This window comes from Argiope bruennichi, chromosome 11 (assembly GCF_947563725.1).
Source record: "Argiope bruennichi chromosome 11, qqArgBrue1.1, whole genome shotgun sequence".
Classification (NCBI taxonomy): domain Eukaryota; kingdom Metazoa; phylum Arthropoda; class Arachnida; order Araneae; family Araneidae; genus Argiope; species Argiope bruennichi.
Genome location: NC_079161.1, coordinates 40865456 through 40937544, shown reverse-complemented (window position 1 = coordinate 40937544; position 72089 = coordinate 40865456). Strand labels below are relative to the sequence as shown.

At 32.1% G+C, this 72089-nt stretch overlaps 1 protein-coding gene across 1 annotated transcript; it reads left to right on the top strand.

Annotated features, from left to right (window-relative positions):
• The first annotated feature begins 15153 nt into the window (after positions 1 to 15153).
• On the top strand, positions 15154 to 52941 carry LOC129956429 (venom peptide isomerase heavy chain-like). Its single transcript, XM_056068310.1, has 8 exons — positions 15154 to 15274; positions 18924 to 18987; positions 29744 to 29820; positions 36388 to 36485; positions 40448 to 40767; positions 44735 to 44859; positions 49071 to 49280; positions 52618 to 52941. The coding sequence occupies exons 1-8, from the start codon at positions 15206 to 15208 to the stop codon at positions 52675 to 52677; spliced, it is 1023 nt and encodes a 340-aa protein (XP_055924285.1). The 5' UTR covers positions 15154 to 15205; the 3' UTR covers positions 52678 to 52941.
• The last annotated feature ends 19148 nt before the right edge of the window (positions 52942 to 72089 follow it).

The window sequence follows — 72089 nt, the reverse complement described above, 5'->3', positions numbered from 1 at the left end:
AGGTGTGCTACTCTTGTTCCCCGCCCGCCAACCCTCCCTTCATCGCTGTATCTGACGGCTCTCTTGGTTCCAAGACAGCATCTTTTAATTGACGACAGTCTGTGAAAGAGCATTTTGCAATCAATGACAGTCTTTGAAACCGCATCTAGACGCCGATGACAGTTTTTGATGCAGCATTCGGCAACCGAAGACAGTTTTCAACATTATTGGGCAGCTGAAGACAGTTTTGTTGTTACACTGCGTTCTGCCGTTGTCTGTACTCAGCTGGTAAGTCCAGGGCCATGCAAAATTGGTAGACCGCATGGGACTCTAAAACTGGTGTTCCTATTGGGGCCAGGCGTGCCGGCAAATCCAGTGATCAGCACATTTTGTAAATCGCAAGCGATTTTACAGTTGGAATCTCAATCTTCTGAACTTGAATAGGAACCAGTTCAGCAGGTAACTCCAGAGCCTGGCAGATCTTATAAACTGTATACGAGCTCACAATAGCAACTCGTTGAACAGACGGATGAGATGGTGCATCCGTATCAAGATCCAAAACTAGATCTGAATCCACGTCCCCAACAGATGGTGCATCGGTGAAAAGGAAATACTCTAGTATCTCCCAAATCGTCATAAAGACGAGGAACACAACGATGGCCGAAGCCTCATTGAAATTCCCGAAAATCGCACTAAGCATCATTACTCAGCAAAAAAAAAAGTCGCACAACGTTCTATTGCAAAACAGTAAATGAATTTTAATAGAAAACAACAAAGCAGGGATTCATTGTTTGTTCCGTTAGACTGTTTGCATTTGTCACTTTGTTGAGCATTTAAACAGTTATGCTGCGGTTTCAAACAATGACAGCTGGTGACTATTGATATATCTTGAGTTTATTAACAACTGAAATAGGGCGAATAGTTATTACCATCTTAACAATTGAAAGAAACCAATAATACTTTGAAGGTTGGTTAGGGGGGAAAAATAGGAATTAATATCTAAATGAATGATGTAGAAATAAATATAAAAATTTATTTAAAAGTGACTAATAATTATAAATTCTAAGGACAGTTAAAATTATCCCATTTCATTTGAAATTGCACGGAAAATATAAAAATAATATTCTTCATTTCGCTTTGAAAGTGGGAAAATAATTGCACTTCTTACAATTTTATCTGGCATAGAAGACATGGAACAAAGAGGGTTAAGGTTGCGAAAAGAAATGGAGAACAAGAAGATGGGCAAATGAGTGTTGAATTGCTTAATTACATATTTGATAAATTTTAATACAGTAATTTATATTCATTTATAATCAGTCTTTTAAAGGGAAAAGAGTTTAATACAACTGAATAAAAAAGCATATTATCGTGAAAATATAAATTTTTTTCCATTTTGATTTACATAGGGAAATAAGTATCTGGTATATTTAGTATGTTTAAGTATGAATACAGCAATGTGTTGAATGAACGTCCTTCTTCGAAATAAAAATGATCGCTATAGTTCGTCAGCGAATATTGATATTTTAAAACGTTACAGCATTATCAATTTTTTAAAAAAAAAAGACTTCCAGAAATGTTCTCTCAGAAATTCATAATGTAGAAATCAATTGAATTGTTTACAAAATTATTATGTACATAATAGTGACCAGTATCTCATCTTCCGAAACCGGCCATAAGTTTATAAATACTAACTACTTCTGGTTTTCAATTTCCATTCTTATCGTTTTGAAGTAAAAATTTTCCACATTATAAATAAAAGTATGACTGCTCTAAGTTGCGATATAAATCAAGATGTGAAACTATACAGTAGGTTTACAATGTATTTCTGTTAGTTTCAAGAATATATATATATTTTTTTAATTTACGATTTAACGAGCATTTGGGCAATTCTCACGTTTTTGAAATATTTTTGTACTTGAGCGACGAACATATGCTTGAATTACGAGCAATTTAATCTTATATATATAAAAATAAAATTTTGTTTGTTCGTATTTTACTCGCTGCCGTACCGATCATCAGATTGCAATAAAACTTTGTTAACTTATTACTTGCACTTGCGCGAAGGTAATAGGAATAGTACAATTATTAGCATGTATTTTGAACACAATAAAATATACACACAAATCTCTTCATACGTTTCTATAATTCAACATTATTTTAAAACTGATCATTGAAATCGACAAAAGATAAACGGCACATGTCATTCGAGTTAATCGCACACATATCAAATAACATAAAATTATTATCATCGATGCCAATCAATATGAGTGAAATGAAATCGAAAATATTTAGTGTAAGGATAACTTTTTTTTCTTTTCGTTAATGAATAGTCATCTACACAAAATAATGCCATTCAACGTGCACAATATTTTGGCTGCGGTGAACCACACATATTATTCGGAGTATATCTCACATATATAAAATAGAATTATTATTATCGATGCCGATCAAGGTAAATTATATATAAAGAAATTTTTCCAGTGCAAACAGTAAATGTTTGATTTATTCAGTGAATCGATAAGCGATATTTCGGTTATAATTGCTCGTTTGTTAATTGCTTCGTCAAAAAATATGCCTCCCAAACTTTCGCCAGTTAGTAGATTACACCGTAGTTAGTACACTGAAGCACACAGAAATAAGCAAATTTGAGATTCTCAGACAAACGAGGAAAGATGAGAGGGCAATGAAGCAGATCATTTACGAATTGTAAATTCACGTGCTTCAAAATCTTATTATCAACAATGAAGGCAATGTTAATGTGTTGCCCAATCGCGCACATCAGAATCAGGAGACCAACATGCGGAAAAAATAGAGGCAACAATTCTTAACGGAAAGTCGAATAGGGAAGATATGCTCATTCCACGCATTCCCATTATTCCCACCGACATACATTTTGATTTCAAAGGACTGCAGTTCCCCATTCGACTTGCATTCTCGATGATCATCAAAAAGGCGCAATCACTTCAAGTGTGCGGAGTGAACCTAAAAAAAATCCATGATTTTCACATGACCATTGTATGTCGGATATTCACAAATCGAACAGTCAAGAAATTTATTTAGTTTTACTGAAGATGGAAAAACAAAAACTATTGTCTACCCTCAATCACTTGAATAACAAATAATAACAAATTAAAATAATAGAATGAATATTGTTTGTACTTCTCCCTTATATATCATTCAATTTCAATGAATATATTCATTATCGACAATAAAATAAATATCATTGTTTCTATCATTCCTAATTAAACAAGATAGCTATTTCAAATTTCCAAAATTATTTCTTCTGCGGCAGCAACTCGTCGGGTATACCAGCTAGTATATATATATATATATTCGAAAAAGTGAATGATCCTTTACATTTTCGAGTAGTGTATATACTATTTGAGTATTGGCCCGTTTGGCATTTTAAGAAGACTGTCTTCTGCCAACTTTGAATCAAATTATGTATACATCCCAGATCTTTTCTAATCTACATGATATTCAACATATTACAAGAAGTTTAACTTTCTCCAGATTATGTAAAGAGCATATTTTCAACGAACTTGATTCTCAGATCAACAATATTGAAACCTCGTCATTAGAAAACCCTGAGCCTTGAATAAAATTTTGAAATATGCTAATTCACGAAGAATTCATTAATTTCATGGTGTAACTTCTTTTGAGTGTCTTCTGTATATTTTATAACATCGTTATAAAATACCTGGTGACCCAAAAAAAATCCATTTTAGTTAAAGAATTGCACATAATGTGATTTATGTGAATCCATTGAAATATAAGAGCCTCTTTTAATGGTATATTTCAGAAGATGGCTTGAAGGTCGTTGGACCATGGTTTGGAACCACACTCGCGTCGGATGAAATTTAACTAATATAATAGTGAACATTATCGTAAAAAATCAGCTTTTCAAACATGTTAAATTGCTTGAAGTAAATAAGAAGTTATCTTATGTTTCAGAGGTGCCGACTCTGAGAGAAGGTGCTCTTATCAGGTCTTTTGACAAAGAGAGATGCAAAATGATGGACTTCACCATGACCATGTGCCTTCTAGAGAGCAATCAAACTGTCTGCCATGTAAGTTCAAGTTTTATAGACCTAATATTGCAACAAAATATTGTCAAAACCAGCGGAAGCGATCTTCCCAAGACTTTCTCACAAACTCTCTGATGAACATGTCATGCCAAAGAAAGACTTATATAAAATTAGCGTACAATAATTACGAAATATTAACCCCTGGCTTGAATTTAGCATTTTTACTGAACCGATTATGTCATCATTGGCGACATAATAGGTTTATTATGGCGACATTGGCTGAACCTATTATGTCATCCCTGGCATGATCCAAAAATCGAATTTGTATTTTAAAAACAGTTTTCACAACCAACTGAAACAAGAATATGATACAAAACTGCCCCTGTAGTCACAAAATCCCATACCAAATTTGATATATTTAAGTCGCTGCGTTTTTGAATGAATGCGTTTACATGTTTCTGAAAGTACAGACCGACGGGCAGTCAACCCGTTGTTGGATTTGGCTCAGAATTTGGTAAGTGTCTACATTACAGATGTTGAATTTATATATGGATTTTTTTTTATCTAACTCTCTTCATTTGGTAATTATCGAGTTATGTTCGAACAGCCGGATAAACGAACTTCCTCTGAACATGTTTTACTCAAAATTGATAGAAATCTGAAAATGTGGTGTAAAGACCGTATATCAAATTTCGACTATCTAGCCCAAAGCGTTTTTGAGTTATCTGTGTCACTGACAGAGAAACGGACTTTTTCCAAAAATGTTTTTTTCGACTTCAGGTAGGTAGATTTAAAATGTGAAGATTCGCCAGAATCCCGGGTTCGAATTTTCTGATGATCACTATACTTTCTTTATACTATGCATACGAGAAAGTAAAAATGTTGAAAAGAAATATTTATATCCATTCTTTAATCAAGTCAATTACCAACAGCTAACAAAGCGAGATTTTTGTCCTATGGGTGTTGACAACGAGGTGGATTCTAGACTTTAACAACAAAGGACAAATGATAGAGATGCATAATCTACGATTTTTTGAATAACAAATAATTTTGTCATTGTTATTTTTAAATATTTTTTCCAAATATCTGTTATTTCAATCATATTATTAATTAAAAATTATTATTTAGTATTGATTATAAAATTTATTAATTGTAATTAATACTTTATTACTGATTTAAGTAACGGGTGATTGAATTAATTTATCTACTTCAGCTTATTTCTTAAATTGATTTTTTTTTCAAAACTATTTATTTAATTTTTTTATTTGAGTAAACCATTTTCTGAAGAATTTGAATTAAATATATATGTCATTTCTTTAAATATTTACTTCAGTTCTATATTCTATCAATAGATGGCGCCATCAGTAAACGGGATATATGCAAAGTCATGTTACAAGCAATTAAAAATGATTTGTATGGAATAGTGCATCATCAAATGCGAATATCAGAAAGTCAAGGTCACTCTCATGAAGTGGAACGGCGACTTCACACTTTCCAGTGAAGTCACCGCTCCGATAAATTTCAGTGATATGCAATTCAATGATACGATAATTCCAAGAATAACCGGTCCGTTCACTTTTCAACCCATTCACAGATTTCTCCTTTTCTATTTTGTTCAAGAACTTCCATTGGACAGATCGTATCGATTGTTACTTTCTATCGTGATCCAAAACTTGTAATCGAAATATCACCAGTCAGATCGCATAAAGGATTTGAATCACACCCTTCTTTGAAAAGTATTGATCACTGGTATTTGTGACTTTATGATATTGGTTACGTAATAACCACTTGTAAAATAATCGTCATCCCTAATCGTGTGGAGAAATCGATGTTTCTCCACATGTGCTTCTCCAAGGTATGTCAAATCTCCTCTTCGCCGATACATCTGCATAAACAGCCATTTTTTTAATAGTCCTACGCTGGAGTTGGATCTATGTAGTTGAAAGGAAAAATACTGCATATTCCATAATTTAGGGAAAATTGCAAAAAAGAGATTGAAAGATGTGACGGGGGAATTCTTGAATACAGTATTCCTTCCTCAACAGGATTTATAAAATAGTTCACAATTTCGATGTCCTGTTACTTTCTACTGAATAAGTTGATGATAAGTAACACAAATGATAGAAGGTAAAAATTAATTTTATAAAAAAATTTCCTTTAAAATTTATTTTTGATATCCTTTAAAGCAACCACAGCTTCAGATATAGTAAAACTTTCACAGAAAGCATGTATGGAACTGAATATATATTATAATTTACGTGCTCTTATTCAAAGAATATCAGAAAAAATACTGATTATAAGAATACTAAATATCGGTAGTATGTGCTTTATAACATGCGAATATGAAAACAATATAAGATATATTTTCGAGTCTCTGGTCCTAAATTGGCACTAAAGTTTCTTTGGAGTTCTTCATTTATCTGAAAGCTTCGGCTCGTAGCCTGTTCTTTGATAGAAAAGAAACGAGAATCATCAAGCTGTATTGGCCGTTGTGACCTGGTGGTAAGATCTCGGTGTCTGCGGGTTCCAGGTTCGAGACCTGATTCCACCGAAGAACCGTTGTGTAAGCGGATATGGTGCACATTAAATCCGTCCTGGTAAATGTCCTCTTACTGGTGTGGTGCAGTAAGGGGACACCAGTAAGAGGACATTTAGAGGGGGTGCCAGCTCAGGTGTCGACCTCGTCATCTGACAGCTGCTGAAAATTACGAGTTCCGTCTCAAAATACTATTAGTGTTGCTTTAAAAACGGGACGGTTATATAACTAAACTAAACATTCGGCTCTAAACTGCGATCTCGATGAGGAAGAGACAAGGATGTAAATCTATCAAAACATACGATATTGGCCAAAGAATTGATTTAGTGATTTGAAAAAAAATAGACGATGTTAGAATCCAAGACAATAAGCTGGCCAACCAAAATGCCAAACTTTGGAGGAGGAATATTTATATGTTTCTGCTCTACACTTCTTTTCCTTGAGAGATCCTTCTAAAAAATTCCATGCTTAGCAAGCAGTTTCAGATTAATATTAAGGTCTTTCTCACATAAATGAAAGCAACGTTCTTCGAAGAGGGGATCGAAATCCTGATGAATGAATCTATTTGACGAAGGCCTGAATCTTCATAACGATTATGCAGAAAAATAAACATATTTCTGCATAGCTTTTGTTGATAGATTAATTTCGTTTTCTTCTCTTGGCTTTTTAACTTTCTCTATACATAGTATATAAAAAGTATAGTAATCGTCAAACAATTCGAATTCGAGATTTTAACGAATCTACACGTTTCAGACCTCCCCGAATTCCAAAAACATTATTTTGAAAAAACTTCTGTCTGTCTGTCTATCTGTGCCAACGATAATTCAAAAATGTTTTGAGCTAGACGTTTGAAATTTGGTATACGGTCTTTACAATACATTTAAAGATTTCCATCAAATTTTGAATAAAATCTCTTCAGACGAAACCCGTCTGCCTGCATGCTTGAAAATAAGTTAACACGGCAACTACAAAACGAAGAGAGCTAGATAGATAAGATTCGGTACACAGATTTAGCATCTATAGCGTAGAGACCTGTCTAATTTTGAACCAAGTCAAACAACGGGTTGATCGTCTGGAAGTCTGTACTTTCAAAAACGTGCAAACACGATAACTCAAAAACAAAATAACTTTTAATAACAATATAGGGAATTCGGTATGGTATTTGTGATGTCAAGTGAAGTTTTGTGGCAAATCTTTGTTTCAAACGTTTGAGAAAAACGTACCTAAAGCACAAATTCGATTTTCGGATACTATTAGTGGCATGCCAGGGATTGATCGCCAAGGATGACACGATTAATCCACTAAAAATTCTAAATTTACGCCAAAAAAATATTTCGTAACTATCGTACGCCAATGCCTGCAAGACATTCTCTGGTATAACAAGTTTGTCAGAAAATATGCGAGAAAATTTTACGGAGACCACTTCCATTGCTAAAAGTTTATGGGAACTCGAAATAAAACAGCAGATCACATATTTACAATATTAACTGATAAGATAGAGAAGATAATTAGAAATTGAAAAATAATTGGGATTTATGAGTTAAATATCAATATGTCCAATCTGTTCCATTCTCTCATTAAAAATACAAGATTTTAATTAGATATTTATGTTTTAATGACCAGTGGCCTCACTCCATATTCTTATTCGGCTTTACAAAGCTCGGCGTTGAGAATAATTACAGTAGTGTCAACCAATTACATTTTAGCTTTCTGTAATGATTAGAATTTTTCTCGGAAAACTGTTGCAAATGAGAATGAATAAATTAAAAGTTATTTGCATTCATATGAATAAGACATGCTGAGAATGAGTAACAGGAGAAGGCACATTTTTTATGATTCTAAGATATTAAGTTATAAAGAAGGTTTCTCGCCACTGCTAACATTGTCTGCGCAAACAGTTCGCTTTGGCGTGTTTGCTCCTAATTTATCAAACTATTTTTGACATTTAAAAGAAAGAGACTTGCTTTATAACACTGTAATGTGAAATCTGTAAAAAAAAAATTAATAATTAAGTACAAGGCATCTGAAATTGAACTATCATGAACCATCATTTACTTCCAGTTCTGTTTCAAAAAGTAAGCTAGCCGGCGTCCAGGCATAGGGGTAGCGCATCTTCTCCGTAATCTGGGCGTCCCGGTTTGGGCATGGTTGTTCTTCCTGTTCTATCTGTGAGATGTGTGAATGTGCCCTTTTTTAAAAAGGGGTTGTGCAAGCGAATGAGTGATACGTGAGTAGTCAAATCGTACTCTTGGCCCAAGTTGGCTCTACGATAAAAACAAGAAGCGCTCCCCCTTAGGCTTAAATCGGCTGTCCTTGAACAGCGGACTTGTCAGTGGAAAATGCCATAAGAAACAACAACAAAGTAAGCTACCGAATGTTACTGAATCTTGCGTACAGCTTTAGATATTACTATTGTATCATATGACACTGTGGAGTTTGGTACCGAAAGTTCAAAAACAAGAACTATGGCATTCAGGAAGCAGAGCGCTCTGGTTTGCCTCTCATGTTGATGAGACCGCCTGCGGGAACTTGTGGAAGAAGATCAGCATTCAACCACTCGAAAGCAAGCTAAGGAGTTAGACGTTAGCGCCATGTCCATTAGTCGCCATATGCATTGCATAAACTTGACGTACAAGTTCAGTCGCTAGGTGTCGCATGAGCTAACTCAAGTAGATAAAGGCAGATATGATCAGGTCCTCCACTAATCAGCTCAAATATCAAAGCAAGGACAACATTCTGGAACGCATCGTCACATGTGATGATAAATGGATTTACTTCAACAACACAAGACGAAAAGGGGAGGATTGGTCTGTGCCCGGTTAGCCCGTTGGTAGTGTTGGAAAGCGCTATTTCATTAACGAAAATATAATGCTTTGTATCTGGTGGTATTGCGGTGGTATTATCCACCAAAAATATCTGGGAAAAGGTAAAACCATAGACAATAAAGTGTACATAGAGATGATCAAGTTTCTGGGCTGAAGGCTTTGAGAACTACCAAAACGTTGACAGAAAATAAAAAATTTGGGTGGTAATTATTACTTACACTAAAAGTATTGCTTTTATATTTGTTTGTTTGTTGTTTTTTTGGTGGAAAGCGTTCGTTACAACCAGATAATTTATTATACAAAAATTCTTCACCGGAACAATTAAATTTCATTTCGGTATGTGAAACTTCCCAATTTAGAGGAGTAAATTTTCTTAAGATTTTGATGCATTACAGTTGTATGTAAGAAAGAATTTATTTGCATCCAGGAACAGAATTTAAATTCGGAATCAATTTTTGAAGTTGAAAAACTGGTATCTATTTCTTCTAAACAATCTCGCTGTTTTCTCTTTCTTTACTATGAAGTGAATCCATGTTTTTTTCAGGGAGATTCAGGATCCTCGGCATTTCAAAAGTTCGGCCACTTTTGGTACTCTGTGGGTGTTTCTTCTGGCCGTAGAGGCGTCCGATGCGATCCTTTGGAACCTTCGTATTTCACTCGAACTGCCATGCACTTCAGATGGATTCAGGAGCATGTTAAGAATTTACCTATGCCTCACAACAATCGATTCAATTAATAGAAAATTTCTTATTGGTTTTCTTTTCTGCCATCTCTTAAATTTTGAATTCAAACGAATAAAAATAAGAACTATTCGGTTGATTTCTTTTTTTATTATTATTTATCTTATTTCTTGACCTTAAATCCTGCACTGAATGCCAGCTTATGACCATCCATTACCGCAATGGTAGAGTTACAGAAGCGATCCCCGACTTGTCCACTATATTGAACAAGATACAAATAAGATATTCATTGTGCCACGAATGAAATTTTGATGATAATTTTTAATGGGCTGTTTAAAGCATTAAACTAAGTTACGAGGAAATTAGGCATATAGTGTTCACTGATTGTATAATCACATGGAAACGGTTTATAGGATTGAGGACGTCAGAATAATTTGTTGTGCTTCGTTTAATATATTTTTTCAGCCGTGAAGAACACTTCAAATAAAGAATTTAAAATAGAAACATGTTTGAAAATGATCCAAATTGGATTTGATGCATTTCTACTCTGAGAACTCTGAACGTAAACCTGACATAAAAAAATAACATAAAATATCCTAATAATGCATTTAGTAAAATCTCTGTTAATAATAAGGAATGTATGCGTGTATGTGTCAAACCATTTGAACCAGAGCTACGAGATTTGGTACAAATATATTTGCTAAAAAAGTAAGAGTCTATATATTCTTGCATATACAAACTGAATAGCTCAAAAGCACAATACGTTAATTAATTTGTAACATAAAACTGTAGAAGGAAAAAATCACATATGGAAAGAGATCCAAAATTTAAATACATGAAAAAACACAGAGAAAGAGATTCCAGAGAGAAGGAAAATGAGACCAAAACTTTCCCAGGTCGTTTTTTCAAATAAGTTCGCAACAATTATACTCTATACTATTGATATCTATTGTTCTATCTTTCAATGTCATAGAGTGCTTGTATGGAAAGATTTAGTAAAAAGAAGGTCTACAAAATAGGAAGAAATGATACATCAGTGTATTACTTCTTGAAATTTTCGTTTGCATTTTTGACAGGCAGATACATCCTTCCTTGGAATTTGGTAAAGGTGAACTTTTTAAATTTACTTTCTCAGGACGCTGCGTGTACCGAGAAAAATCTAATATTGTGGTGGTATGTAGATTATTATGATCCATGCAGGAAGCAACAGGACGAATGTTTTTAGGAACATTTCTTTTAATAATCACATTCACACACTAAACAAGCACAAACACAAAGACAAGACATTCACGCGCTCGGATTCACAGTTCAGCATCACATCTCATTCTAATTACAATCGCAATGCACTATGGGATGACATATGGGATGGCCTAATCAGGTATCGCCATCTAGTATACAAAAGAGAAGATAAGAGTAATGCAACTGCTACAATATTACAAAGGTACTGAAACAAAAACAATGACTTTTCTATGCTGAAATACACATGGGAAGTATTGTAATAGTTGAAAAATTTTACTTTTTGAAATATTTCAACACTTGGAGAAATGAGGCATTCTTCAAAGAGTTTGCAAAACGCACATTTGTAATTATGTCATACTATCCCTGCCAATCATGTACACTTTCAGTTAATAATTGATCAGTTTGTTCGTCTGAAAATATTGGCTTCTCTAATTGTTAAAACTCTCAATATGGAATATATTTATTTAAAATGTCCCTAGGGATTTCATAAGAATGAGAAATATGAATTCAATGGAATAAGTTTTCTGCAAATTACTGTTCATGCATATTAGAAAAAGTATATGTAACGATAGATGTGATTAATCCGATGATTATACATTATCACCATGAAATTTATTGATGATTATGGGTTAGATAATCACCGGTAATTATACATAATCACCTGTTTATTATATACACTGCGAAATAAAAGCGGAAATTGAAATCCTTTTTCTACGTCCAATGACAGCAATTTTTATTTTAATTTTAACACTGAATAAATCACGTAACTAAATGGCTGAATTTTTTAAAAACTGAAATCGTTTGGATTTCATCATAAACAATAAAAATTTTGTTACCTTGTGGATGAAAGGAAATTTAAATTTGCGTTATAGTTTAAGAAATTATATGGCAAAGGAACTGGTATCATTGAAAAGGTAATTTTTTATTTTTAAAATATATAAAAACCAATTTAGTTCGATAATAGTTTTTTAGGATGCAAAAAAATATAACTATTAAATAGTTTTTACTATTATTAGTTACAATACTATTGATAATAAATATTAATAGTTATTATAATTATTATAACTATTAATGGTCTTCAAAAAGAATTCTATAATTTTTGAGGGGTAGCTATAAAATAATAAATACTTAATTATTTTATATTTCTTGTTTTGAAGTGTAAGTATCCCTTATTTCATCTTAATGTGACCAAAGATATGCAAACACACATTTATCTGTTGCCTATTTTAAGGAAGGTATTACAAAAACTTTTGAATTGACAAGTCTATTAGGCACTCTGACTACTAAAACATAAACAGCTTGCGACTTTTTTAATGAATAAAAATAAATGTTATTCGTTCGTTTGCAGTTGGAGAAAAATATAACATGGAATCACAGAATAGGTATTTGGAAATTTATTGTGAATTAAAAATCGTTTTCTTTGAGCTAAATTTTAGACTATCCATCTTTATTTTTGTAATGCAGAAAATGAGCTTTGTTATTTCATTTTACTCATATTAAATATTATCATTTTTAATTTATTCGATATTTTGATACTCAAGAAATTGTGCTTTTCCCATTTCGTATTGTTAATTTCATTTGTGTATGTAATTGCCTACCTTAAAATGTATCTGCGTCCTGTATGTAATATTTTTTTTTCATAAGATTTTTCTGCATTTACATCTAATCGGATAAGAGGACATGATTCCTGGAAACAGAGATGTTATGATATAAAATGAAGGATCAGTTACATTTTTCAAAACTCTTTTTTTGACTGCTCGAAATAAATATTTATGTACATAAGTAAAAGTACGCAATAAAGATCAATGTCTTATTTATAAATCGTATAAACATTTGTAGCAAAGCATGCAACAACAAAACCATTAACTGAGGTTTTCAATTCATTAATTATCAAATGCTCTTAAAGAAATTTTAGTAAACAAATAAAAAATAGTATAAGCAATTATAAAATTATTAATACTTATATATGAGCCGTTTATTTTGAAAAGTAGGGCAAGTCCATTTTTGAAAAAAATGGACTTGCCCTACTTCACTACTAATGGCAGTTATAGATAAAACTAATGGCAGTTACTATATACTACTAATGGCTATATACTACTATACTACTAATGGCAGTTATAGATAAAATTTGTTATGATCTTTTTATGAGTAAAAAATTTATAGAAAAAAATATTTAGATTCTAGTATTTTGGAGATGGAAGTTTTAGCTCTTAACATTATTGAAAATCTGTTTATTTTGAAAGTGGTGCAAGTCCATCTTAGGTTGAAATTATATTTGACCGAATGTATTACAGCAAAATTTAGCTCCGGTTGCTCTATAGTGAAGGAAATGTGGTCGTTTCTCATCATGTCTGAAATCTAGGGTGTTTCTATTTATCTATTTTTTGATATGGAAAATCGGTGGTTGTACAGTATTTTATAAATAATAAAAAGTATATCTTAATTTTGTGTTTCGATAATAATGTTTACTTAAATCACCGATTATTCAGTCCAGTGACAACGAAATAAATATCATTGATCTCAGGACATTCATTTCTACCGTACGATTGTGATTTTGGAGTGGAACTATCCAGTAATTATTCAATCCAGAAACCAGTTTCTTGCATATTCCCCAGGATTACTATAAAGTAATACAAATTTATCGAAAACATGATGAATTTTTAGTACATGAAATTAAACATGGAAATTTATTCTCAACCCAACTTCTGGAAAAAGCGGTTTTAAAAAGAAAGAAAAATACCGATGGAGAAACGGTGAATTTATTAACTACATGCTGGATCAGATTTACAAGGGATGCACCATACAAAATGTTCAACAAAACTTCGATAGAACGAGATGCTGAATTTAAAATTATCGATTTGTCAACACAACGAGGAAGGTAAATAATTCCAAGTAATTTCAGAAATATAAAATTATCTTTTATGTAAGAAAAAAAGGATATTTATTACATCTGAAAAATACAAGGATATGATGGATTTATTACCATATATACCTCCCGTTCATCATGAATTTTTTAAAATGTTAAATCTTGAATAAAATTCAAATTGATTATACCTATGCATAAACTGAAATATATAATTTCATTAAAATTCTTAATAAAACTGAATTGTTTGTTATATTTTTTGCTAGAATATTCTTGGTTTCGTTTCCTTTATTATCAAATGAATAAATGTTTATGAAAATTTGAATATTATTTTGTTTTTATTCTTAAAAAAAAGGCTGATGCAACTGAAATATTATTTCCCAATTAAATGAATGATTGCAATAATTCTTTAATTTTGAAAGTGAGGCAAGTTCATTTAGTTATAATGGAACTCTTATTTTTTTAGCCAGCACTGTAAACACTATTGGATTATAAACGTACATTATCTGGTACCACAAAATACAAAAATTGTATCTATTAATTCTTACCAATATTTTTAAATTCATTGAAATGCGAACCTTTAAATATCTCGCAATAACAAAAGATGGACTTGCTCCATTTTCAAAATAAACGGCTCATATATTTTCGTCATATATAAAAATAGCATTAATTATTAGACTGAAATACTCAAAAAGAATTTTTTATTATCTTTTTAAAAATTAATTGCTATTTAATAAAGGAACTATAGATATTAGGCAATAACCAACATTGCAAAATTACTCTCTTGATTGGCAATCCATTCAGAAATACATTTATTAATTGCAAAAAAACTTTTTTAAATGCTTCATAAGTGCAAATACAACGCCTATATTTGCTAATATTTATCCAAACATTAATTACAAGGACAAATTCCTGAGAACTCTGTTATGTAACTTCTTTATATAAAAAGCAAAAGTTTTTCTGTATGAGACGTATTTTCCTCTTTTATTCAAAGTGACTGGGATTTATTTTAAAGCTGAGAAAATTCTTTGACGTCGTAAAGTATTGTTTCTAAGATGCATGCAGACATGGTTCATTTTTATATTTCTCTGTTCTATTTGCTGTGCGGAACCTCTTCTTCTGTAGTAAGTAAAATTTGTGCTAACATTTGAATGTTAAAATTATACATTAAACTGACGAAAAGGTTAAAACTTTATCTTGCATATTTCTAGACCTTTTATATAGTTTTCTCTCGATAGAAAATTTTTTACACAAACGTTTTTTAATCTTAATATTTTTTTTTTCTGTTTTGCAATCAATATTCAAAGAGATATTTAACAAATTTTAATTTTTTTTATAATATCATGATTTTATTTGTTTAGAATAGATATTTCAGTAGAAAATATTCGATAAATCTTTTTATTTAGGTCTATGTCGATTTTAATTGCATCTTTAGAGAATTTAATTTTGTAAAATCAATTTAATTGGTCAATATGTTAAAAATACTTCCCAAAAATATTTACACTTATAGAAAAAACAGGTGAAAATCTATATTAATTTAACCCTTTAAAGGGCCATATTCTTTCTAGTCATATTATGTTAAAATATTTTAAGCTAGAAATTAGAATAAGAAAGGGATTCATTTAGCTTATTAGATAAACTTAATTTGATTAATTATTTAATTTGGTTAATTAATAATTAAGTAACAAATCAAGGCACATCATTTTGTCTGAGATAAAGAACTGAAGCTTCTAAGTTTCTGGCTTACTAAAAAATTTGTCAGAACTTATGCCAACCTACATAATTTCATACAAAGATTGATAAATTTGGTGGGAAGCATACTTCCCATGGTCCTAAAAGGGATTAAAATAATTTTTACTGTTCAGCTGCGTAGTACACATTTGGAATTTTGTATATTTTTATTCAAAAATTTGAACTAAATCACTTTCATTTTTAGAAAAAAGCAACAAAAAAAATGGAATTACATTAGAAAATTCCTAAATTAAAAATTTCAAATATAATTTTTTGAATTACAATTAATTTTTATACTGTTCTCTTTTTATTTGAAATATTATTCCGGATGCAAATCGTATTTTCTGACCAAGATAAAAAAAATAATATCTCTTTTCTTTTATTTAACTTTTCGCTTCATGTTTGTTTCAGGCTTCCAATTTATTTATTTTTTAAATTGTCACCTTGAACTATAGTTTGGAAATTCTCCACAGTTGTTGGTTCTTAATGATAATACAATAACAAAGTATTTTTAGAATTTCATTATCAGTTCGTCAATAAATTTTAACTAAATTTTCTTTATATATAAATAGAACCATTTGATAATAAATTTGAAAGAAAGTCATACAAGATTCATTTACTTATAACGCTATAGTATTTAAAATAATAACTAAGTAGTTCGATAAAAAAAATGTAATATTATACAATACTCCAACACTTCATGAAAAATTAAAATACATTAAAAATGTGATTAAAGTTACATTTCTGTGAGGACTTGTTTCATCATTTCATGCCTTTACAATTATTATTTGACGTACAAATTTTTGATTAAAAAAATTTGAGTGCTATTTTTATTCCTTTATTGAATTTTCAAACTTGTAGGAACAGTAGAAAAAGATAATAATTTTCATGATCTAGTGTTGCCAGTTATTCAAAAAGAAATTGAGATACAATTTTAAGTGTTCAAAACAATTAAAATATAATAAATTTTTTAAAAATCAAACTTCAATTTGATTCGTCGTGAAAGTAAGTTTCCCATAAACCGTAAAAAATACAAAACAATCTTTTGAAATAGATGAAGCAGTTTTTCAGTTGCCTCTCAACATAAGAATCGATGTAAAGTGTCATACCATGAAGCATATCTCTTTATTTCAGTATCAAAAATATCAGTCACTTGAGAGAGTAATCAATGGTTGACAGGCCCTCTGCACGTCATCAACACAAAGGAAATGCCGACCGAAAAGGGACCATTTCAAATTACAAAAAAGATGGTAGATATTTACATTGTGCTGCTTTACGACTGCATCCACTCTCAAACGACGCTACAGCACAGCAAATACTGTAGTTCCTGCAAGGAGAAGTGTTTTTCCATCTCCCGATCTAGCTCCTTGTGACTATCATCTATTATAACACCTGAAAATGCTTCCTGGTCAGACAGTATTTCCGCAAAAACAACGATGCCAAACGAATGCCACTCCCTGTTACTACTCTCAGGCGGCAGATTACTTCGATTCCAGCACAAAAAAATTGTTCTCATGTTACGACACGTTCTCAAATTCCGGTTGATTTCATGTTGAGATGTAGCTGAAAGAATTTAATACCGGTTTCAATAAATATTTCTTTTTAATTATGTTTTGCGTCTCTTCGAGGATTCCACAAATATTTGCTTTCTGGACGGAATGAATATAGTCCTTTATATCAAAATATAACCCAGACCCGAAAAGCTCGGAAACGAATATACAGGGAGCTCAGTTACTGGGCTAATAATCTTAAAGGCTTGTTAGTGAGCCTCAAGAAAAACAAAACCTGTAAAAGTACAGGGTGTGGAAACTATGTTGAGAGAGTGATAATGGTAAGTCAACCAGCTGACTCTCCGACCCGCCACGAAGGCACACGGATTTAAACCATAAGGCTGAATGACTGGACCGCAGCAACAGCAACACTGGCGGGAACTGTGGTTGAGACCTAAGGGCCATCACCGGCCACGGTACAACCCTCCCCGAAGGAAGTATGTCCCGTCATCGATGGGAGGAGCCAGATCCCCCACCTATTTGTGTACCCTCCAGGGTGGCGAGATCCAACCACCATGCTGAAAGCATCTCATCCTCATTTCGAGGTGCCCCCCCTGGGGTCGAGTGATAATGGTTAAAAAACGCATGCAGTCTAGAAACGATTGTGAATACAGATTAAGCACACATATGGGCGATGAATAATCTTCTCCTCAATGCAAAATGTAATCTCAACAGAGGTCTAGTGTCAACAGCAATCTTCAGCAATTATATCTTGAGGCTATGCTTGCTTGAAACGTACCCTGTTTTTCTGCAACTACAACTCTCACAAATGTTGCAAAAGTATACAGGCTGCATTCGGCAAGGCATGCAGCTCCTGCATGACAGCATTCTTGCACAGTTTTCCCACCAGATGTGTCATCACCTCGATTTGCATTTCTAAGGAAAGGAACATGAATCGTGGAAATTATTGCTTGCGCTCAAAGAAGACCGATTTCAAATCCATGTGACTTTTTCCTATGGGATCATTTGTTTATGTAATGTCCAAGGACACGGTGCGAGACATCCATTCGTGGATTGTTGTCACTGCGGTAGACATCAAAAGGATATTTCATATCTTTGAGTGCGTCCAGAAATTATTTTTAAACCTTTCTAAACCGTAGTCGCCAGTTCCAATAATTCTTGTAGTAATTCATCAAATAAATCTTTTTTCTCGTTATTATTTTATTTTTGAAATTCCAGCATAAAACTTGTGCCTTTTTCGTTAATTTCACCCTCTCAACTCTTTGATGTTGTGGTTGGCTCCCGTTAACCCGGTGAGTATAATGGACAGTGTGGTCTTGGTTATCCCTTAATTACGATGATACGGGCCACCTCCTATGGGAAGGATTGCACCATAGCTGGTGATGATCCTTAGAATTCAACCTAAAATCTCGCAATTGCTTTCGTGAAGTCCAAATCAAAGTCCAAATTAGATCCAACTTGTTATTTCAAAACACTGATTTTCTTTAGAAGTTCGGATTCAAATTCATCAAATGCCTTTTCTCATTTATAGCGTGTCCATTTCCCACCTGTTGTTCCCGGGGATGTGGCACCGCCTCCACCTCCTTCATGTGATGGTAAGTAATGTGCCTTTGGTTAAAAATAATTTAAAAAACTGTACAGAATTATTGCATTTTGCAAATTTATTTCTGAAGCTGGAAAATATTTATTGGAAATAGTTTCATTTAATAAAGAAAGATAAACTTTAAAATGCATTATTTTAAAGTATTTTTCTCAGGAATCCAGTTGTGCAAAACATATTAAAATGCCCTTTCAAAGAAATTTGCACAATTTGCATTTATTTGAAACATTGCGGTCTAATATATTATGATAACCTTATATTTCCCCACATTTTACAGATAAAAAAAATAAGTTATTAATCAGCTTTTGCCAGTTGTAATACGAAAGTGAAATATTTGCTTTATTTTGAAAAGTCTTTCAAAATTTTTAGTTTTTCGGAGTTAGCATATATATCTCGAAAAACATGCCTCTACTAATCGGATTATATATCAAATTAAATATCTCTCACGGGCCCTAGGGGAAAGCCCGGTTGAGATTAATGCGTAGAGATGGCTCATATTAAGATAATCACACACTAATTTAACATAAACAAATTTAATGAACTGGACGAACGGCTGGGCCGCTTTTACATCGAGGGACGCCAGTACAGTACCGAACACAGTTCTTAGAGCGGGAAATCAGATAGCTTCTTATTGGCTGTTGAGAGACGACGCGAGCGCCGTTAGGATGACACTCCGTACCGGGAACGCCGCTAGGGATGACGCTCCGTACCGCTAACGCCGCCAGGGGGACGCTCCGTACACTACAATCGGCCGTCCTGATGATCTTGACGTCCTCGTCAATCTGAGAAAGAATCTGGAAAAAACTCAAAAAAGAAAATTTTAGATTTTTGCAAACATTTTAGATTTTGTAAAGTAGATGGTTTATGCAGTTGTAGACCAAGGCTTCATATAATCTACTGCTGTAGAGGTATGGTTGGGGCCTTCGTGGATTCCCACTTTCTCCACTAGGTACCTCTCGTGTGGCTTCTTCGCTGTGATGCGATAGGGACCGTGGAGCTTCGGGCGAAGCTTCAAACCACTGCCGAATTGGGTCCTCTGTATGGCCACTAAGTCACCTGGATTATATTGAGTAGCTTTCTTCCTGCGCTTGTTGTAAGCTCTTTTATTCTCTTCTTGAAGGCGCAAGATATTCTGCCGCGCTTCTTCGCGAATGTCCTCGCGGTTGTCGATGACCATTTGCTCATATTCTTCCTGTAGGATATCGAGAATTTTCTGGTCATTTTTATGCCTCATTTGCACACCGATCATGAGTTCGAAAGGGGTAAATTTTGTACTCCGTGGAGCAGTAGAGTTAAATACACGTTGTGCTGCTTGAACATGAGTGTACCATTTCGTGGGATCATTGATGGACAGTTTGGCAAGCAGGGGGATAAGAGTTCCATGAACCCTTTCCACTTGTCCATTTCCTCGTGGTATTCCTGTGGTGATTTGAATGTGATTAATATTTTGATTCGCGCAATAGTTTGTAAATTCCTTGGAGGTAAATGCGGAACCTTTATCCGTGATGATGCGCATAGGATTTCCGAACACTGCTTCCTGCAATTGCAGTTTCGTAATTGCATCATTTGCAGTTACACCTTTAACAGGATATAACCAAACAAACTTTGAGAATGCATCTATTATAGTAAGAATATGATTATAATTTTTATTGGTTGACACTAAGGGTCCAATAAAGTCAACATGGTAAGTACTTAGAGGAAAGTTTTCCTTCGGAATTGGATGTAAGAACCCTTCAGGTTTACCACGCTTCCGGTTGACTAGGATGCATTCGACACAGTTCTGTATTACCGATTCAATACTTTTTTGCATATTCGGGAAAAAATAGTCACGTTCGATAATGTTTTTAGTTTTCTTCACGGCGAAGTTCTTGAATGCGCGTTCTTAATTATTTCGTGTTTCATTAGTTCAGGTATTACGAGCAAACGACGGTTGTCCTGACATTTATACAGAATGTTATTTTGTACCACGAAATCAATTTGACTGTTATCTTTACATAATTCTTTCAATTTTTTTATATATTCATCTGACATCTGTGCCACTTGCACTCGCGCTGTTAAATCATCACAAAGTGCAGTCATGACTGTTGGGTATCTACTAAGTGAATCAACGTGACGCATTTGACTACCTGAGCGATGTACTATCTCATAATCGAAATCTTTTTTATTTTCATTTATGGGAGAAGTTGAATTATTATCATTTTTATTGGGAAAAGTATTTTTAAGATCTAAATAACTATTAGATGGTAAAATGCATTCAAAAGAAATATTAGTATCAACAGCTGCTAAAACTCTTTTCGTTACTGACTTTTTATTAACATGACTAATATCTATCGCCACTAACGGAAGACTGACAATTGAACTGTTCGCTAATTTAATTTTCGTGCTACGGCCTACATAATTTAATTTCTTTACATAATTAGGATTAATAATCATTAATACGCTTCCGCTATCAACCAAAGCTTTAATAGGAACGTCGTTTACAATAATATCTGCGTATTCCAACTCAGCGATTATTAATTCTTGTGGAATTTCATTTGATTTTAACATGGAGTTTACAGGATTTGAGTTATGGGATCTTCCCTGATTGTTATGTTGTCTAGCATCAACATTTTGGGGACAGAATTTTATTAAATGCGATGTAGAATTACATTTAAAACAAGTTTTCCTATCAATATTTCCACCGTGTACATGATCATTATTTTGGCGGGAATTATTGACGCGCGGCCTTGAGCTGTAGTCATGTGTATATCTACTCTCTTCCCAAAACAAACTTTTATTTCTTGCGCGAAAGTAAATGTCTATTTCTTTTGCTAACATCAGCGGTTTTAACCAGTCGGAGCCATGTTTGATCAAAATGTGCTCGGATGTGTCCTTGTCAAGAGTGCTGGTTAATTTATCGGTTACAATTAGTTCACAAAGGGTCGCGAAATCTTTCACTTTTCTTAGTTCCAAATAATATTCTAAATTTGCTTTTAATCTTGAGACGAATTGCACGTGATTTTCCCCTTTAAATCTTTTGGCGGCTTGAAAGTTATCCCAACATTCTTTAGCAGATGGTTGGAATTCTCTTAACACTATTCTTTTGATTTCGTCATAATCTTTTATTTCGCTTTCGTTCGCGTATAACAAAACATGTCGGCATTTCTCGCCTAACAAATTTAGAAGGACTTCGGCTTTGTATTCAGTTTTAACCTGTTTTGTTTCGAAAGCACGTTCCAAAATATTGAAAAACAAATTGAAATTTTCTGATTTAGTTGGTATTGGCATTGTTAATGTGCGGATGCTTTTAATTATTTGTTCGATGGACTCCGCATGATTTTCTTGAGGAGGTCCGTTAGGACTACTTATTCCGGTCGCTTGAACGTTTCTCATACTTTCTTCATGAGCTAAAGTTAGTTTTAATTTTTCTAATTCAAACTGTCTTTCCTTTTCACGCGCTTTTTCTGCCTCTTCACGCGCTCTTTTTGCCTCTTCACGCGCTCGTTCGGCCTCTATTTTTCCGCGTTCCTCTGCTTCTATTTTTTCGCGTTCCTCTACAGTTGAAATGATAATGTCTTTAACAAATTCCAAATCATCTTTAGCCGCTTGGCTATTTTCTATAATTTGTTTAAGCTTCACAATATTTGTTTTTTCCGGAACTACCTCACCTATTGCTTCAGCGACAATAATTAAATCTTTCTTTTTTGTATTTTTAAACATTTTGAATATGCCTTTATTTTTCCTAATAACAAATGCTAATATAATAACGATAATAATAATAATGCTAATATTTCTTCAAAACAGAAATTTCTAAAATAAACACATTCAAGCAGTTTCTTTTTCTTGAAAAAGTCATTCACAAATATATAAATCTTAAAATAAATGCCTGCAAGATTCTTTAATCAAAATGATATAGAAAATTCTCCTACCTGTTCTTCTTCAATTATATCCGTTGAGATAATATGCAGGAACTTCACAATTTGTCACCCACTGCCGAAGCGAAGATTTGCTTGAAAAATTTGTCGACCACTGCCGAACCGAAGATTTTCTTGAAAATTTTTGTCGGCCACTGCCGATCCGAAGACTTTTCTTGAAATATTTTGTCGGCCACTGCCGATCCGAAGATAATTCGACGAAAACTAATGGTGAAATTCCCAGCTTCTTACAGAATCGAAGATTATTTTTCTATTTCCGAGGTCATTGCACCCCGGACCGAGCCCCCACATGTAGAGGTATGTTAACTCTGGCTCGAAAAACATGCCTCTACTAATCGGATTATATATCAAATTAAATATCTCTCACGGGCCCTAGGGGAAAGCCCGGTTGAGATTAATGCGTAGAGATGGCTCATATTAAGATAATCACACACTAATTTAACATAAACAAATTTAATGAACTGGACGAACGGCTGGGCCGCTTTTACATCGAGGGACGCCAGTACAGTACCGAACACAGTTCTTAGAGCGGGAAATCAGATAGCTTCTTATTGGCTGTTGAGAGACGACGCGAGCGCCGTTAGGATGACACTCCGTACCGGGAACGCCGCTAGGGATGACGCTCCGTACCGCTAACGCCGCCAGGGGGACGCTCCGTACACTACATATATATATACTAATAATATAGGATATAATCGACAATAAATTATATATATATAATTTATTGTCGATTATATCCTATATTATTTATTGTTGAATAAAAGCAGTCAAATGTAAAGAAATTGCCATTTGAACGTTTCAGATTTCTTTACTGAACGTTTTTACCGCTGCAGTTCATTCGATTTATATAAGTAATGGAGTTACAAATTAATATTAGAAATTTAGAAATTCTCAGTAAAGGGCTTGCCGTATCACCGAAAATGAAGGCGAAATATGCGAAAATAGGTTTAACAAATCACCAGATGGTAATTGCTATGACTCGTCAGTTTAAATTTCTGACTCTATCTTTCAAAATGTAATCCCATTTTTAAAAAATCTATTTTAAAGAGTAAAAAAAAAAGTTTTATTTTAGTATAAATTTTTTTCTTTATTTTTAAGGATTTTTTATATTTAATTTTGTATACAATCCATAGCAACGTTTTAAAACTTGTGATGAAATTAAAACTCATCAGTCAAAACATTCAATCCCATACTTTTGCCAATTATAAGATTTTTAAAAAATGCATTCTTTAAATATTAAACCCTAAATAGCATTTTCCATCTCGCTGTTAATTCAAACTATAGACATTAAAAATGTGTTTTTTTTAGGTTTCTTTAAAATAAATAACACCATACAAAATGTTTCTGAAATCTATAACTGTATTTTTAATAAAAACAAACAAATTTATTACACCAAAGAGTTTAAATATGTCGTATCTTTGTTAAAAACTTCAGACTGTATCAAATGATTTTTAACAATTTAATTTCTAGTATAATTCTATTTGTATGTTATTAATAAATTTTTTTAAAAAATTGGACAAAATTCAACTAAATGTAGTGAATTGCCACTTGATTATGTGTTTACAGCAAGAAGGAAATGAAGCGTTCAATTTGAAATATGAATCGATCTCTAAAAGCAAGGAGTCAAATTCTGGATCAATTTTCTATTAAAGGAAAATTTATTTTTTAAAAAAAAATTTAACTTGTTGTTTGAAAAAATTTAATAGCGATAATCTTTTAGATAAATATTTATTATAAGTAATACAGATTATACTCGTATATTGTGTAAAATGAAAAACACCGAATGACAGTTTTTCTCGCATACAGCGCAAATTCAGTAATTTGCTTTTACGTACAAAGTATAGCAAAGTTTCAATGAAATATTTGTGAGTCTTTATTGAGATTTTATTTTAATTCATTAGCTAGAAAATAATAAATAAGTGCGCAAAAAGTAGATGAGTCGAAAGATTTAAACAAAATTTGCAAATGACTGTTCCAACACTTCTACATAGTATATTAAAAATGCTAAAATATCCCAAGCTCGAAAGCCAAGGGAATCATTCAATTAAACAAAGAATTGCCTCAGTTCTAAATTAATCAGATTTCATTGAGATAATTTATTCTTTTTAAAAAGTTTAATGGAAAATTAAATAAATTATTAATTAAATAGAAGAAATCAGATTTTATATGCCATAATGATTGCTATATTGAAACCTTTTCCAACAGAAGTTATTATCCGAAGAACGTACTGTAACAGAAAACCAGCGGGAGTGGTCTCTTCAAAACATTCTCGCATATTCTCTAATAAACTTGTCGTGCCAGAGAACGCCTTACATGGCATTGGCATACAATAGTTACGAAATATTTTTTGGCTTAAATTTAGCATTTTTACTGAATCTATCGTGCCATTTTTGGTGAATTATTTGGCGATTAATTCCTACCATGCATTAATAGCATCCAAAAATTGAATTTGGGTTTTAGGTACATTTTTAACAACCAATCGAAACAAGAATATGATACAAAACTGCAATTGTAGTCACAAAATCCCATACCAAATTTGATATATTTAAATCACTGCGTTTTCCAACTATCGTGTTTACACTTTTCTGGATGTACAGACAGACAGACAGTCAACCTCTGTTTTATTTGGCTCAAAATTTCACAGGTGTCTAAACTAAAGATTTTATATCTGTATCTAATGTAATTTATCTATCTAACTCTCTTCGTTTTATAATAATCACGTAAATTTATATTAGCTAGAGAGACGGACATCCTTTAAACAGATTTCACTCGAATTTTGATAGAAATCCACAAGTTTGGTGTAAAGACCGTATACCAAATTTCAACCGTTTAGCTCAAAGCATTTTTGAGTTATCTTTGTCACAGAATGGACATTTTTTTAAAAATGTGTTTTTCGAGACATACGTGGAGATTCGTCAAAATCTTGAGTTCGAATTTTTTTACGATTACTGTTCTTTAACTTTATAAGGTATAAGAAAAATTTAAAAATTAATTCACAAAACTTTCATCATATCATGTTTTGGGTTTTTTTTACCTTTATATATATATATATATATATATATATATATATATATATATATATATATATATATATATATATATATATATATATTCTTATTTGCACAACCGTCGAAAGCAGAAATATATTTTCAGTCACAAAAATCGTTCAAATGAAGCGAACGTTCATGTTATTATTTTATTTAAAGCAATATATATATATATAAAGTCTCCATAAAAAGATTTTTATGAAGTCTCATCTTCCTTATCAATTATCTATACTTATAATAAAGCTCAATGTGTGTGTGTGTGTGTGTGTGTGTGTGTGTTGGCGCTCTACAGGCCAGACCGTGTGACCTACAGCTACCAAATTTGGTACATGTATACCTTGGAGGTCGGGAATGTGCACCTGGGGTTCCTTTTTTCGAATTTTTAATTAGAATTTTACTTATTAATTAAAAACTAACTTTCCCGCCAAAAAAATCTTTCATTTTCCCCACCGCCAACTTTTCCGCCAAAAAAATCTTCCATTTTCTCCATCGCCAAATGACTAAGGCTTCCGTTTTATTTTCTCCCAACAGTAATCAGGCTAGGGTTAATATTTTTCGGCGGATTATTTCAAACGATTCTGTTTATTTTCTTAATGTTTGATGCATTTAAAATTAAACATTGTTAATTAATCCATGTTTCAGATTCATTCTGAAGTACTTTTGAATTAAAATAACACAGAATAAAAGAAATTAAAAATGTAAAATCTGCATAGCGTTACCCCAACTGGCGTAGAAAAATTCACGCATTTGTGTTAACTTAACTGGCGAAGAAAATTCACGCATGCGCACTGTGTTCTGATTGTTGCCATGACAACCGTTATGAACGGACGATTTAAATTATTTTTAGGTTAGTTGCATGCTTTTGTAAGTAAATTGTATTTATGTTAGTTATATATTTTTTGTATATGCTTATAGCTTTAAGTACATCGTTTTTTAAGTAGTTCTTTTAAACCTGTTTTCAATGATTTAAATTATTTTTAGGTTAGTTGCATGCTTTTTTTAATTAAATTGTATTTATGTTAGTTATATATATTTTTTGTATATGCTTATAGTTTTATGTACATCGTTTTTTAAGTAGTTTTTTTAAACCTGTTTTAGACTGATTATTTTAAACGATTCATTTTATTTTCTTAGTGTTTGATGCATTTAAAATGGAACATTGTTAATGAATCGATCTGTTCATGATGAATCTGAGAACATTTTGTTGAAAAATTCTTGAGATATTACATAAATTAAGAAAGATATTCTTTAGTGCCCATAAAGTTTAAACGCTCAGTGACTCTATTATCAGTAATAATATTATTAAAAAAAATGCTTTGTTTCAGTAAAAAAATATTATTATATTAATTGCAGATTAATCATTTACACTTTAATTTAAAGCATACATTCTACGAGGGGTTACAGAAAATGAGAGAGATACATATCACGTTATGACTAAAGGCCTTTATAATATTATGAGTGAATTGTATGATTATCAAAATTTGAAGTTTTAAAATATTTTGCTGAAGAATCTATTAAAGTTGGAATTGCATAAAATATTTAATTATTAAAATTTGAACGAACATTAAGATTGGCGAACCGGCTGGTCGCCAAAGGCGGCTAGTATTTAATAAAAGTATACACTGCTCTAACGGATGCACCACAAAATATTTGATTTTTGTTTTATAAAAATTACATATATTTCAAATTAAAATTGAATAATTTGATGTTAAATTGAATTATACAGATCGATAGGTTAAAATTTGCTGAATCCTGCTTCTTCTACAATTTATTCCCAATCATGTTTCATTTTCAGAGAGTCAGTTCTATTTAATTTGTCGTATTCACTCAGCATAATTCAATCAAACTCCGAAATTCTCTTACGAGCAGTTGTCAGCCTAAGTTTATAAACGACATATCTATGGTAATTTTTTTTCTTACAAAATTCAAACTTTTTGTGTTACATTCGTTAGGATACTGAATTTTTACTTTCTCGTATACGTAGTGGAGAGAAAAAATAAAAATAGTTTTAAAAAATTCGAACTCGAGATTCTACACGTTTTAGAACTTCTTGAACAGGAAAAGTACATTTTTGAACCTGAAAAGTACATTTTTTTTTCTGCCTGTGATAAAAATAACTCAAAAACGATTTTAGCCAAATGGTTGGAATTTGGCATTCGGTTTTTACACCAAATTTGCAGATTTCTATCAAAGTTTGCGAAAAATCTTTTCAGAGAAAGTCTATCTGCCCAACTGTTCGAATATCAGTCAGCACGATTGTAAGACATGCCAATTTTGGCAACCCTTCTCACCCCTGAGAGTAACCCCGCTTGCCTAACGGAAGTGGGGTAGGAGAAAGAAGGAGAGAGAGAGAGAACTGGCTGAGAGGCAGCAGAGGAAGGTCGCTCTGCTAGATCGTGATGTTATTTCTTGTAATATTTTCATAATTTTGTGTCGTTTGTGGGTTTCTTTTGTGTGAACTGTAGAGACAGTGATCACTACTTTTTAGTCCCAAAATTTTTATTCACAGGTTGATAAGGGACGCAGCACAGATTACGACACAAAATTATGAAAATATTACAAGAAACAACATCACGATCTAGCAGAGCGACCTTCCTCTGCAGCCTCTCAGCCAGTTCTCTCTCTCTCTCCTTCTTTCTCCTACCCCACTTCCGTTAGGCAAGCGGGGTTACTCTCAGGGGTGAGAAGGGTTGCCAAAATTGGCATGTCTTACAACGATGATTACAAAACTAAGAGAGCTAGATAGCTAAGATTCGGTACATAGATTTAATCTATAGTATAGAGCTGTGAAATTTTGAGCCAAATACAACAACGGGGTGACTGTCTGTCGGTCTGTGCTTTCAGAAATATGTAAATGTGATATGCAACGACGTAAATGCATCACATTTTTTGTACGGGATTTTGTGACTACAAGTGCAATTTTGTTTCAATCGGTTGTGAAAAACGTGACTAAAACATAAATTCGATTTTGGGATACTATCAACCGCAGTCCAGGGACTATTCGCCGAAAAACTCACTGAGGATCACACGAAGTAAAAATGCTGAATTCATAACAAAAGTTAATATTTCGTAACTATTGTACACCAGTGCCATGTAATGCATTCTCTGGCATGACAAGTTTAGTAGTGAGAATATGCGAGAAAGTTTTGGGGAAACCATTCTAATTGGTTATCGAAAATAACTATACGAAATGAGAAACCCTGTAAAGAATTGAATTTTGTAATTTACATAAAATTAATTAATTCTTTATTTTCAAAAATACGATACCATACATGTCGATAACATACACGTAGATCTATTTTGTGCCCGGTTTTAAAAAACTGGCTTTTAGAAATACTGAATTCGAAAAATGTTTTTTCAAAAAGTCAGGTTTTGTATAAACCCTACTCCATTTGATTTCCTTTGACTTATCCTACTTGTTTCTTCGATAACTGCCTAATGATATCTTGCTTTCATTTCCAATTCTTATGTTATTTATCAAGTAATATTCATTGATCATTCCTTTTTTTTCCGATGCTACCCTGTAACAATTCGGCAACTGATCATGTTTTCTTTCTATATATCAATCAATAATCTTTCTTTACATCATCAATAATATTCCTGTTTTCCTCGTGTGTATCAATCACACCGGTTTTCTTTGACATTCATTGAGAAATATCCATTCCAACATTCCTGTTATTTATCAAGTAATATGCAATAATATTTTTTTCTAATATTAACGAAGTAACATTCGTGAATCATCTCTCTTTTTCTAATATTCGCCAGTCAATATGAACGAATTTTGTTTCAGAATGTGGACCTCCCATAATGGTAAAATTCGTATATAATGGAGATGAAGTCAAAAGCACAGAAAAATATCCTTGGATAGTAAGTGAATAACATAATCTAAATTTATCCTTTTTATGATAATGTTATCTCCATTGTCTATTTTATAATTTTTTTCTGTGAAATTTATTTTGTTTATTAATAATGTGACACTGCTATTAGGTCTGTATATGAATAATGTTCGGCAAGGTTTAGTTTTAATTTAATATAGATATATTGACATCCCGATTTAAAGCAACACTAGAGCTATTTTGGAACGGACTTCGTCATTTTGAACCGCAATCAGATGAGGAGGAAGACACCTGAGCTGGCTGCAGCCTCTCCATACTTCCAAACTACACCTGTAGTTAATGTTCGGCAGAGCGTTTTAATTGAAGGAAATCTAATAATTGATTATTTTCCGAGATTTTCTTTAATTCTTCCATCCTTTCTTATTATTAAAGAAAAAAGTGCAAAAACTATTAAAAATTATATTTTTAATTACTTTTTAATTGAAAATATTTTGATATCTTTATATTTATTTTTACTTAAAAAATAAATTCTCTGAGTCATATTTACATCAATCGCGCATTCCTAAAGTATTCTTTTTAACTATATTCAGTCGCATCATTAGTATCTCTATGCTATGATCATATGATCTCATACTACAGATCTATATGATTACTACTATAACTACTGACTCCTACTGATCTACAATTTGAAATACAAAATAAAAGTCAGGATATATCAAGCATGTCAATTTCAAGAATTCCCTTTCTTAAATCTTTTTATATTTCCCCTTATTTCATACTAAAATATTTGGGGGGGGGGGAGGATTAAAAAAGAGACCCTTTAAAATTTCCACCTCTATTCATATCCCCCGTAAACCAATGAGGAGCGATTTAGGTAATAGGAACAGACACCGCTTATAGTCTGTGTATTTTCTATAGGCAGTTCAAAGTCACATTTTCTACCACGTTACTGGTACCAGATAACCAAAAACAAAATAGAAAATGTGACCTTGAACCGCCTACAGAAAATACACAGACTATAGCAGTAGGTCAGTTTACCCTAGTAGCCTTTCAGCAATAATGTACACGATGCCTCAGCAAACAATGGTACAATGATTCAGCTGTTCAGAAATAATGCGTACAAAAAAGTGTGCCCATTGATATTGTTTTCATGCGTTCAAAAATGAATCAATATATAATTTATTTCATTCCATATTTTGTTTTTTTTGCTGTTATTACTATATATTTTCCAAACATAAATTAGGAAATAAATTATATAGTGCAAGGGGTGTTCAAATAAAAAGGTATGAAACGACACTCTGGGTATGAATACAACATAGGCCTGAGTACAACGATTCCATTGATTAACTAGCCGAAGGATTCCTTGTTCCCAAAATTCCTGTGTCCGTGACGAGACCCAGTCCTTCACAGTGTCCTTGAGTTCGCCGTCCGAGTTGAAGCGCTTCCCTTTCAGATGTTTTTTCAGGGGACCAAACACATGAAAATCGCAGGGCGACATCTCCGGGCTGTTGGGTGGATGGTCAAGCTGGTCCCACTTAAACTTGGCCAGTTCCACGTGAGTGGACGCGCGCTATCGTGGAGCAGAACCACACCCTCCATGAGTAACCCCGGTCTTTTGTCCTTGATGGACCTGCGTAAGTCTTCGGAGTATCTCACAGTACACATCGGAGTTAATGGTTCTTCTGTGCTCCAGGAATTCAACAAGTAGCGGACCTTGGACGGCGAACTCAAGGACGCTGTGAAGGACAGCCACAGGAATTCTGGGAAGCGGAATCCTTCGGCTCGTTATTCAATGGATCGTTGTGCTCAGACCTATGATGTATACTTTAAATAAAGTCTTCATTTAAACCCACAGTGTCGTATCTTACCTTTTCATTTGAACATCCCTTGTAATAATGCATGGCTATATCCCCTGAATTTGAGAACAGCATAGATTTTATGAGGTAAAATTGTAACATCATAACTCTGAACATAATATTAAACGATGATTTTAGTCCACCCATTCTTCATTGTGAGCATCCATTACTCAATCAACTATTGTTATGCATCACTGCTTCCTATGTCATATTAGGTGGGAGGGGGGGGGATCCGTTATTTTTGCGTGAGCTTCAAGACTTTATTTAAGATGCTTCGAATTACCAATTTCTGTAAAAAATGCACCGTTTTGTTCTATAATTTGTTGCCATTTTAAAGATAGCTTCATAATGTTCCTCTCGTGATCTTTATTGTCGAAAATCTCTAGTAATCGATTTTCAAAATCTTCTCTTGGTGCCAATTTCTTATCACTAAGAAAGTTTTGCAATGCAAGGAAAACATGGTAATCGCTTGGTGCCAGGTCCAAACTATATGATGGATGAAAATCAAAACTTCCCAACTAAGCTCCCTGAGTTTCTGGGGAGTCACTATAGAAGTGTATGGCCTGGAGTTGTCTTGATGGAACACGACATATTTTATTGGCCAATTCTGGCCATTTCTGATCAATCGCTAGCTTCAAACGGTTCCAGTTATTGACAGTAAAAATCCGAATTTAGTTTTTGCCCATATGGAAGCAATTCCTAATAAATTATTCCTTCCCGTTCCACTAAATGCAATGCAGAACCATCCTGGCTGTTAGTCCTGGTTTGGCCAACATTCGTCACCGAGCTTTGACCACAATGAGCCTGTTGAGCCTGTCTTTGGATATTGTCCAAATCCAAATAAGCCTGCCTTTGGATATTGTTATGTAGAAGTAAACCTGTCTTTGGATACTATCCAAATGAGCCCGCCTTTGGATATTGTTATTTAGGAATAAGCCTGTCTTTGATACTGTCCAAATGAGCCTGTCTTTGGAAATTGTTATTTATATGGACGGATAGTTTGATCGAACCGATGAAATGATTTCTTAGATCACAATTTGCCTTTTTATGTCTGAAATCGAAGAAGCATTGACATAAATTTCTGCTATATTTTATTAAGATTTATACATACTCCATTCTTTATCCTAAACTCCCAGTTAACGGTAAATATTCAAAAGAATAATAGCTGCCTGCACTGAAATCTTAAAACTCGATGTTGTGCCCCTCCCGGGAGTGTCAGAGAAATTTGCATTCTGAATATATATCTTTTTGTATTCACACATTTCTTGCTTAGAAGACAAACGAATTTTAATGTTTGTTATTTTATAAACAAATAGAACGGTTGGGCATTTGAATTAACAATTTTTTTTTTTTTTTTTTTTTTTTTTTTTTTTTTTTTTTACATTTTGTACTAGGGGTGTTAAAAAAGTAAGTTATACTCAAACAATTTGGTCATAAATACTTTATTGACAAGTCCACTACAATGCAATATGATACAGATATTGCACACTATTTCTCTACATAATCTTCCAATCGCTGGAGACATTTGTCGGAACATAGCACAAATCGTTCGATGCCTTGACGATAGAAAATCGCTCCTTGGTCCTGGATCCAGCTTAGAACAGTTGTCTGAATCTGGTCACCGTTGAAAAATTGGCTTTCATCCAAATGTTCTTTCAGCTTGCCGGATAAGTGAAAGTCACAAGGCGCTAGATCGGTACTGTATGGTGGATGCTACCAGATCAGGACTGTATGGTGGATGCTACGAGACCTCCCATCCAAAACTGCGAAGCAAACTCTGTGTTATGCTTGCCTTGTGCGGTCTTGCACTGTCGTGGAAGAGGACAATGCCTTTACTCAATTCTCCCTGTCTCTTGTTTTTCACAGCTTTGCGCAAATCTCTTAGTGTTTTACAGTACGACTCAGCATTAATGGTCGTGCCCTTCTGCATAAACTGTAGGTAACAGTGTGTAAACGGTGTAGACAACTCCTTCGCAATCGAAAAAAACAGTAGCCATGACTTTACCAGCTGATGGGGGAACTGTGGATTTTTTTCTCACAGGCGATGATGTGTGCCTCCATTCCTCCGCTTACTTCGTTTCTTGGGTGAAGTGATGAACCCATATCTCATCGACCGTAATGATACGACTTAAGAAATCATTACCTTCCGCAAAATAACTTTAAAGGAATTCCAGGGAAGCCGCAAACCTTGCTTCTTTGTGTTCGGAATTCAAAGAATAAGGAGCCCATAGTGAACACAATTTGCGATAATCGAGCTGGTGACGGAAGATGGAATAAGCATTGCCAACGGATATTACCAAGTCCTGTGCAATGTGTGCGATGCTCACTCTGAGATTGCTGAGAATAATGTCTTCCACCCGCTGCACCATGTCTGGTGTGCTCACCCATGTTAGTCTTCCTTGCCTTTCCACATCCGTTTACTCTCTGTGACCGCCTTCGAACTGCTGGCACCATATCACAATGGTTGGACGTGACAATGCATATGGCCCATATACTCCCAACATTTCAAGATGAATCTTCGTACACGTTAAACGTTTTGCCCACAAAAAACGTGCTGTTTGGAGTACTTCCACATTGGAGTAAGTTTCCAGCTGACGCGCCATTTTTTACTTGTACTGCGCAGCAACCATTTTCACTACCCGAAGAAATTGCTACAGTTGGAAGTCGTGGAACTCAATTATAGTCTGTGCAAGCTTAGCTCTTGTTTCGCCATGATGATTCTTATTTAGGTATGATTCTGTCTTTGGATAAGGTCCAAATAAGCCTGTCTTTGGATATTGTTATCTAGGTTGAGTCTGTCTTTCGATACTGTCCAAATGAGCCTGTCTTTGGATATTGTTATTTAGGTATGATTCTGTCTTTGGATAAGGTCCAAATAAGCCTGTCTTTGGATATTGTTATCTAGGTTGAGTCTGTCTTTCGATACTGTCCAAATGAGCCTGTCTTTGGATATTGTTATTTAGGTATGATTCTGTCTTTGGATAAGGTCCAAATAAGCCTGTCTTTGGATATTGTTATCTAGGTTGAGTCTGTCTTTCGATACTGTCCAAATGAGCCTGTCTTTGGATATTGTTATTTAGGTATGATTCTGTCTTTGGATAAGGTCCAAATAAGCCTGTCTTTGGATATTGTTATCTAGGTTGAGTCTGTCTTTCGATACTGTCCAAATGAGCCTGTCTTTGGATATTGTTATTTAGGTATGATTCTGTCTTTGGATAAGGTCCAAATAAGCCTGTCTTTGGATATTGTTATCTAGGTTGAGTCTGTCTTTCGATACTGTCCAAATGAGCCTGTCTTTGGATATTGTTATTTAGGTATGATTCTGTCTTTGGATAAGGTCCAAATAAGCCTGTCTTTGGATATTGTTATCTAGGTTGAGTCTGTCTTTCGATACTGTCCAAATGAGCCTGTCTTTGGATATTGTTATTTAGGTATGATTCTGTCTTTGGATAAGGTCCAAATAAGCCTGTCTTTGGATATTGTTATCTAGGTTGAGTCTGTCTTTCGATACTGTCCAAATGAGCCTGTCTTTGGATATTGTTATTTAGGTATGATTCTGTCTTTGGATAAGGTCCAAATAAGCCTGTCTTTGGATATTGTTATCTAGGTTGAGTCTGTCTTTCGATACTGTCCAAATGAGCCTGTCTTTGGATATTGTTATTTAGGTATGATTCTGTCTTTGGATAAGGTCCAAATAAGCCTGTCTTTGGATATTGTTATCTAGGTTGAGTCTGTCTTTCGATACTGTCCAAATGAGCCTGTCTTTGGATATTGTTATTTAGGTATGATTCTGTCTTTGGATAAGGTCCAAATAAGCCTGTCTTTGGATATTGTTATCTAGGTTGAGTCTGTCTTTCGATACTGTCCAAATGAGCCTGTCTTTGGATATTGTTATTTAGGTATGATTCTGTCTTTGGATAAGGTCCAAATAAGCCTGTCTTTGGATATTGTTATCTAGGTTGAGTCTGTCTTTCGATACTGTCCAAATGAGCCTGTCTTTGGATATTGTTATTTAGGTATGATTCTGTCTTTGGATAAGGTCCAAATAAGCCTGTCTTTGGATATTGTTATTTAGGTATGATTCTGTCTTTGGATAAGGTCCAAATGAGCCTGTCTTTGGATATTGTTATTTAGGTATGATTCTGTCTTTGGATAAGGTCCAAATAAGCCTGTCTTTGGATATTGTTATCTAGGTTGAGTCTGTCTTTCGATACTGTCCAAATGAGCCTGTCTTTGGATATTGTTATTTAGGTATGATTCTGTCTTTGGATAAGGTCCAAATAAGCCTGTCTTTGGATATTGTTATTTAGGTATGATTCTGTCTTTGGATAAGGTCCAAATGAGCCTGTCTTTGGATATTGTTATTTAGGTATGATTCTGTCTTTGGATACAGTCCAAATGAGCCTGTCTTAGGATATTGTTATTTAGGTTGAGCCTGTCTTTGGATCTTGTTATTTAGGTTGAACCTGTCTTTGGATACTGTCCAAATGAGAATGTGGAGGAACAAGTGCAATTTGCTTTTTGAACGCCCTTTGTAAATATGACTTTTCTGATTTGGGGAATTCTTTTGTCGTTACCCAATATTTCTTACAATAGTTGAAGTACAACACTTCTTTAATTAAAAAAAATTAGATTCTGAAATATTAAAAGATATTTACAATATATCAAACATCTGTGTATGCTCTTATCATAATTCTCTAAAATATTTTTTTAAATTTTATTCTTGATTTGTCTTTTAAAAGGTAAGTTTCATGGAAAAAGGTAATTCAACGCATAAATTCTGTGGTGGAATGTTAATATCTGAGAAGTTCGTCATCACTGCTGCACACTGCATCGACATGTAAGTTGTGGCATTTTCTACCGTATAAAAACAGTGTAATTATATTTACAAAATTAATGCCTGATCTTTTTTTAATTCTTGAAAACTTCGAAATTATTATCTAATTTTAAGTCTTAAAAATTGTAGTGTATTATGAAATTTTTAGTGTTTCAGTGTAAACTGCATTTTAGAAATCAGCTTCTATTTGAATGCATTTGTGGTGGTAATTTCAAAAGCCAGATAACAACCTCCGGAAAGGAGTGTACACTTTTGTCTAATGGCTTTGTTACTCGGCTGTGAATCCTACCGTTGAAAGTTCGAACCTTCAAACTTGTACATTGGTGACCCTAGTTCTGAACAACCGCACCCATCGTTCAGCTGTCGTGGCTCCATCTACCTGCAGCAACTACTCACACACGTTCGCTGTCGCCTGCCATAACGCTTGGCGCAATAATCACGTTCATCGCTTGCCATAACTGGCGCGATAAACTCCACCGACTCACTGGTGAGGGAGTATTGTGCTGGTAACTTCATAAGGAAAATAACAATCTCCGAAAAGGAGTGCACACTTTTATCTAGTGGTTTTGTTATTCGGCTATCAACCCTAGGGTTCATAGCATGCAAGCATGATTTTGGAATAATAGTTTTAGATCCTGCTCAATCTTATGTTAATTTGCTATATACGAAATACTCTAAGGGAAAATATTGTAATAGTCAAAAAAATACAAATTCCAGATTTGCCAATCTCCATCCTTCAACCAATTCTGAAAAATGAGAACACTTTTTTGGAATTATGTCTATCCGTTTGGGAACACAATAATTGAGAAACACTTTGAATTAGACAGGAGGAAATTCGGTATGGTGACTACCAAATCTGTAGATTTTTATCAAAATTTGGATCCAATCCACTCAAAGAAAGGGTAACTGTCCAAATAGAATTAAACTAGAAAATTACAAGTTTTAATGACCTGAGAAGATATGATTTGGTGCAAAGTATTACAATCTAAAATGTAGATTCGTACTGCATTTGGAATATAATTCGTCAAGGGTTGCCGTCTGTAGCTTTCTACTTTTCTACTTCGTAAATTGCTGAAAATATTTAGATTTTAATCACGTTGTACGTTCTTCAATTGGCTTAAAAGAAACTTTCTTGGGGCTCCAATTCTGCTTCTTCTTGGTTTTCACTTTTTGTATCAATGTTTCATTCAAATTATTCTGATCTATTTTGAAGGACATATCAGTAAAAATTTCCCACTTTATCAAGATAGTCAAATATCGAGAAATACAGCGGGTAAACGGTGGGATGATGATTAGAAATAGCATCTCAAAATGTTTAAAATGTGGAAGGCGAAATAAATGAAAAAGCCTTTTAACTTTCAGCCATGACGTGTTCCCTACATATTTTTTCTGTTTCTCTCTTGGAACATTCGACGTTTAAGTTTATTGAGATAAATTTTATTTATTGTAATACGAAATGCTTGCTAAACATACTTGAGTATTTCAAAAGTCAAGCATTGCACAATAAATTGCAATACTAGAAAAAAATTCCTTACTGATAGATTGAAAGTATCAAGGCTTTGACCTCTAATAAGCTTCGTGTATGAGGTGAGTAATTTTGTACATTAATAATCATATTAAAGTAATTTTAATATCGTAGTACAAATCTAAAGAAAAGCCATTTCTACAATAGAGCAAAAAGTCTGAAATACAAAAAGGAACAGTAAAAATAATCTGTGCATTAGTGATTTAACCCTTTTAAGGGCCATTTTTTTCTAGTCATATTATGTTAAAATATTTTTAGGCTTGAAATTAGAATAAGAAAAGGGATTCATTTAGCTTATTAGATAAATTTAATATGATTGATTAATTAATTTGGTTAATTAATAATTAAGTGACAAACCAAGACACATCATTTTGTGTGAGATAACAAACTGAAGCATCTAAGTTTCTGTCTTTCTAAAAAAATTTGTCAGAACTGATGCCAACCTACATAATTTCATACAAAGATTGATAAAATTGGTGGGAAGCATACTTCCCACGGCCTTAGAAAGGGTTAAGCAAAATGAAAATATGCTGTGTATAAGTTACACAGTACATGTTCAATAATATAAAATTCAAAACAGCATAGTTGCATACATAAAAAAAAATTAGTTAACTGTACTATGACAAATAAATGTAACGGCCTGTGGAACTCATTGTAAAGAACAAGACTGTACTGTGGGGAATTTGAAATAAATGCTCAAAAGAATGGACCGTCAAAGCTTAACACATTTCGATTATCGTTACTCATGCAGCTGCATTATTTAGTTAATATAAATTTGTATCTCATTAAGTTTTTGTCATACGCTTAATCTTATGCATCCGTCTCTTATAATGAATTCGTTGGTAAAGATTTTCTTATTTCATTCTTCTTTTGAGATTTCTACATTATGTTCTGCTCTAAAAACTTCTTGTTCCGATGTGCCTTACACATATGTAAATTGATTTAAGAATCAATCTGTAACAAACGGTTAACAGTTTTAAAAACAATGAATTTTTTGCGAACAAGTTTGGAAATTGAGGATAAAATGCCTTTAAACATTTTGAATGAAAGAAATGAAATGTTTATTGATGTTTAGGTTCTAATACACTCTATGTCCGTAATACAAGCTTTTATCTGTGCTGTCATGTATTTTACGTCAGGAGCAAGGCAATAGATTATGAGTCAAATAAATAATTCAATTCTCCCGTATTCACTTTTTTATATCTAATAATTAATTACTTTTGCTTTTAATTATTTTATTCCAACCACGATTATATACGAATACAGTATGACACAAATTCATCAAATATCAGCATTAAATACAGAAAGGTAATAATGGTAGATGATCCATTTTGTTTTATTTTTTAATATGAATCATTCATTAATTCTTCATCTATTTGGTCATGTGTTTGTTCAAACTTACTGAATTTCCCTGCCGATAGGGAAGCCATAGTTTAGAATTTTCCTTTCTAAGAATGACTTTTGTACTGTGGCCTTAGATGGAAATTTTTTAACCAAGTTTTTACGGTATGCAAAAATTTTGAAATGACGCATAGTTATAAATTTCCGATGAATACGCAATTTTTAATATTCTGAATATTTAACTATCTATTTGCTTTTCAATTACCTCAAAGTTAAAAAGATATTGAATGACAGATGAATTATTCAAACTTTACCCTTTCTAAGGCCATGGGAAGTACGCTTCCCACCAAATTTATCAATCTTTGTATGAAATTATGTAGGTTGGCATCAGTTCTGACATTTTTTTTTAGAAAGACAGAAACTTAGATGCTTCAGTTCTTTATCTCACACAAAAGGATGTGTCTTGGTTTGTCACTTAATTATTAATTAACCAAATTAATTAATCAATCATATTAAATTTATCTAATAAGCTAAATGAATCTCTTTTCTTATTCTAATTTCAAGCCTAAAAATATTTTAACATAATATGACTAGAAAAAATGACCCTTAAAAAGGTAATTTTTGCCTATTAATTTGCCTATGAAATTGCATCTGCAAAAAGTTAGGATTACTAATTTTCTATTTTTTGAACGATAATAATGATGCAACATACTGCTTTATAATATAATATTTATCGTGAAAAAACGTCAAAATCTTGATATTTAATTAAATAAAGTTCTAATTATGATTTTTAAAAGACTGTCCACTTTCTACCTTCCATCTATGACAAATTTCGAAACTCCAGATGAAAATATAAAGCCATCAGAATTAACACATACGCACACATTTTCCTTTAGAAGAGATATGCCGGCACTTATATGTACCTATAACTCGCCTCTCTAATTACATTATTGTGATTTCATTTTGCTATATGAATTCTGTCAAAAAGGATTTGTTAATAGAAGCAGTTGAATCGAAAAAGATATGAGTAATTGACATAAATATACCAAATTGAAAATCAAAACAGATGCTTTTTTTCATGTGAAGTTGTTTATTTCAGTGAAGAGAAGAGGCCGCATAAAGAGTGTTTCAAAGAAAACGGGGACAAAGAGTGTTTCAGGCCGCCTGAAAGCATTTATGTTGGTCTTTTTTACGAGAAAGAGTCAACTGACGTTATGGCAGTGGAAGTAAAGAGCATTGTACCACATCCAAAATACACACCGCAAACGTACGTCAACGACATCGCTCTGGTGGAACTGAAGGAAGCTATCGACTGTAAGGGAATAGCAAAACCAATATGCATTCCTTATAAAAATCTAAACAAAGAAGGCCAAGAATTAACTATTTCTGGATGGGGTAAATACAACGATAACGAAAAGAGTAAGTAATCTTGTACAAGAAATTCATAGTTAAAGTTTTATCTACTGTACATACAAATTCTAATCCTGCCTCAGTAGATAATTTCTAAGCATGTAGCTATAGATATATACTTTCGCTGAAAAAATGTTTTAAATATCGTAAAAATTTATATTTATTGTTGTTGTTTATGGCTCTTGTTATAGACAAGCCCACTGACTCAGTAAGCTATTTAAGCCGAGTTTTAGCATCTCTTATTTCAATAGCGCCATCTAGGGCCAAGATTACGTCTTAGCTACTCATGTGACACAGCCCTTTTCATGAGGTGGATTTCATTCACTAATCCACAAATCGTAACTTAGACCTGAATCAGAGAACGATCACTTCTGATCCAGTACCCCCAGTGGTATTGTCTCGACATGGAGGACTTCGTGGCTACGACAGATTTATAGGTGTACCAACCACCATATACAGGTAGAGTCAAGGGATGCAAATTCAACGCCCTACCAAATAGGCTATCCTGGTCTATTATATTTTATACTATTTTTATTTTCGACTATGAGTAGGGATTTTTGCATTGAAAAGAAAGTAACTTAACCAAGATAATTTAACTCAACAGTGCTCTTCAGAGTAAATTACTGAGTTAGAAAAACTTTCTAAGAAAAAAAATCAAAAGCGAAAGAGAATTAAAGTGACAATAATTGCATTGTTGAAAAGTTAAAAGCCTGAATTTTTAAACTCTCCCCATTCCTCTCTATCATATAGACGCAATACTTTACATTATTTACTTACCTTAAGGTTTAAAATTTTAAAAAAATCCACACTTCTACAACCAAACATAACCAAATCATGAAGCGTTCAGTTTCATAACTTTGATTCAAATAATATTTACTTATAGAAAACTATGTGAGTTGATTGATTTATCAAACACCACGTGGCCAATGAAATGGCCTAAATTGGCTTTAAATAATAAAATTCTTTCATGATTTGGTAACTTTTTGTTACAGAATAGTAGGCCTTTACTTTGCCTGAAATATTGATTCTCCAGAATATTTTGGTAAATATTACAAATGGAACTTTCGGACTGAATAAAAATCTAGATTTCGTAATGTTTTCAGAAACGTACTTATTGATTGTAATGATATAACAAAATGTAATTCCTTATTTCAGTTACACTATTTTACCTGTTGCACGCGTATGTTTATCAATAATAATTCATAAAACAGATATTGGCCCATTGTTAGAAAGGATACCATGTAGAATTGAATTGGTGAAAAGAGAAACAAACAGTGCTTTTATGAAATTCTTAATTTAAGATAACCATATTTTAAGTTTGTACAGGCGCTATACTTTTATAATCATTTAAATTTAAATGCGCATAGAGAAAGTGAAAGGAAAGGTAATTTGGACTCGTACAGTTCTACCTCTCACCAGTTCACTTGCCTCAAAAATTTTCGTACAGAAAGACTTTACATTCTATAATGTAAGACTGTACATTCTATAAGCAATAATAAAAAATAATGTTGTAAAATTCTTAACTCTGTATCTTAAACATCCTTTTCTGGAAAATCCTACAGAGCAAGAGGTAGGGTAATCACGAAGAAGAAACTCTCGCCCTATCGTAGTGCCCAGGATTAAAAGAATTACCGAAACGCCGTGAAACACAATATCGGCACTACAGTTAATGCATAAGTGCTTAATATCGAGCACCTCATGTTTCGCCTTCTCATACAAAGTTACGATCCGTCATCGGTGATGGTTCCAAAAAAACGCCAGTATATAACCATCGGTGAAATGAGATCTTGCATACTGATATTTATATGAGAGCTTTACATTCCCATATCTTAACTCCTCCGGTTTAGAAGAACAAGATTTGGTTCAAGAATATTGCAAAGACGAGATGCTTCAATCAATCCAACATGGTAAACATGCATTATGTAGATGGCAATAGATGAGCTGCGGCAAGCATTGACCACAGTCTTCCCTTGAGAAGTTGCTCCCAAATTATAATTCTTGTCTTCATGTTTATTTGGTAACATGAAAGCCTGATAAAAGACATACATTTCATGTAGGAATAATGAAAATTATTGTGACCCTGCACTCTCACCTAATATGAATGAATTCCATATAAATAAAATGTGAATATTCAAAATTTTACTTGGCCGTTTTCGAAGTCTTGTAGTCGGCAAATGCATACTGACGTGAAGAAGATCTACCTAATATCAGGATGCCAAAGAATCCTACATGTCCTCTTCAACTGAAGGCCTTCTAGAACATCATACCATAGAACAATTATGTCTGGTTCCCAACGATCCAGCTACGGGGCGACAGCTCCATTAACAATATTTCATTTAGAAGGCAAATATGTAAATACAGTACGTCATACAGAAGCAAATAAACATGTTATGAATCAATAATTCTAAAATCCATTTTTCAATTATATTAATATGTTTACATGAAACTCTTAGCATGCGAGATATCTATGGTATGAAATATGCCCTTCATTGGTATGTTATTTAAAGTGGGCGCTGTATGATCTTGACATTCTTTTTAAATTTGTATGCATTCCTCACTGCAAAGCCTTCCTTACGAAGAATATACGGAATTTTGAATGTGTATTACAGAAAAGCCTTTATTCAAACTTTGTTCTCAAATATAAAGAAATGTTTTAGCGAATGCTGATGAAGATTGGCAATTGAAAATGAATGTCTTTACATTCAAAGCTGTAAACACTTACATTTTCTAATTAAATTCTGTCTTGTTTTTAGAAAATTAGGAATATTTTACTGTGGAAATTAGTTTTTTTACGCTTTTGAAAAATTGTCGGTGACAGTGAGTAATTTTAATTCCTCGGTTTTTTTAAATGGATTTGAAAATGATTTTATATAAAATAATATTTTACATTAAAATGTTAAATATTTTTTAAGTCTTGCTTACAAATGCTCATTAATCCTAGCGAATGTCAATATTATATACATTATTTTATCTTCAGGCGGCGTTTACTGCTTGTATGTTTCAAAAGCTAAGTGGATATGATTATAAATATTTAAAATATTTTTCAAAAATATTGAAGAATAAGAAATATTTTAATAATGATTTTGTGACAATTACTTAAATAGGTAATACTTCGTTATAAAAATATAGGCATAATTTTTATCTCAAGAATATTGAATATTTCAGCAAGTATATAGACCTACATATATAATTGGTGACTAAACTAATCTTGTTCTAATAGCTAATTTGTAAGCCATTAAGTTACATATGCATCCAGTTAAAAAAAAACTTGATAATAGAAAATATTACATTTTATATCCTGTCAGTCAACATATTTATAGTTGGGAAACATTTTTCTAATTGCTACCGGTAGTCTCTTACTCATGTGACTCTGTTATATTTCGGCGCACCACAGTTTTAAACAAAAAAGGTTAACTTTTTTTCTTCTCAAATTGAATAAACAATGAAGTTTTCGGTTTTATTAATTGGATCAAATATAAACCGCCTTGAAGATTTGCATGTCTTAAATGGTATCTCTTTGTTGAGTCGGGCATTGACATTATCTGAATAATCAAAGCTTCACAACTAAGTTAGTTTTAGTAGCAAAAAAGACTTTTTATTATCGATAATGTTTGTGTATCATAAGCAGTTTATTCAATTTAATTAATAGAACAAGGGGACTATATAAAATATTAGAATTCGCAATGCTTTCATAGTCATTTAATCGATTCAAACAGCATCAAACATTATTCTTTATCTCATTTATAACATCTTTTGAGATGGGAAATATTGTTCTATAAATCAATTCTTGGACCACGATTAGAGTAGGACTTGGTGTACTCTTCTCTGCCTTGATTGCAAATTAAAATTTGTGTTTTCAAATATTATTTGTTTCATTACTGATCATTTGAATGCAATATTATATAGATTTTATTTAGCTATTCCTTTTTCTCACTACTGTAATGCAATTCCAAATGAGTGCTTTTCTCTCATCAAGGTGAACAAAAGTTGATGGAAGGTAAAGTGCATCAAGTTGATGAAAGTGAATGTCTAATAATGGCAGGCGAAAATCGTCAGATTATATGTGCTATCGGAGAGAAAACTAATCAGTCATCTTGCCAGGTATGTGTGTGTCTTTTTTTAATTTTGCATGACTTCGCGCACATAAGTGCCCACCGTGATCTACAACGATATGATTCCATATTCTTTGGTTTTTTTATGGATGTTTTTTAAATTCTGAAATTTTATTGGTGCACTGTCACACTTCATAAGTTTCAAATTATGAGTTTATAGTACATAATATTTATTATCTGAACTTGTATTTTACCCCTGATATTATATTTTACCATTTGCATGGCGCAGCTTAGCCAAATGTAGCTCTTGCGCCAAAAAACCTCACAAAACAAACAAACAATCGCGCACATAAGTAACGTAAAATACGAATTAATCATTTTAAATGGATGTCTGTAGTTAAAAGAAAATTTGAAAGATGAGTTAAATGTGGTTAAAACCAGTGGGAGTGGTCTCTTAAAAACTCTGTAATAAATTTGTCAAGCCAGAGATCGCCTTACACGGCACTGGCGTTTAATAGTTATGAAATATTAATTTTTAGCATTTTTATTGAATTTATCGTGTGATCCCTGGCGAATTATTTGGCGATTTATCCCTGGCATGCGATCGATGGTCCCAAAAATAGAATTTGTGTTTTAGATATGTTTTCTTAAACGGATTGAAACAAAAATTTGGCACAAAACTGCCCTTGCAATCACAAATTCCCGTACCAAATTTGATATGTTTAAGTTCATTGCGTTTTAGAATGATCGCGTTTACTTTTGTATGAAAATACAGATCTACAGACATTCAACCTTTTGTTAGGTTTAACTCAAAATTTGACAGGTATCTACACTATAAATGTTAAATCTGTAAAACAAATCATATCTATCTAGCTCTTTTTGTTTTGTAGTTTTGAGTAATCGAGTCAGAACAGTCAGACAGATGGACTTAATCCGAACAAGTTTTACTTAAAATTTGATACGAATCTGTAAATTTAGCGTAAAGATCGTATACCAAATTTCAACCATCTAGCTCAAACTGTTTCTGAATTATCTTTGTCATAGACAGACAGACGGACAAGCATTTTCCAAAAAATATGTTTTTCGAATTCAGGGAGATCTAAAACGGGATATTCGCCATAATCTCGTGTTCGAATTTTTCTTACGATTACTGTGGATCTGGTTTATACTATATATACGAGAAAGTTAAAATGTGGATCAAATGATAAGAGATAATACTCTGAACTGAACCAAGCTGGTTTAATTATTGTTTGCCACGTAGAAGAATAAAATTGTGGGCTATAATTGGCGCGCACTGTTGGACCTATTGGGGCAAGCTTAAACATGAAAATAACATAGAAATAAAAAATTCAGATGAGAACATCAGATGAGATTCGTTACAAAAAGAGTTCAATGTCGCGACAAACAAACTTAACCCTTTCTAGGGTCGTGAGAAGTATGCTTCCCACCAAATTTATCAATCTTTGTATGAAATTATGTAGGTTGGCTTAAGTTCTGGCAAATTTTTTTAGTACGTCAGAAACTTAGAGGCTTCAGTTCTTTATCTCAGACAAAATGATGTGTCTTGGTTTGTTACTTAATTATTAATTAACCAAATTAATTAATGAAACAAATTAAATTTATCTAATAAGCTAAATGAATCCCTTTTCTTATTCTAATTTCAAACCTAAAAATATTTTAACATAATATGACTAGAACAAAATGGCCCTTTAAATGATTAATGTGCGCTTTACAGTTGTCAAGGAGAGACTGGTAATTTTAAGTAGATTCTTGCAGGAAGACTGACTACCTATGGCAATGGTTCTCATGACAAAACTACGGGAAAATTTCTTCAGTTCTTCATCGATCATATGTATGCGTATAACACTTTGCCCATATTATCTTGTAAACAGAATAACTAGAGTAATTTTGATTGGATTTTACCTGACTTGAAGTATGTTATTAGAAATATAAAAATCTTTGACGAGTTCGTAAATGGGCCATCTAGCTCAAAGAGGGTGAGAAAGGTGGAGGGTTGAAACTTTCATTTCGCTATAACATTCTTAATATTGAAGATAGAAAAATTAATGCAATTAGCCAAACTAACACCACATTGATCCTTTGGCCTCCATTGAGTCATATATGCCCCATTGATATTTTTAAATCATCCAAAGGGATAAGTAGGTAGGGAATTTATTGAAGTGTATATCCCAATGGTTTTCTATGATAACTATCATATGTTAGTGTAATCTTTTAATGTAATCATCTTAATAAAAAAGAAACCCGAACGAAAACTGTATGTGCCAAGAGTAAAGTTGCACTCTGCAAAAACTGTCTTGCAATGTGTCATACATAGAAATGTCATGAATAATGTTGGATATGTAATTGGTGGGAGTTTTCTTGCAATAAAATGGTTTTAAAATATTATTAAAAAATGGAGACTCAACTTTTCACTGTATTTTATATCACTTCAACCCCAATGGTACACATGTGTCCCATTTAAAAAGACCACTAGGACGCATATGACCCATCCCAAAAATTGCACCGCTACTTAATTTTTGTTTTTATTTTAGCAGATAGCTATTAATGTATATTAGTGTACTTGTCTTGCCTTTTGAAGTTATATATGAAGCGGAGGGGGGGGGGGAAATAATGAAATTCCCCATACGCCGTTTACGCTTGCTATGGCACTGATGTAAACGGGGCAGAAAAATCATTGTGCCCTGAACGCCACTTGCTCCCGTTTCGACGTTGTCGGGAAATCGTTGCCTCGTTCCATCGTTTTCGGCTTCTGGTATAGAATCTGCTGTAATTGAAGAGTTCAAATCTTCTTCACTTCTGCAGATTTTTCTATTTGTAACTTCTGCAGCCATTTCACAAAGCGAACAAAGCCGCGGCGGACTGGTGGTAAAGTCTAGGATTCAGAGCCGGAGGGTTCCAAGTTCGAGACGACTCCACCGAAGAGCCGTCGTGTGATCGGGTCTGGTTTAATTTAATTTTACGTCAAATCGACGCAATACACTGTCATATTTTATTGCATTGTGCAACTTACCCATAAGCTTGGCTAAAGTACAATTTGGTTTTTACGGTATTGGTTGTCAGGTAGGAAAAACCAGTGAGAGTATTCTGCCTAAACTTTTCTCGCATACTTTCTAATAATCTTGTCTCGCCAGAGGAACGCTTTACATGGCATTGGCTTTTGACAGATATTAACTTTTGGCTTAAATTTAGTATTTTTGCTGAATCTTTCGTATCATCGTTGGCGAGTTATTTCGCGATTAATCCCTGGTTTGCGTTAATAGTATCAAAAGATCGAATTTGTGCTTTAGACACATTTTTCTCAATCCATTGAAACAAAAATTTGCCATAAAACTGCACTTGTATTCCCAAAATCCCACATCAAATTTCATATATTTAAGTCGTTACTTTTTTTAATTATCGCATTTGCGTGTTTCTTGAAGTAAAAACCGACGAAAAATCAACACGTATTTGAATTTGGCTTAAAATTTAGCGTAAGTCTACTCTATAGATGTTAAATCTGCGTACTGAATTTTATCTATGTAACTATCTTAATTTTGTAATTACCGTATTAGCTTATATTCGAACAGCCAGACAGACGGACTTCCTAGCAACAGATGTTTTTCAAAATTTGTTATAAATCTGCGAATTTGGTGTAAAAACTGCATACTAAATTTCAACCGTCTAGCTCAAAATGTTTTTGAGCTTTCTTTGTTACAGACAGACGGACGGACAGACACTCTCCAAAAATGTATTTTTCAAACTCAGAGACATCTAAAATGTAAAGATTTGTCAAAATCGCGAGTTCATATATATTTTTTAACAATTGCTATATTTTCTTTATTCTACGTAAACGCGGAAGTAAAAATGAAAGATCATTGAAAAGCTGATTAATTGCATTTTTTTTTAATTACCCCAAAAAATGTTTCTTGTTTTGAACTTAATTTGGCCAGTTATATTTTTTAATTTAAAAAAAAATAACCAAAAACGAGGACATTCTCCATGTTTCCTCCCATTTAAGTGCCTGAAATGATGGTGTATAAATCACATAGCAAAATTATGTTATGTATAGCATTTTCTTTAGAAATGTGCCAATCTGATATGCATACTGAATATTTTATACATTGAAACGAATATTGATACATGCAAGAATTGGGATAGAAAAAATATCGTACGGAATAATCAAAACAGATGTGCGTGTTTTTTCATAATATGTTGTGAGTTAGAGAGTCTTAAAAGTTCTTCGTTTTCCTGTTATTGCAGGGGGATTCAGGATCAGCCATTTTTCATTCTCTCCCGGTCGTCGAAGAAATAAGAAGAAAAACACCGACACCCGAACAGTTCTTCGCCTTGGGAGTGACGTCTGTGGGTCCGCCCGATTGCAGTCCAGAAGACCCCGATGCCTACACAGATATTTTTTCTTACCGGAAATGGATACAATCTATTGTTAAGAATCTGCCCAAATCTCTCAATGTAAGGCAAGATCTACTTGTGTGTGTGTGTCTATGCGTTTCTCTCTCTTTCTCTCTCTCCATGTGTGTGTTTCTCTCTGTGTGTCTATGCGTTTCTTTACCGGCGACCTTGCATAGGAGTAGCGTATCTTCTCCGCTATCTGGGCGTCCCGGGTTCGAATCCTGGTTCGGGCATGGTTGTTCTTCATCTGTGTTCTATCTGTCAGGTGTATGAATGTGTCCCCCCCCCCTGTAAAAAGGGGTTGGGCAAGCGAATGTGTGCGTTTCATCTTCATATGAGCCAGAAGTCCGACTTCTGCCCTCGGGTGCTCAGGGGTCTTTACCCTCAGAAGCTACTGCACCCCCTTTCCGTGGTAACGCGGACACGACATCATCATCATGCGTTTCTCTTTCTCTCTCTCTGTGTGTGTACGCGTTTCTCTTTCTCTTTCTCTCTCTGTGTATGCGTTTGCCTCTCTCTGTGTGTGTGTTTCTCTCTCTATGTGTATATGCATTTCTCTCTCCGCTTGTGTGTTTCTCTTACTCTGTGTGTGCAAACACATTTTGACAGAGCTTTGAAGAAGAGATGGAACAGGTCAGAAGGGAAGATAAACGATGCTTATTTACATCATATTTTCAGAGCAAAATGTAGAAAACTTTTCCCTTCACTGATTTTACTATGAGAGTCTGATAGATATTTCTTTACCAGTTGTCGATTTTGGCAAGGTAAATTTAGGTATCTTTTTAAAAAGATGTGCACGCATTAAGGGTTTTTATCTCTTAGTTTCTGGCGTGGAAACGATGGAATCAATAATTTTGTTAAGCAGGTGTTAGCAACAGTTAAATAAAAATGTGGGAATTGGATAAAAAAAAATAAGAGAGTACTTTAGAATGAAGTTAGCAAGAACTAATTTAATATAAAAATCAGGAAATTTATCAAGAATTTTATATATATAAATATGTGTATATCACTCTGAACATATCTATGGCGATTGGTAAAGTCTTTTTAAATTTTTAACTCTTTAAATCTAAAATATCATCTCGCATTGCCGGAGCAGTAACGTGCAATTATAATAAAGGGACTACGCTGAATTTATTGAGACAGTTTACAGAACCCCTATCGACAAAATAAAGAAGTTAGAAAAACAACTAAAAAAATAAGGGAGATCGGCCAAACTGTCCAATTGAAAGAATTCACTCTAAACCATAATAAGAACAAAGGAAACGGTTTCATGGAGTTATCTGTAAAATTAAAATAAAATAAACGATTCATCAGGTATAATGTATCATACAATTAGATGAAATAAAATTTTAGAATTACAAAGCAACATGGTTGCCTGGGTAGCAAAATACGAAGTTGGAATTGCTTTACATAATGCTAAATTCCCTGAAAATTTACTTTATGCTTTCCAAATATTTGTTGCTGATACTGCTTGCTGCTTGCCATTGTATCATTGATGTATCACTGAGGAAGAGAAATTTCATGTTTCCATCCTTAAAGTATGTCAAGTCTTCATCCTTAAAGTTCGGTTCTCGTTTCCCTAGTGTATACATTAGAACTGTGGGTGCGAGTTACCCCCACTTCCATAATGGGTTGCAGCTTCCGAAAGAGGATATATTCAGGAGTAGCGCTGGCCTTTAGGATTCACTCTTTGTGCTGCCTTTTATTTCTCACGACTTTTACTCAATTCACCTCGGATACAAATTTTCTTCCATATATTTATATTTACCACAGTCATACTTTATAAAGTTCGCAAATGTTATCTTATGTTTTTATCTTATGTTAATGTGAATTTGTTAGCTATCACATTGTATTGATCTGGTACATATTTTGCTGTTGGTAATTCGATGTCAAGAAATTGCTTGCGATCCTAAGCTTTAAACTAAATATGACTTGTTCCAATACGCGTTTATTTTTTGTGGTTTATTGGATCAATGGTATACAAAAATTTATAAGAGTGACTTCTCTCTGGACCTTTATTCAGGCTACTAAATTTATGTAATTTTGGGATGATATATATGCTCTCAGACTAAATTTAGGAAAAATTATCAGTTTGGGATTCGGGCTGCTTTGTGGTCACAATCATTCTTTTAAGGTATGTGATTACGTCCAGAATGAATTTTTTGAAAAACGTTCGAAAATTGTTATATTTTCGCATATTTGCATAAAAAAAAGTTTGAAGAAATATATATGAAACCAAAATATACCACTTAAATACCAAAAAGTTGTTTAAAAATTAGAAAAAACGACTTTTTTGGCTGAAAACAGATATAAAGCAAAAATCTTCTAGTTTAGAGGTTTATCAAATGATTTGTTTAAAATTTTGCAGATAGCTTAAGGAATATATTATCCAGTGCCTAAACTTAAAAATAAGCTATATTTCCGTTTATTCTTTAGATACTGTCACTCGACTGAAAAATAACGCGAAATTTTCCATTTTTTCGCATTGTGAAGCATTAAAACAACTATAAAATATTTTTAAATGAACAGATTATTTATCCTCTAGTAATCTGTTCAGAGACTGCAGAACATAATTACTTTACCAAATTTGAACAAAAAAATGTGCATTAGATTTTAATTTATAAGGTTTTTCATAAGAAACTTCTATGATATTCTATATTTGAGAAAATAGCATCTAAAAATGTAAAATAGCATCAAAACATATGTAATTGTAAATATAAAAATCAGTGTAACTTCCCAAAAATAGACATACAAACAAAATTCAAACAGTTTTATGAAGAACCCTATTCAGACATTAAGAATATTAAATAAAAAAAAATCATAATTTCGCAAAAAAAAAAAAAAAAAAAATCGGCTTATCAACATAATCACCAATTTTAACCCTTTGTAAGGCCATGGGAAGTATGCTTCCCACCAAATTCATCTATCTTTGGGTGAAGTTATGTAGATTGGCTTAAGTTCTGACAAATTTTTCAATAAGACAGAAACTTGGATGCTACAGTTCCTTGTCTCACACAAAATGGTGTGTCTTGATTTGTTACTTAATTATTAATTAACACAATAAATTAATTAATCAAATTAAATTTATCTGATAAGTAAAATGAATCACTTTCCTTAAGCCAGTCTCATTCCTAAAAATATTTTACTATATTACGACTAGAAAAAAATGGCCTTTTAAAGGGTTAAGATATAATGCTCCAAAATAAGAAATTTCAATTATGATAGGAAACATTGTAATAGTGGTACAAGTCTTCGTCTTTTCACTGATTTATGAAAAAAAAAAAAAACAATATAAAGGCAAAATAAGAAATTAATTTTTCCCATGTTAATAATTTTAAAATACGATTCTTTAACAATTCCTTTGTTTAACAAGAGAATAAATTATTATTTCTTTCAGGAAAAATACATGGAAGAAAACGGGAAAGAAGAAGAATTAGGAAAGAAAAAAGGGAAATAGGACGAAGAATAAGAAACTTTAAAATAAAAAGAGAAAACTGAAAATAAGGCAGATAGAAGAATCAAATGGAATACATTACCAGCTTCCAAGCTTATGAAAGAATTCTTTCGAATTCCTTGGATTAAATCTACTAGCAACAATCATGCCTTCCGTTTGAGAGATCTTTCTATCCAAAATAAATGATAAATATTTGATTTCAGTTTTCATATTAACAAAATCATTTATGTCTTATATATTGTTTGTAAATGTGTTCTAACTAAAAGAAATGCGTTCCCATTATATAATAAAACTGATATATTATGAAACATTCCAATACCTTTGTAAATATTTTTTACAAAAACATATTTTACGACACAAAATCACCGGACAATAGTATATCTATATTTATAATAAATATAAATGTGTGTGTATGTGCGTTGTGTGTGTTGGCACTCCATGGGACAGATCTTTGATTCCTAACCACGGTATGAGGACCGCGGTGGTCTGATGGTAAGGTCCCGGCTTCGGAACCGGAGGGTTTCAGGTTCGAGACCCAATTCCGCCAAAGAACTGATGTGTAAGCGGACCTGGTGCGCGTTAAATCCATCGTGATCAAACGTCCTCCCACTGGTGTGGTGTGGAAATTTGGAGAGAGGTGCCAGCTCAGATGTCGCCCTCGTCGTCTGACCGTGGTTCAAAAGTACGAGGTTCGTCCCAAAATAGCCCTAGTGTTGATTTAAAACAGGTCGTTAATATAACTAAACTAAACTAACCACAGTATACTTTGGTGGCTAGAGATATGTAACTGTGACCGAAATTTTATTTATTTTGCATTTTCTGGGGGATTGTAACTACAATTTTGATTAAATATTGTAAATAAAAAGGTAAATAATATTAAGCGAAATAATAAGTAAAAGTTAAATAAGACGAGGCGAAATTTTGGTGTTTCTCCATGATAACTCCTGAAAATAGTACTAGTAGCGTAAATAGTACTAGTAAATAGAAAATAGCATAAAAGCGATTTTTAAATCATCTTGAAATTCAAAAAAAATCATGTTCTTAATGTTATCATTATAATAACTGTGCAAATTTTTTCTGAATTTTGACAATTTCTTAATATTATTTTCGCCTCATTTTCTATAATGAATTACATCATTGTCCTAAAACTCAAATTGTTTTCTTTGTTTGATCAAATATTTGATTATTTAATTGTCCTTCATTGTTGGAAGCTAAAGAATAAAAAATGTATTTAATATATGTGAAAAAGTAAAGTTGCAATACCGTAAAATTAGAAGATAAAATGAGCCAGACAATGAAATTTTTAAACGCTATGATTTCACGAGGTATGTCAGCATTAGGATGATTTATAAGTTAAAACAAATGTTTGTAAAACTACTAAAATAATACGACTTTAATTTAAATCACAATTTTAAGCTTACAAACATTTTCTTGGGAAAATAATCAGGAACTTCAGGTTAAGTATAAGAGATTTAATTGAAAGTAAACAGAGCCAAAATTGTCTGCGAACCAGCTGGTCGTCAAACACGGCTAATAATATAATATTGGATCATTATAAGAACAAATGCTTATCATGATCCAATATTATATTTCTTGTGATAGTTTTTACTTTTTTGTATACAAAGTATAGAGAAAGTATTGCTGTTGTCAAAAAAATTCGAACTCGAGATTTAAGCGAATCTCCACGTTTTAGATCTCACTGAGTTCGAAAAACACATTTTAGGAAAATGTCTGTCTGTCTGTCAGCAATAAAGATAACTCAAGAACGTTTTGAGTTGTACGGATGGAATTTGGTATACGCTTAAAACCAAATTTGTAGATTTCTGTCAAATTTTGAGCAAAATCCATTCTGAGGAAGTCTGTTTGTACGGCTGTTCGAATATAAGTTTGTTCGTTAACTACAAAACGAAGAGAGCTAGATAGATAAAATTCGGTACACAGATTTAAAATCTATAGTTTAGACGTTTATGAAATTTCGATCGAAATCCAACAAGGAGTTGACCGTCTGTCGATTTATACTTTGAGAAACATATAAACACGATAATTGAAAAACACAAGGACGTAAGTATATCAAATTTGTTATGTGATTTTGTAATTTTAAGAGTAGTTTTATATCAATTTTTTGTTTCAATCCATTGAGAAGAACATGTTTGAAACCCAAATTCGATTTTTGGATACTTTTGACCGCATTCCAAGGATTAATCATACTCGCCAAGGATCAGATTCAGTAAAACTGCTAATTGACGCCAAACATTAATATTTTGTAACCATTTTCCGCCAATTCCATGTAGGGCGTTCACTGAAATAACATCTCAATTAGAGAATGCGAGAAAGTTTTGGGAAGACCCCTCCTACAGGGTGCAACAATACAGAAAGAACTTCAAATTAACAATTACGCATTAAAAGTGAATTATTTTCATGATAATACTATAGGTTACTTAATAGTCGGCACATATAACAACAACAACAAATTTACATCAATTACATGCATAAAACCTTCGGAAAATTTATTTTTCTTTTAATTCTTCCTAAGAACTTTGATTGTTCCGAAACAGCATTCATCAAAACCAAAACTTTCATTGTGAAATGAATATTTAATATTTCTTTAACTTTGAAAGATCTCGTCTTTTCCCGAAACTGTTTACCAGATTTTGCAAACGATTTTCCTTTCTTTTTTTTGAAGAACACATTTCTTCTCGTTTGGCAGTAAATAAGAAAAGTTATTTGTTTTGAGCAGTAGCTGAGCAGTTTCCTGAGCAGTAGCTCACTTTCAGGTCCAGGAACAACTGGCAATCTTTTTTATAATGTATCGTCACTCAGAGATTTACCTAATGGTCATAGTTACTCTAGTAATCAGCTTTCAAATAGTGAGTAAAATATTACTTTCAACTATGATTAATTAAGATTCTCACCATAATAATTTTGTTATTGCTTAAAAATTTTTTAAAAAATTTGAAACTATTCCAACGTTCGAAGCCTTATTCTGTGCCTTCTGATTCTGCTAATTCTTTAATTAGTAGATTTTGTTTTAGCCTTGAACAATCTATTTTTATTTTATTTTTAAAATGTAATCTTTAATGTAAGGGTGGTCAGAAAATTTTATTTTTAAAATTTGCTGTTTATTATAAAGATGATCTCAAAATTTTATTTTTAAAATTTGCTCTTTACTGTAAGGGCGATCACAAAATTTTACTTTTAAAATTTGTTCTTTACTGTAAAGGTGATCACAAAATTTTATTTTTAAAATTTGATGTTTATTGCAAGGGTGATCACAAAATTTTATTTTTAAAACTTACACTTTATTGTAAGTGTAATCACAAAATATTTATCAAATTACAAAAAATTATTGTAAAAGAACACTATTATGATTTGGCATATTCTTGTTTCAATATATTGTAAAAACGTTTATAACATTTTTTATAAAATCGATTATGTCAGTAAATTTCAATGTGAACTTTACTTGAACTTGATAACTTGTAGAATGTCAAGGCAGTATTTCAATTCTCGCCAGTTGAAATTGGCGGCATTCCAATTCTCACCAATTGTCCAGCATTTCGACTGTCATAATAGGCACTATGTCATTCTAGCTTTGAATGTATCAATATCATCAAATGGTGAAAAACTTTTTAACTTTAAAAATTATTGCAAATATAGAGAAAACTCTATAGAAATAAAAGTAACATTCATAAAAAAAAATCCATTTAAAAATGGTAAATATATTTATTCTCTGCAATGTACTACAATAATATTGAGGAAGGATGTTAAGTTTTTGATTAACTTTTAATGAAATCTATTTTTTTAAAATTTAAAAACTGTTTCTTTGGGAACATCTATTTGCCAAGAAGTAACAATATTCCAATAACGGCACGTTTTACTTGCGAAAATTTCTTATACCAAAAGGCTGGAAACAATATTTTTTCATCGAAAATCAAGCAATATTATAACGAAATTGAGAAAAGAAATATAATCATAAGATAGAAATTCTTTAAAAGTTAATATATTTTTTGTAATTGAAATTTATTAATCTACTATTTTCTTTCAAAATATTTCTATCAAAATCGTATGCCTTTTATGATTTTATTCTGAACTAAACGAAATTTAAAATAAGAAATTAATGATCTTATAAAAAAATAAGAATCAAAAGAATTATTATTACAATACGATTACTACTACGGGGTAGAAATTTCTGTTTGAGCATTAATTTTACAAATAAAATTAATGCTCAAATAATTAAATAATTAATAATAATTAAATTTTAAAATTCATTCTAGAAATTTAATTAATTATAAAAGGCAAATTTCTTAACGTTCAAATTTTATATTTAAATTTTAGATCTATATGATATTATATAGACCATTAAGCAGTATATATTTAAAATAGTTGGAATAGATTATTTCCAACTGGCTTCTTAGTGGTTATGATACGGTATTCGATTCCTATGTAAGGCATTAAGATTTAAAAAAGTGTATCGGTAATGTGCACCTCGAACGGATTTTTTTTTTGAAATTTTAATTAATTAAATTTTAAGTGAAATTTTGATAGTTTTTTGCTATAGGTTCCGAAAATATTATTCCACAAGAAAAAATTTTATTCCTGCTACTTTACTTATCTAGTCATCTGCGACCTTCATCAAAAATCGGATTTCGAATAAATCACTATTTGATGAGGCCCAGATCTAGTCGGTTGTGGCTTTTAATAAAAATGGCATTTCAGACACATTTCTACTAATTCATGAGACCCAGAAGAATCATCAAGTCGATTGTGACTTTTAATAACGATCACATTTCAGATAAATTTCTACTAATTGATGAGGCTCAGAAAAATCATGTAGTGAAATGTGGCTTTTAATAACGATCATATCTCGGTTGAAAAAAACACTACTTAACCCAATGTTATCAAATCTGGTAATAATTTAAAAAAGGTGATGGGGATTTCTTTTCCACAAAAAGAGGGTTAAAAACTTACCATCAGATGGAAATGGCGTTGTATGCAATATTGTTAAATAAAATAAGACTTGAAGGTTTAAAAAGTGTTTAGTCTGAAATGAAACTGTCAGTAGGGTTATGCAAAACCACAATGGCTTGTAACTGGCTTACGGCAAGAAGAAGCAAAGGATTTATGCAGATGAGGTTTACACATGATTTGATTAAGTTCTCGTTGTTATGAATCGGCAGTATCTTTAATCAGGCAAGACAGCGCTTTTCTTATTAAATATTATTATGAATGTTATAGCAGTATACAGTGTGCTTTGCAAAGATATCGTTCAGTAAGAGGAATACGCCGAGGGCCAATGACATCACAGGGTTTGAGGAAAATGGTGGCAAAGTTTGAAGTCACGGGTTTCGTATCTGTTGCACCTCGGTGGGAAAGGAAATCTGCTTTAATAGAAACTGACAGGGCTGTTGCATTAGCAGTGGAGAAAGCAACAATGGAAAGCACATACGGCACGTGTAGCGTATGTGCTGTCGCACATCGAATGGACGTACCATGGAGTACGTGTATAAAATTGTCCGTAAAGTGCTGCAGTTCTATCCATACAAATCAAACATATTCAAGAATTTCAACGTAACGATCGTGCTGCAAGAGAATCTTTCATTTAGGAATTCCTTGAACGGATGGAAATAGACGAACATTGGCCATGGAATATTTTAACCTCCAAGCTTAATGTCGGGTTTATACTCGGCTAGTTATAAAACGGCCAGTAGGCAGCGCACGCGTAGAAATCAACTGATTTGTGTTAGCCACAATTTCATAAAATAGATTTAGGCATTTCATGCTTGGCTATAAATTGCCGTTTTTGATGTCCGTGAATTTTTCTTTTTTTACTACGTATCGCATAAAAATGATGGATATTTACACTAAGAAGCATGATAAAATAAAAAAGAGGTCAACTTACTTGAATTTGGAAAACTATAGGAAAAAAATGACAAAGAAAATGAAAAAGAAAAAACAACCTTGAATCAGAAAGAACAAACAGCAAAAAATATCGGAATTAATCTATGATAAGTGATCAATTTTTTCACGCCAAAAAAAAATTTTTTTTTTTACAAATGCATGCGCAGTAAGAAAAAAATACAATACAAAGTCATGTTATTGTCCCGTCGAGACAAGTACTTGACATGGATCGAACAGCATTTTTCAGCCTTTCTACGCATGCGTTACCTACTGACCAAGTGTAATCCCAGTATAAAATAAAGCCAAAAAGATGTTATTTTGTTACTATTATGATCGTATAAACATATTTAACGCTTACTTCGGGATACGTTCTAAAAAGTAGAATAAGACAGAATTCAAATAATTGTTAGATCATTGCAACAAGTACATTGTTTCTTCTATTTTATTACTTATTTTACTAGTCCCATTGGTGCATTTTTTTCGCACCGGCTAGGTAGAAGCTTAAAAGCATAATTCATGTTTCTATCTGAATTATTTCAAAATTTGAATGTATTCCAAACTTTTTTAAAAAAAATTTGACACGTTTCTTATGTTTAGTATTCCAGAGCAAAATCATGCTTTTTAAAAAAAAAAATATCAATCAGATTAGGCAAATTTTTTGTGACTATTCAATAATTAAAATAAAGACGATGAAAAAAAATCAGTTTTGTATTTTACTTAATATTCAATTTATACAAAACAAAGAAAAAAAAATGTTTGAAAGAGCGATCATTTATACGCAAACACATCTTAATATTCGTCGGAAAACAGGACTTGAATCATTTGTTCGGATCTAAAATAAAACCATACAAACCCACAAATCAACGGCTTTCAAACGATTCACTAATAGTTCATTTCGTAAATGTATATGTACTTTTATTAACATCTGCTATCGAGGTTACAGGAATTTAACTGCCATTCCCGCCTAATTTTTGCACCTGTGCATTCGGAACTTTCTTTCTGCATTATTTTGATTATTCTTATTCTTTATATGAGAAGAATATTTCTGAAAATTTCATGTAAATAGAAAAGGGATATTTTACATTGACCCAAAATTTAATCGCATGGGTTGTTGCATGATCTTTAAAATTACGTAAAAAAATTCTTATAATCGTTTTTCTTTTTCATATTACAGCTAGGAGAAAAACAAGACGAGTCATCAAAACGTGAAGAACAAAAAGAATGTAGAAGTGAGTATAAAAATTATCTTTCCTGATATTTCAATCCATTTCTTAGTTAGAACAACATTCAAATATATTAACGTAATTATAATCATATTTTTACTTAATTTACTGGGATTTTTTTTTATTTTCTTATCTTTAATCGCTTAATATTATAAACTAATTATACTAAACAAAAAAATTTAATTATTAATTAATCAAAAAAAATTTTTAATTTAGAATTGTGTCTGTATAATAAAATTTGTATTATATTATTTTCATATTTTATTTACATTTTTAATTTCATTTCATTCAATGAGAAGTTTTGTTAGTATAATTTTCAACGCTTATAAATCTAGATTAAGAAAAAATATTATCAAAATGATAATGTTGATAATTTTGTATGAATCCATTTAATGCTCATCAGCATTTAATGTTGCAGAAGAAAATAATTTATTAGATAATCGAAACAAATTAATAATCGTGGAATAAATTAATTTTTAGTTATCAGTAAAAAAAATCAGCCGTAGTGGTCTCCCTAAACTTTCTAGTATATTCTCAAATAAAAGCTTTGTATGGCTTGTATAGCTTTTGCGTTCAATAAGCGTTTAACCTTTGGAGCGAATTTAACATTTTTACTAAAGCTATCATGTGATTCTAGGCGCTTTCTTGGCGATTAACCCCTGGCATGCGGATAATGGTATAAAAAATAGAATTTGCGTTATGGATGCGCTTTTCTCAACCGATCGAAACAAAAATCTAAAACAGAACTACACTTGTAGTCACAAAATCACATATCAAATTTGATCTATTCAAGTCACTGGGTTTTTCAGTTGCATCGTTAACATGCTTCTGAAAACATAGATCAACAGGTGTTCAACCACTCACTTTGCTCAAAATTGATAGAAACCACGCCACCAAAAGTGGTGGAATTGCTCACCACTTTTGCTCAAAAATTGATAGAAATCTACAAATTTGGTGTAAATGCTGTATACCAAATTTCATCTATATAGCTCAAAGCATTTTAGAATTATCTTTGTCACAGACAGACAGATGAACGTTTTCCAAAATTATGTTTGAGGAGCTTAGAGAGTTCTAAAGCAGGGACATTTGTCAAAATCTCTATTTCGAATTTTTTGACGATTGCACTTTTCCTACATTTCGTATATAAGAAAGCAATAAATATCCAAACATAAGTACTCAAGTGCAGAGTGTTTTAATCCCTTTTACTACTTTTTATTTGCGCAAAGCCGAATTTTGTCAATTGCTGTCATATAATATAGCTGAATCTAATTTAATACCATGATTAGAAGAAATGTACAATAAATAACAGACTCATTGCCTCTTATTGATTATTATATTTACTGAAACTTTTTCAACAAAATTTATATAAATTTAAATGCGTTTTATATATTTTTACTTAACATTAATTAGTTTATTAACGATTGATTATTTTTCAAAAATTACTTAAAATTTAATATAGGGCGCCTTGAGAAGGAAAAAAAAACCGCATTCAGCAAATATTACCGAGAATTGAAAAAACATGGGAACCACTGTCATAGATATAGGTCCATTCTTTTCTTCGTCATTATAGTTTTACTATACAAAATATCAAACGCAAACACATGAAACTAAATTCTTGGCTAAATTATAGGGACGGGTACCGCCAAATATTACGCCAAACTTTAAAGATAAAGTCGCTAGCGTCTCTTGAAAATAGTCATGATATTGAGAAATAAAATTCTGAAGATTACAGCGTCCGCTGGTCTTGGCGAGAAAAGTTTGGCGGAAAATCGACAAATGGTACTCGTCCCTAGAACTGTACCAAATTCATTTCAAATGTATGATTCATTTTCATTTCACTGAGATTATAATAAAGATTGCTTAAATAGGAAATCTTTTACCATACTGTGAAATTGAATTAAAATTCACGATAATCATCGTATTATTTGGTCATTTTTAAAACAATTACATAATTTTTTTTAGCTTCTTAAAGTCTATCATAAGAATTAACTTGTTTTAGAAAACTGCATTTCCATCGTCTTGATGGTAACAAAATATTTATTTTTTATCAATTGCCGAAAAGCACTGAGCGTGAGAAAATACATTCGAAGCTGGAAAAGTCAAACTTTCTCTATTACAGTCGCAGTTAAACTGATGTTTAAGTAGAAATATTAATAATACAGTTAATAATGCAAATTTAGTAAATAAAAATTATACAGTCAAACAAACAGTTAATGAGTTAAGAAGAGTTTTTCAATTTTATTTCTGTCAATCCGCTATAAATGTTTTAAAATTACGCTTTTAACTTCACTTTTTTTTTTTACTTCCTGGAATACATTATATACAGTAAGTATAGAAATCTTCAAAAATTTCGAACTAGAGCTTTTGTCTAATCTCTCTGTTTTAGACCTCCCTCAGTTCTAAAAACATTTTTAGAAAATGTCCCTCTATCTGCCTGTGACAAAGATAACTCGAAAACGCTTTGAGCTAGATGGTTGAAATGTGGTATACTATTTTTACTCCTGATTTCTATAAAATTTTGAGTAAAATTCGTTCAGAGGAAATCCGTCTGTTCAAATATCAGTTAACACGATTCGGTGCACAGAATTAATATGTATAGTCTAGAGACCTATTAAATTTTGAGCCAAAGCCAACAACAGGTTGACTGTCCGTCGGTACATACTTTCAGAAATATGTAAACGCAATAATTCAAAAATACAATGGTTTAAATATATAAAATTTAATACTGGATTTTGTGCCTTTTTGTGTTAAATTTTTGTTTTAATTTGTGGGGAAAGCGCATCTAAAACACAAATTCGATTTTTGAATGCTATTAACCGAATGCCACTGATTAATCGCCAAATAGTTCATGTAGGTTGACACGATAGAATCAGATAAAACACTAAACTCACATCAGAAGTTAATATTTCGTAAATATTGTACCCCCCTGTCATGTAAAGCGTTCTCTGGCATGACAAGTTTGTTAGAAAATATGCGAGAATGTTTTGGGGAAACCATTCCAGCTAGTTTGAGTTTTTATAATTGTCTTTCATTTCATCATTGGTTATTAAACATATCATTGAATCTTTTAATCGATTCATTTGCTTATCATTTGGAATCTAATTTTAATCACGATTAATAGAGTATTTATTAAACAAACTCTAAGAATATTAAAATCTTGTTTTGCTAGATTAAGTATAATGTAAAGCAAAATACAAAATTTTTAAAAATTTCTTTAGCCTAGCACGAAGTGACTAAAAATTATAATAAAAGGTTCAGTTTTTGATTTGTTATCAAGTTAAAGGTTTATTATTATTATTACCATCATCATTATGTGAGAACATGCTGTTGTTTTGGTTTGAGGTTTTGGATGTCACAAAATGCAGGCAGAATATTATATAGAAAATAATAAAAAAAAGGTCACATTTAACATTTATTATCAACAAAAAGTGACAATTCGGCGCAACTGTCAGCCATGTACCCGATTCTTCTGTCAGGCTAATTACGGGCAAAGTTGAAAGAAGTTATCGCCCTAATAAGCATATAAGCGCACAGAAAAAAATGGAAGCACGAAATGGACACGAAAGAGCGAGGAAAATATCGAAAATTTGTGTGTGTGTGTAATTTTTTTAAAATTTTCAATTTTTCTGACTGGAAAAAACGTTTTAAAGCTCAAACGATTTTGAGATGAGGGGGGGGGACCATCATTTTCTAAATACCGAACGCATGCGTAATCTGATAATCACGTGATTGCTTCAAATCGGTTTAAACTGGTTATTGATTTAAATTAATTAAAAAAGGGAGGGCACGAGGTTGAAAATTCAGTTCTGGATGAGATTAAGTATAATGGTAGTATATATTTAGAATGTTCACTCACGAAAATATTAAAGCGCAATAGCCAGTCAATTTCGAGAAAATGGCCCTCAGACTTTCTGCGTAGCTTATATACTAATAATGTATCGTCGTTGCCAAGTTACGAAAAGTGTAATGGTTAAAACAACGGCGTAGCATCCAGGACGCCAAGGTTCGATTCTGGGCTGGCATTTTTTATATATTTTTTCTAATTTATTTCAAATTAATTTAACAATTTACAAACAGTTTTAATTAATATGTTTTTTTTATTTTTGTATACAAAAATAAATATTTATTTTCCTAATTCATGGATTATAATTTAATTTACAAAAAATAAACAATTATTAGTGTGAATGCATTTTTCAAGTATTCAGAATTACTTAAGTTAAATTAACAATTTAAAGTTGGTTTAATATGATACTCATTTTTTATATGGATAAAATAAATGCATTTTCTCTTAATGCATAAGTTATAATTTATTTTCTAAAAGAAAAATAATTATGTTCATGTAAATTGTTCTTGAATTATAACTATAATTTAATTTTTAAGTGTTAAAATAATTATAAATATAATTTTAACGATAAAAATACTTCAAAATAACTATTTTTATCTTAAAATCATTAAAAGTTTTAAATTTTTGAATTTTAATGAAGATAAATTATTTATCGAAAACGAACGACTGCATTGCACGACTATTTATTTATGCATGCAACGAAACTGCATTTACATCCGAAATGGAGAGCAGCTGAAATAAATAAAATTATATCGACAAACATTCTAAATGTTAATAATCGAAAAGAAAAAGTATAAAGCAGGTGTTAAACTATGGAATGCATAGGCATATGACCCGAATTTTTAATAATATACGATATCCTTTCTGCGCTGCCGATTTTCTGTAGAAAAACAAATACTTTTTGAAGATAAATGAAATTTTTTTATCGATTACTTTTGTGGATAATCATTATGCATGAATTTTGCCGGATGTCGAAATATATCTATCTTATTTGAAAGTTTTTATAATAACTATCATTCTGTCTCTTGTATGTAATAAAAATATTAATTAAATATTTTTATGTCAATAATTTAATTAACGTTTATCATCATTTAAGTTATGTAGATAATTATTTTTCTTGCTTAAAAATAAAATTATAATTCAAATATTAAGTCATTGAATATTTATTTTTGAGGGAGATTTATTTTTAGAACATTCATTTTATTTTTTTAAAAATTAATATTTTATTTTTTTTTTAATTTAAAAGAAAAACATGTTTATATTTTAAATTTTCTTTTAAAGAATTATAATTGAAGTATTAAGAGAAAATACATTTATTTTTCCATAATAAATCATTTTTAAAATGTAAATTTAAATAATCCTGAATATTTAAAAATTTGCATTAATACTTATAATTATTTATCTTCTGAAAATTAAATTATAATCCAGGAATTAGGAGAATAAATATTTATTTTTGCATAAAAAAATGAAAAACATATTAATTAAAACTGTAAATTGTTAAATTTATTTGAAACAAATTTTAAAAAAACAATTAAAAAAAGTAAAAAAGACTAGCCCAGAATCGAACCCGAGTCTCCTGAAAGCTACGCCAGCTATACTATTCGCGACTCGGCAACGCCGATACATTATTAATATATAAGCTATGCAGAAAGTCTGAGGGCCGTTTTCTCGAAATTGACTGGTTATTGCACTTTAATATTTTCGAGAGTGAACATTCTACATGTATATTAGCATTTTATTAAATCTCATCCAGAACTGAATTTCCAACCTCGTGCCCTCCCCTTGTAAGACAAACAATGACGTAAAAAATAATAATGTTCTCACATAATAACTTGAAATTTGCGTTAGCAGATTTCTATTTTATATTATTATGGTTATTATTATTATTAGAATGTGGTAGGCGCATTCCTTCTCTTGAAGGCAGCAGAGGCAATGACCGAATTATTGATGGAAGGCAAGTGAAACCAGTCTCTAAATATCCATGGGTTGTCAAAGTAAGTATTTTATTATTATTATCAAATTATTTGAATGTTAACATACTGAAGCTTAGATTTTAATCTGAGATTTCGTCATTCTTCAGAATTTTCAAATGTTAACATATATAAAATAAATATATTTTTAAAAATAGCCGCCGGTAATAGTGGTTGTGTTGAATTTCCATTAAATCTCTTATGCATGATTTTAATATTCATAATTCCCTCAAAAAATATCAAACATTACTAAAAACGCTTTATTTTATTACATCACACTTTTTTTATTTATTGTATACTTGAATTTTTCTGAATCAAAATTTCTTCAGGTTCGGTACTGTAACTTAACTTTTTTATTCCTCATGTAACCATAGCAGATGATAAGCAGTACTTTTCTTTAGAGTCAACAATAGAAAAAAAATAAAGAAACATTGAGTTTAAATTTTTTTTTTTGTCGCAAAAAAAAAATAGTGTCAAAAATTATGCAAAAAAAAAATTAATTTCAAAATTTAGAAAAAAAAATTACACGCAAAAAAACTTATATAATTAAATATCTGACTTTTTGAATTTTAAAACTGCATGAAATCTTTTCCTTCTTTTTTACAATAGTATTTTCGGCAATTATCGTTCAAGAAATAAGTTATAAGAAATTTGTGGAAAAAAAATGGCGAAAATACTAAAAAATTGTATACATACAAATTAATTATCAATATAATTCAAATTTCTTTTCTCTTAACCCAAAACTTTATCGTTTAGCCATATATTTGAAACATCTAAGTACGGTTTTTACATCATTAAAATCACATAACATCAAAAGCTTTTCATATATAAAAAAAACATTGGCTTAATTAACATGTGGCTTGGTTTCTTCATATCTGGCATATTAAAAAATGATTATGTATTTGTAAACACTTTTATTTTGCATATTATGCTGGGAAAGCAGGTTAGGGCAATAAAGCATTGAAATTGTACTAGGTACTTGTCGGTTGTAATGGCGACTAAAAAGCACCAAGAAAAAATTTCACCAATTTGACAGTTTCAATCGTCAAACTATATAGTGATTCGCACGTTCAAAATTTTTCATAATAAATAATAATACAACTAAGCATATTTTTATAATTTTGCGAAATTTTTTCTTGATGCTTTTTGATCGCCGTTACAACCGAAATGTTGCTTTTACCATTTAAGCAATCAATAACAAACTTAAAATTTCATTTTAATTCTCCAAAATTATGCTAGCTGGTTTATTATGTATAAATTGCGACATTAAAAACTTTCAAAAATCGTGGAGAATTTTATTTATTACCTCTAAATTAAATATGAAAAACTTCACAGATCTCCATTACAAATAGCAGATCAATGAAAAAAAATCATTAAAAATCGTGGAAAACTCAATTAATTATAAATTAAATATTGTGAAAAACTCCTTACAGTTAAGATCATTAGAAATGAGAGAAAACTAATTTCAGATTAAATATCGTAAAAAATTATCTCATATATGGCGCCAGAACTTTCATCAAATAAATCTAAATGCAATCGCGCGATTCTAATTCTCTTATTGGTTTTAATTATCTAGGATCTAGCATCTATAATCTATTTCTAGCACTCGAGAATAAGATATATCATAAAACACATAATAACATTTATTGACGAACACGAATAGCCAACACGAACACAAAGATACATCGTTCAACTTTACAGCTCTAATTTAGACATCACAAAATCTGAATCGTTAAGTATAAAAAAAAAAGAAAAAGAAACGTATCAAAGTTCTAGAGAAACTGCGCATGCGCCGGTTTCCATGGCAACTACAGCTGGAATGGGAAAAAGGCGTTTCTAAGACGGAACACTCTATAGAGTAAATCCTTACACTGTAGCTACCAAATTTGGTAGATATTTAAAAATTGGATAGCAGGTGTTTACTAAAAAAGATTTCAAAATTTTATTTAGATTTTTCATTCATAATTAATGAAAATGTTAACGTTTACTTCGATTTCATAGTATATGATTGCACAAGAACCACTTTTCCGCTACTTAAAACAATCTTTTAATAAACTTTTCATTGATATCAATATCAATTTTGTTCTTCAGTAATTTTCTAACCCTGATTTTAAAATATTTTTTAAATATGTATCCACTTTTAAATATATTTTACAACAATATTACCCATTGTTTCTGAAAACGGATTTATAATCATGCATGATGAGTCAATTTCGAAAAACAATGTTCAGCGTGAACAATATGACTGCAAAATAATTCAAAGCAAATTTTACAAATTTAACTAAAGATAGATTAATGTTTCCTAAACATATAAGTGCTGCTATATTCCAGACAAGATATTCGAAGCCCCGTTACATTTTTTCAGATATCATTGATGAAACATTTTTTTCATGTTTTTTTTAAGACTCTTATATGTCTAGTTAGATGCAGATCGAGATTGCGCCGGTTCCATTATATCCAAGAAATATATCCTGACGTCCGCCTTCTGTTTCACAAAGTAAGCATATATTATTTTTTGTCTTGTAGTAAATCAATGGTACTAATCCCGTGTTTACACACGGCCAGTTATGAGACGGCCAGTAAGCAAGGCATGCTTAGAAAGGCTTAAAAGTGCTGTTCGGTCGATGGCAAGTGATTGTCCAAACGGGACAACAACATGCCGCTGTATTATGTCTTTTTCTTATTGCGCATGCGTTTGTAGAATTTTCAGTTTTTTTTAGAGTGAAAAAATTAATCACTTATCATAGATTAATTCCGCCTTTTTTTCTCTTTGTTCTGTCTGATATGCGAGGTTGTGTGTGCGTGTGTGCGCGCGCGCGCGTGTGTGTGTGTGTGTGTGTGTGTGTGTGTGTGTGTGTGTGTGTGTGTGTGTGTGTGTGTGTGTGTGTGTGTGTTCACTTCATTTGCCATTTCTTTTCCACAGTTTTCGAAATTTAGGTATCTTGATCCTTTTTTTTTTATTTTACTATGATTCTTTCTGTCAACATCCGTCATTTTAATACGATACACAGTGAAAGAAAAATTCAGCGCCGCCAAAACCGCAATTTATAGCTAAGCATGTAATGCCTGAATCTATCTTATGAAATTGAAGCAAACATAAACCAGTCCCTTTCTGCGCATGCGCTGTCTGCTGGTCGTCTTATAACTGGCAGAGTACTAATCCTCCTTACATGCTAGACACCATTTTTGTGATTGTTTTTGTCAGCGTTCAAACTTTATAAGGACGGAAGATCAAGACAGCTTTACCGGACACTTTGTCAAACTCGTACCCTCTTCATCCTAAACCTCCTCTTCCATTACATTGACATTTACAGTACATTTTTTTACTAAATCGATGGTATTCTACAATTTTTTAACTAACTATTTTAATGCCTTTTGACGAATATTCGATATTGGTATACATACTCCTGTCGCTCATTGAATAGTGCACATTCATTTCTCTATGTCTGGACACCACTTTTGTGACTGTTTTTGTCAGCGTTCAAACGTTATAAGGACAGAAGATCAAGGAAGCTTAACCGGACACTTTGTCAAACTCGTACCCTTCTTCATCATAAAACTCTTCTTTCATTGCAGGGAAGAAGCGGACCATAACCAAGAATGCATGAATTTGACGGTGCCTAGTCAATGCTTCATAGAGAAAAGCCAAATGAAAATTCGCTTGCCATGGAGAGATTCAAGCAGATTCAGACAAACTTTGGAAGCAGATGAATTACTGCCACACCCGGAATATTATCATGTATGCAAACAGAACGATATCGGGCTTATTCGAGTTGCTCAGGGAATCGAATGCAATTCCTTCAAGCAGCCTATATGCTTGCCAACTGATGACAATAAGAATTTCAGAAATAAATTAATAATAACTGGTTGGGGACAAACTACACCAGACGGAATAAGTAAATATCATTTTCTTCTCTTTCAATGCTTTTTACTTTTCCGCAAATGAAATAGTATCTTTATATATAAAACATTAACGTACATGGCACAAAAGTCACCCTTATTACTTACAAGCCGCCTTTGGTGACCAGCCGGTTCGCCAATCTTAATTTTCGTTTAAATTTTAATAATTAAATAGGTTGAACCGGAGTTTAAACCCTTCTTTGCCAAGTTACGATAACGCGCCAAAGCTGGCAATCTTTATTATGCACTATAATTGAACATCTGCTCCTTTGCTTTTGAACATTTCGCAAGGCCGTTGTTGGCGATTTTTAAAAATTTCGCCAAGCAGGGGGTTAAACTCCGGTTGTACCATTAAATATTTTACGCAATTCCAACTTTAATAGATTCTTCAGCAAAATATTTTAAAACTTCAAATTTTGATAGTCATATAATTCACTCATAATATTATAAAGGCCATCAGTCATAACGTGATATGTATCTCTCTAATTTTCTATTACCCCTCGTAGAATTTATGCTTTAAATTAAAGTGTAAATGATTAATCTGCAATTAATATAATAATATTTTTTACTGAAACAAAGCATTTTTTTAATCATATGATTACTGATATTACTGAGCGTTTAAACTTTGTGGGCACTAAAGAATATCTTTCTTAATTTATGTAATATCTCAAGAATTTGTCAACAAAATTTTCTCAGATTCATCACGAACAGATTGATTCATTAACAATGTTTCATTTTAAATGCATCAAACACTAAGAAAATAAAATGAGTTGTTTAAAATAATCGGTCGAAAACAGGTTTAAAAAAACTACTTAAAAAACGATGTACTTAAAACTATAAGCATATACAAATATATATATATATATATAACTAACATAAATACAATTTAATTACAAAAGCATGCAACTAAGCTAAAAATAATTTAAACCATTGAAAACAGGTTAAAAAAAACTACTTAAAAAACGATGTACTTAAAACTATAAGCATATACAAAAAATATATAACTAACATAAATACAATTTACTTACAAAAGCATGCAACTAACCTAAAAATAATTTAAATCATCCATTGATGATGGTTGTCATGTCAACAGTCAGAACACAATGCGCATGCGTGAATTTTCTTCGCGAGTTACGGTAACGCAAATGCGCGAATTTTTCTACGCCAGTTGGGGTAACGCTATGCAGATTAGAAATTATATATGCAGATTATACTGGCCTGTAGAGCGCCAACACACACACACACATTGAGCTTTATTTATAAGTATAGATTATCGAGTGGCAATAGTCAAATATAAACAAAATATCATACGAATTTTAGACGGTTCCATTTGATATATTTTCAGCGACATTAAATTAAACACTTCGCTTAGTTAATTGATGGAAGTACAAAACATTATTAAATAGTTTTGAAAGGATTAGCCGTATCAACAAAATAGTCAATTTGGTGACAGGAAAGAAGCCAACAAATAAGTTTCAGACAGAAAATTTAATCGTAACACAAAAATAGTCTTAACCATCACCACATGTGAAATCGCTGACTGGCCTAAGGAAAGTGACGAAAAGTTAATATCTTCCAAAACAATGGAAAGTTAATATCTTCCTAAACAATTGTCTCACAAAAACTGTCTTTGTATCATTTTAAGATTCAAAAAGATTGATTTCATTAAATAGGTACAGTTAAAATCTCTTAACTTTAACAATATTGTTTAGTTCAATTTGATACACGTTTTTAAATTCAATGCTTGTGTTGGAGTTCAAGCTCGTGCATCAAAACATTCAATCACGTAGGTTTTTTCCAATCATTAACTCCGTAATAGAATTTTTACTTCATAATATATGCACTTTTTTAATTTTAATTAATTCAAATGAATTCATGTTTTTATTAAATAACAAGGTGAATTTTTTTTAAATACATTCTATTACAGATTAAAAAGTCAGCAATCTAGGCTAACAAGTTAGTCGCTAAACGGAGCTAATACAAAGAGAAAAAATTATAATTGTCAAATAATTCGAACTGGTGGCTCCGACGAATCTCCATGCTTCAGACCTCCGTGAATCTAAGAAATATATTTTTGGAATTATGCTTTTCTATCTAGAGACGCAAACTCTCAGAAAAGTTTTGAGCTAAGCAGATAAAATTTGATACTCGGTGTTTACACCAGATTGGTAGATTTCTGTCAAATTTTGAACAAAAGTCCATCTGTCCTGGTCGCCAAAATTTTTTGGCATTTGTAAATTGCATTATATGAAGAGAAATATCGTTCAAATTGATGTATAAGGCAAGTCTTTGATTTTGAGCTTCCAAATTTAGCACGCGCTTACTTCTTGGAAGTAGGTGCTCTTTAAATAAATAGTTTTTTTTTAATTTTAATTAAATTTTGAATTAAAAAGTAGCTGAAATATTGATGTTTTTCCTGAATCACTTTAGGGCACATTGTTGCAAAGCATACTTTCAGACGATTTAAAAATTAATCACATAAGCTCATCTAAGCTCTTCATTGTTTCAGTAACTGGATTTGTAACCATGTACATTCTGATCATATTAAATACCTTTTTTTTGTACGTAAGCTATCGTTATTAT

Excerpts from the sequence above, each read along its gene's own strand:
- LOC129956429 (XM_056068310.1), top strand. The coding sequence starts at position 15,206 with ATGCATGCAGACATGGTTCATTTTTATATTTCTCTGTTCTATTTGCTG. Across the intron at positions 44,860-49,070 it reads CTAATCAGTCATCTTGCCAG|GGGGATTCAGGATCAGCCAT; the intron begins GTATGTGTGTGT and ends CTGTTATTGCAG. Across the intron at positions 49,281-52,617 it reads ATCTGCCCAAATCTCTCAAT|GAAAAATACATGGAAGAAAA; the intron begins GTAAGGCAAGAT and ends TATTTCTTTCAG.